This window comes from Ursus americanus, chromosome 7 (genome assembly GCF_024610735.1).
Source record: "Ursus americanus isolate L20-20 chromosome 7, mUrsAme1.1.p, whole genome shotgun sequence".
Classification (NCBI taxonomy): Eukaryota; Metazoa; Chordata; class Mammalia; order Carnivora; family Ursidae; genus Ursus; species Ursus americanus.
In genome coordinates, this window is record NC_142133.1 from 49,057,745 (window position 1) to 49,129,676 (window position 71,932).

Consider the following 71,932-nt stretch of genomic DNA (forward strand, 5'->3'; position numbering starts at 1 on the left):
CAACTATACTTCAATTCTTCTAAAAAAGAAAAAATATTTGGTTCAATGAATCTTGGATGGATCCACTGGCTACCCTTCTGAGAATACAGGGTAAATTCTAGGGTTAATTGAAGTGTTCTGATGTGGTGGTGGTGATGAGGGCAAAGGTGATAGTGGTAAAAGATGATGCTGTTGAGAAAGAGGAAGCTGGTGAGGATATTGGTGATGGTGATGATGGTGACGAGGAAGACGATGACGAGGAGAAATGTATGAGAATGCCAACAGTTGGGCGACCACTGGACAGTTGTCTTCAGACAATGCAAGAGCTGACAGAGGTACAAATAATAGATATAATCTTTCTAGCTCCAGACTAACCCAAGGGAGGGAAACCCACATTTCTTGAGCACCTGCCGTGTTCCAGGGCTGCCAGGAGCTTTCATGGTCTTGCCTTGCTCTCCTCCCAACCTCCCAAAGTCTCCACATCAGTCTTCGTAGGCAAAGTGATTTGCCTAATGTCACATGAGCTAAAAAAGAGACGCAGAACCCAAACTGAGGTATTATGTTTTTATTTTTTATTTATTTATTTATTTAAAGATTTTATTTATTTATTTGACGGAAAGAGAGACAGCCAGCGAGAGAGGGAACACAAGCAGGGGGAGTGGGAGAGGAAGAAGCAGGCTCATAGCGGAGGAGCCTGATGTGGGGCTCGATCCCGTAACACCGGGATCACGCCCTGAGTCGAAGGCAGACGCTTAATGACTGCGCCACCCAGGCGCCCCTGAGGTATTATGGTTTTATTAACCCAATGTTTGTATTCATCATTTCCCCATGTTAAGGAAGACTGTTTCCATGCCAACAGAATGAGCATCCTCAAGAAGAGTGAGGAAAACATTACTGGAATGTCCAGAAGCTATCCAAATGTCTGCTTATGAAGGTTATCATCTGGTGGGTCCAGCCAGGTGACCTCCTGACCCTGTCAGCTCTGTGATTTCAGAACACACACACATTTGTGCCCTACTGACACTCTGTACTCTCTGGAATGACCAGCTGGTTTCATCTCTTTTGGCAGGATAAACTGGTGGTTAAGATCAGAGGTTCTGGGGGCACCTAGGTGCCTTGGTCAGTTAAGTGCCTTCAGCTCAGGTCATAATCCCAGAGTCCTGGGATCGGGCTCCTTGCTCCGTGGGGAGCCTGCTTCTCCCTCTACCTGCTGCTCCCCCTGCTTGTGCTCTTTCTCTCAAATAAATAAAATCTTAAAAAAAATAAAAAAATAAAAAAAGATCAGAGGTTCTGGAGTCACATAGACCTGGCTGCAGGTCCCAGCTCACATTGTATAGAGAGGCATGGGAAGGCCCAGAGAGGGCAAGGGACTTGCCCAGCAACGCAGACTGAGTCAGGCAGCGGCAGCAGGTGCAGAAACCAGGCGTCCTGAGTCATCATATTCTTCCCTAAGAGACCAAGCCCTCCTTTGTGGATGCCGATATACGCGGTCTACACCACTGCTCAAGTGGCACATTTAACCAACCCTTCCATATTTACCCAACCGGTGGGCTGATGGCCACATGGCTGCCCAGAGGCTGTTATTAATTTCACCTGCTTCAAATAGCTCATTGTTGGCCTTAATCAGCCAGAGTCCTGGCACGCCGACAAGGGTGCTCCCGTGAAGACAGACAGACAGTGGTGGGGGGGGTGCGCACGTGCGCTGTCATGGCTGTGATGGCAACTGGTCTACCTAGGTGATCGTACTGACACCTCAACCACAGCTCAGGGAAGCAGGCAGGATCATTATCTCTTGTTGACAGATGAAGTAACAGGTTCGCTGGGGTTACCTGCCAGTTACTCCCCTCCATGGGCCTCTGTTCCCTCACCTGGCATCCAGTCTCTTTCTGTTCTAATAGTTGATTCCTCTGTAGTTTGTCCAAGTGGACACAACTATTTAGAAGCCAACTCAAAACTAGGACAGACGTCTCGGGGCTCCTATGCCAGTGATGTTTTTAATGCTAATTGCATCCTTTTCCTAGGGCTGCCACAACCTGGATGGCTTAAAACAAAAGAAACGTGTTACCTCACAGTTCAGGAGGCTGGAAGTTAAAAATCAAGGCGTTAGCAGGGCTATATTCCCTCTGCAACGTCTAGGGTGAGAGCCTTCCTTGTCTCTTCAGCTTCTGGTAGCCCCCGTTCCTCAGCTTGTGGCCGCTAACACCAATCCCTGTCACCGTCTTCATGTGGCCATCTTCCCTCCATGCCTGTGTCTTCACGTTGCGTTCTCTCTGCACACATCTGTGTCTCAATTTCCCTCTTCGTATAAGGACACCAGTCATAGTGGGTTAGGGCCTCCCCTGGTGACCTCATCTTAGCTTGCTGACACCTGCGAAGACCCTATTTCCAAATCAGGTCCCATTCATAGGTGCCAGGTGTGAGGACTTTAACGTGTTTGGGGGACTCAGTTCAACCCATAACATTAACAATAATAAAGACTGCTTTATGACAGGCTCTTCCACGTGGATTACCTCCTTCAACACACACATGATGTAAGTGTTCCCATTAGCTCCCTTTAACGCATTAGGAGTCCGAGCAGAGAAGCCGAGCGACTTGCTCAAGGTCAAGGAGGCACGAAGGGGCATAAGGTGGACCCAACCCTGCTTCAGCTGACTGCCTCAGCTGCACCTTAGCCACTGGGCAACACAGCCTCTCTGTTCCGTGTGGCCCTGTGGTGGCTGCGGTGTGGTTTCCCGTGGGGGTGGCTGTGAAGAAGGCTCTGTCTGGGTGGTAAAGGGGACCAAACACGGCCGGTAAGTTTGTTTGTTCAGCTGAAACGCCAACACACAGTGAGTCGATATTGAGTCTGGTGCCTTCCCCACGACTCCCTGAGTGGCTGTGGTTTCCCAGAGCAGCCTCGGCCCAGGGTGAAGTCACCCCCCGTGAGTGGGCATGACGGGAGTCCTCGGGAGGCAGGAACACTGGGAACTTCGGCTCAGTGTTGGGCTTGGGGCTGGCGGGAGTGCAAAATGCACGCACGGCGGAGCAGCCCAAGCGAGGCCCAGGGCGGGCGGTTTGGGGCAGAGTGGGTATGAGCCCGGCCTGTGGGCTCAGACAGCCCTGGGGTGAGATCCTTGATCCTTCACCTGTTAGCTAGGTGACCTTGGGCAACTTACCCCAATTCCCCAAGTCCACGTTTCTTCAGCTATTACACGCGGATCACGACCGTCCCTACTTCCTGGGGCTGTAAACACACACAGGAATAATAGGCCCAGAGCTTGGCCCAGAGCCTGTCACAAATGCCTACACACGGGAGGAGGCAAGGCAGTGTTCGGTGTGCCAGAAAGCGGGAAAGAAAATGGAGTGTTGATCCCTTCAGAAAATTTACCAGGCAAGAGGTTGCACAAGAAAGTGTTTGTAGTACATTTAAAGGAAATTCAGATCAAATTAAAGCTCAGACTTGGAGGTTCCGTGGAGAAAAGGAATCCTGAGAAAGATGTTGAAGGAAAGTAGGAAGGAAGACTCAATAGCCCTGAGGGCTCTAGAACCATCCACCAGCAGCAGCCGTTCCTGGGTGATGCTCGTTCTCCTCTGGTGACCTTGCTCCAGACATCTCCCGAGACGGCCAAGCTCCTCCTTCCCCTTCCTCCATCCTCCAAAGCACACAGCGCACCACCCCAACGCACACCCCTACCTTTCCACGCTGCTTTTTGTTTGAAGAACCACACAGCTCGGGTTTTCCCTGGGAAGGGCTGTCAGTCAAGAAGTGTGTTACCCAGAGCTAATGAGTAACTCAAGAGAGATCAAAAGATAGAAGTGATGCGTTTTATTAAGCTCGCAGATTTATCATAAGTGAGTCGGCAGGACCACACAGGTCTCCTGTCCCCGTGCGGGAGAACAGAGTGTGTGTGTGGTCTGCAGCCGTCGAAAGGCAGTGAGACGGCGGGTGTGAGCCTAATAAAGGCTATAATTGGCACCTCTTTTCCCACAAAACCCAGCGACCACCTTCTCCCATTGCCAGGCTCTCTCCTTGTGGGGCGGGGGGTAAATGGGGGGGGGAGCTCAGCCCAGGGGAGGAGCCTGGAGTGGGCAGGGGAGGCTTCAGCTGATGGGCCAGGGCTCCAAATGTAAGGGCAGCTGGTGTGTGTGTGTGTGTGTGTGCGCGTCTCTTCCTGGGGGACTATTCATCGGGGGTCAGGAGGTGTTTTCAGGGACCCCCTCCCCAGGCTGGTCACAGGATTCCATTTCATCTCCTCTCTCAGGACGGAGGACAGGGAAGATGAGTCATTTCCACAAACTGTTGTCTGGTACATTATTAGTACCAATATTTCATTTTAATAAGCACTATGATGAAATAATAATATGATGATAAGTATTATGTTATAATAAATATTGTATAGCATAATGTTATACTATATTTATTATAGTCCAATATTATAAAAAATATTATAAACATCTGTTGCAGTAGCAACACAATTTTTTAAAAAGCTGTAACAGCTGGCTTCCACTCCCATAACCCGCATATTCCAAAAGAAAGAAAACAGCAGCGTGAGGCTGTGTGTGTGTGGTACGCTTTCTGCCCAGGGGTGATGGACAAGTAGTTGGCGTTGCCTCAAGGCTTTGATGAGATGAGCTTAGCGCTTCCTGGACATCTATTTTTTATTTTGGCCAAAACAGGACACCAGACTTCCCTTCTCTGAATGACCCCTAGAAAGCCAGTCGTAGACAGCAAGGTTCTTCTCTCACAAAACACACGTGTCCTTGGGCAGGTCAGAACGTGGCTGGGCCTCCGTTTTGTCATCTGTACAATGAAAGAGTAAGGCCACTGGATGTTGAGGACTTTTCTAGCTCTAACATTCTGGATCTGGGCCTTAGAGCAAGGCCCGTCTGTCAGTCAACAGCGTGCTGGCTGCAGGACCCCTCCACTCCCCGTCACGACCCCAGCCCGAATTTGCCACTGTCCCTCCAGGCCTCCGCGGCCACCCCCCACCTCCTCCCCAGGCTCCTGCCTTGCTTTCCAGCAGTCTCTCCATCTGCGCGCCGCCCACCGCACGCATTAGAGCCTGGCTAATTCTGCTTTGGCAACCCCACAAGCCTGATAATTCCCCCTAACATTCCTTGGCAGGCTCTCCTTCTCCTCCTCAGCAGAGACTTAAGAGCCAAGAGCAGCCATGAGCTCATGTTCTGGTCCTGCTTTATTACTTCTAGAAAGTCAGCTTAATTTACTAATGTGCTATTCATTATTGCTGCAAGTAATTGAATCTAAGTTGAATATTATGAGACAGCCAGGAAAAAAAAAAAAAACCACCTTCAATCCAGGAAGTTTACTCTGAATGCCTTTTTCATGCTTACTCTGCCTTAAAATTTTACTTTTATGGCAAAACATAGAAAGTTGCTACTGAGACCAAACAATGGTGCTCCAAATAAGTTTTGCTAGATTGAGGGCAGTAGGGAGAGACTCCAGAGATGGAAAGGATGAAGAACACTCCCACTAACCAGGCACTTCGTATATGTTGGCTCCTTTGAACATCGGAACAATTGACCTTTCTTATTTCCGGCTTGCAAGTGAAGGGACGGAAGCCTCGAGAAGCTAAGTCCTACAACCCATGGCAGAATGGAATTTGGAGCCAGGCCTGTCTCACTGCAAACACTGGGTTCTTCTGTGATGCCCACGACCTTTATCCACTCAGGCTGAAGCTTCTCCAAGTATAACTGCGAGGACCTCAGCCCCGCATCAGTGCGTACGGTTAAGTCCTTTCCCTCTTGCAAGCCTCAGTTCCCGATCATTTGTTTCATCCAAAAGTAGGGACTACTGGACATTTTTAGACCTTAGAGAAAAATCACTTACCATTTTGAGTAGGTAAGAAAATTTTTAAATAAAATACAGGCATTATGGTTAGCAGGAAATGATTTTTCCTTTATAATGTGGCTGCAGAGAAAAAAGACTGGGTGGGCCTATCCTTTATAGAACTGAGTTTTAAAAGTCACGTTCTCCCCCACAGGCCTTACCACTCCCACCTACTCGATTTCTAAAGAACCTTACTCTATAGAAAGCTCTGGATGTTCCCTAATCCTTCGGCTACAGAAATGAGAGTGTGTGGTTAAGGACCGACTGCTTGAATGCTCATGCAGGTGTAAGTATTTGTTAGGGGACGGGCAAGGCGGGAGCTAAGGGGGAAAATATGAACGTTTGCTAGAGGATAGAGGTAGCACATTGTGGGGTGAGGGTGGGAGGAGAAGGGGAAGGCAAGACAGAAGCGAGGCCCAGAGACTTTGATTCTTGTAGCTCTTCTTACTTTAGACCAGGGGTCAGCACACTTCCAGCCATGTGACCTCCGCTGGCCCACCACCCGTTCTTGTAGCCCGTGAGCCAAGGCTGTTCAACGCCAAGAGTGAACCCCAATGTAAACTATGGGACTCAAGCGGTGATGGTGTGTCAATGGCGGTTCATCGATTGGGACAAATGTACCTTCTGGTGGGGGTGTTGATCACGGCGGGCTGTGCACGTGCGGGGGCAGGAGGTGCGTGGGAAATCCCCGTACCTTCCCTTCTTCAGTTTTGCTGTGAACCCAAAACTGCTCTAAACAAATAAGGCTTTTTTAAAAAACATCAAAAGAAGAATAGTTTGTGACACATGAAAACGATAGGAAATGCAAATTTCAGCGTCCATAAATACGGCTTTGTTGGAAGCCAGCCGTGCCGATTTGTTTGTGTGTTGTCTAGCCTGCTTTTACGCGGCAGCAGCAGAGCTGAGTGGTTGTGACGGAGCGTATGTGGCCCTAAAGCCTAAACTGTTTACCACCTGGCCTTTCACAGAAACGGTTTACCCCCCAGCCCCCCCCCCACCCCGTGTTCACTAATTCCCACTCCCAGCCATATTCCGGTTCTCCCTCTCTCTCCTGTTTGTTTCCCTCTCCATCTCCCTACCGTCCCCCATATGGTCACGGAGGGGCAGAAGGACGGTGGCTGTGTGGAGTGACAGGTTGCCTTCAAGGTTGATTGAGGGGTGTGTTGTGTGTGTGTGTGCGTGTGTGTGTTGAATTTGTTAAGGCTTTATTTCTTTTTTGCTTGTTGTTGCTCAAGGAGCAAATTTCAGGCATCTGGGAGTTCCAGCCTCTGACGCAGACACCGAGATAGACACTGTGTTAATCAGGTCCACATTCATGCCTCAGCGGGTAATGCCGATGGAAGAAGTTGTAATGGACACAGAGGATTTCAGGCTCACCTAGACCTAGGAGCGGGGGTCGGAACAAAAACGAGAGGTGAAATAATTGTCAGGATAATTGGAGCCCCTACCTCAGCTCTTTAAAGAAAAGAAGAGGAGGGGCAGCATTATCCAGAGAGGTGGCATGCCCTGGGTGATCGCACCATCGACTCGGGACCCTCGTGTGGCTGGCACGGCCTTCTCTGGGGAGCCATGATAGATGCTGCAATCCGAATCTGTTGGGAGGAAACCCCTTTCCGTGTGCCCAATACTGTGGTTGTCACCGCCTTCGAAGGGCTACACTTGCACTGTCTTACCCCGCGCTCGTGGGCAGGGCACTGGGAGACCAGGGCAAGGAGGGGACAGCCCATCCTGGTCCATTAGCTCCAGGAGGAAGAGTCACTCACGTGGCCTTCTCAGAGTTCCACACTCTGGGCTGCTTTCCGCATCCCAGCCCACGTGGCACCGTGTCCCCCTTGGCTTGGCTGGCTCTGAGAATTCTGCCTCTTGCCACCTCACAGTACATGGTGCTAGGAAGTGCATAACAAGGGGACTTGATAGAAGAAGAAATCAGAGGGCGGTCCGGAACATTACCACGGAATGGGATTTCAAGCTAAAATCTGAAAAACTCAAAAGCATTAACAAGATAAAGTAGACAGAGCTCTGGCTAGCAGGAGCAAAATGGGCGAAAACCCAGAGGCGGGAAGGAGCCTGGCATGTTCAGGGGATGGAAGAAGGCCATGGTGGAGTCGTTTTAGAACCAGGGGAGAGTCTTTTCAGATGCTGCTTCAGGCCGGCTACACACAGGTCACGTGTGGTCTAGTCATCAGTGTGCTTCCGGCTGCAAGTACAGCAACCTAACCTCACTTCCATTGATTCAGAAGTAAGAAAATGTATCATTTTCTGTAACTGGAAGCTTTCACCACAAGCAGCCTTGAGAATTGGCAACCTAATGACTCCATGTTAGTTAACAACTGCTGCGTAACAAACTACCCCAGAACTTAGAAGCTGGAAACGGTATCATCTCACTTCTCTGGGTCAAGAATCAAAGAACAGCTTAGCTGGGGGCCTCTGGCTCCACATCTTGCAGGGGCTTGCAGCCAAGCTACTGACCAGGGTTATGGTCATCACCAAGACTGGCCTGGGGCTGAGGGATCTGCTTCCAAGATCAGTCGTGCAGGTGTGGACGGGCTTCAGTTCCTCAACAGGGTGAGGCTGAGAACCTCCGTTCTTCACCACGTGGTTCTTTCCACAGGGGCGCTCACGGCACGGAAACTGCTTCCCCCAGTGCCAGGGAGCTGAGCGAGAGAGAAAGGGCTGACTCTGCTTGCCTGGGTAGTTCTTGGAGTGGAGCAAGAGGCAGGACAGTTCGGCCGTGGAGGCTGCGGGTTTGGAGTTAGCCAGTCCTGGTTTCCGATTCTGGCTCTCACAGTTACACGCTGCATGACTTTAAGTAAGTTACTTAATGTCACTGAGCCTCAGAGAGGGTTCCTCGCTATAACATTGGTGGTGGCTGCGTGTGTGTGTGTGTGTGTGTGTGTGTGTGTGCACGCGCTCATGGGCGTGGGCAGGGGTCCTGACAGGGACTTGGGGCAGGTGAGTGCACGGCAAGGTACCTGGAGCCCGGTGGCTGACTTGATACCAGGTGCTCAATAAACGGTAGCTGATTGCTAATAAAGTTTCTAATAAAATCACCATGGGAACATCCCCTTATTAAATCTCATCTGCTCCAGGCTAAATGCGTTAAACATTTCATGTGGATAATTCACAGAGCCCACTATGTTTATACTAGATTTTCTTTGACTTCAGAGAAGAAATGAGTTGGCACTTCTTCCCTTTCCTCATGGGAGACTCAGTGCCCTTTGGTGCCCGTGCAGCGGTCGGCAGCGCAGTGCCGGCAGGGCCCCCCTGGCTCAAGTGGGCAGTCCATGGGTGTATGTGGGGTTGACCACCGACCTGGCTCACCCACCAAGCATTGCCCTGGGGCGGGGTCCCTGCAGTCCTTGGCAGAGACTCTGTCTGGCCTCCAGCAAGGCTAGAGCTGGGCGGGGTGGGAGGCGGTGTGCTCGTGAGGAGCTGGGGACCCTGGGCTTCTGAGGGCAGAGACCTGCCCAGACCTCCTCCACAGACATCTTCCTTTGCTCCTTCAACCCCCACCCCGAGCCAGTTCCCAACTCCCTCCCCCCCCTTCCCTTTCTGCCACCTGCTGCTTCTGACAGGTTTTGTCTCCTCCTATTTTCCTGCAGAACAGATGGCAGGACACCTTAGAGGATCCACACACGTTGCCCCACAGCAAAAACCCAGTCCTTTGAGTTTCTGAGGCTTGTTGTGGCCAATTACAAAGATGATGCTTCTGGGGTGAAAAGCCTCAGTTCTTCCATTTTCTATCCCTCTCCCCCCTTCCTCACTCCCTCTTCCTGTCTTTCCTTCCCTGGGCTCTCCCTCTCCCTGCTTCCCTCCCTCCCTCTCTCTCCCCCACCCCCTCCTTCTCTCCCTTCCTCTCCGCACCCCTAACCCTAACCAGCCTCTTTCCTCAGTCCAGGAAGAGTCTTCAACGCTTTTGGGGTACAGAGAAGAGGAACAGAGATATTTGTCCCTGTCCTTTCTGTTTGCTTCTGCGATCCTGGGATGCTGGGTGGGGTTTCCAGGTTGAGTATGACAAGAATTGCTTTGCTTGCACAAAACAAGGAAACCTCTGCCAAGTGAGCCTGGCAGATCTCGAGCTTTCACTCTGAAGACACTGGAAGGTGTGACGGTACTCCAGCGCTGTGTTTGAGGGCTTGGCTCAAAGTCCCATTTCTTCCAGGAAACCTGGTCCAGGTGAGGGGTGGGGGCAGGAGGGGAGGGCCACAGATACGTGTTAGCCTCACTTGGGGCTTTGTTCTTGATTTCTGTGTTGTGTGAATTTGTACACACTTTTTACTTGATGACGTGGCTGGTCATGGAGTGTGATGCACGTCTGTTATTATGTAGTGATGTGTGGCCTCGAGAGAAGTATGTGTTTTCTGCAATTACGCTTCCTATGCCGTGGTCACTGAAAGGTGACCCGTGGTGTTGGGGCACTGGTGTTACTGACCACATGTGGCGAGAGAAATCCACGTGTATGGAACCATGGGAGGCAAGGCCTGCCTGTACCCGATTTGCTGCTAGACGGCTCCACTGAGAAACCCAACAAGCACCTAAAGCTTGTCATCTGTCCCTTGAAACCTGCTCTCCTCTCGGATTCCCTGCTGCAGCCACCGTCAAGGCACTGAGGTGAGGAAGCTGGGGATCGTTTCATCTCCTGATCCTACTCACTCTACCTCCCAGCACTGACCCAGCCCTATCATTCCAGCCCCTAAATATTTCACTCATGCCTTCTAACCTCTCCACCAGCCTCGCTCAGGCCCCCCTGAGCTTGTGGGTACACAGTGAAAGTCTCGTGTCACAGCACCTGCCGGGGCCCCCTCAGTCAGTCCCTTCTGTACAACTGCCATGAACTAAAGCATAGAGCTGATGCTATGACACCCTTGCTCAAAGCCTTTCAATGTGACGCCCTTGCCTAGAGAATAAACTCCAATGTATCGCCATGGCAGACAAGGTCTTCCAGAAGCTGGTCCCTGCGGACCTCTGTTCTCTCCTCATTCCCTGTCAGTACTGAGTGCCTTAGAACGATGAACTATAGTGTGGCTGGTTTCCATTCTTCTGTTCACTTCCTTTTTCCAGGATGTCCCCCTCCCCGGCTACTCTCTTCATCTGGCTACCTCAACACATTTAAGACTCAGCCCAAGTGTCTCCTCCTCCTTCTCCTCCCTGGACTGGGTCAGGTCCCCTCCTCAGTTGTCCCATTATTCTCTTGTAAGGCCCTGTCATCACTTCACCACAGCTTTCTAATCTACAGCTTCTGTATGCCTCTCTTCTACCGGAAGGCAGGGGCCGGAGCTTACTCACCTTTGTATCCCAAATGCATGGTATACAGCAGGTGCTCAATAAATTCTCCTTATGTAATGAAATTAAAAGTCTGGACATATTTGTACAAAGTTTGGATCTGTCCTGGACCAACTCAAATGGAATGTTACAGCATGCAAAATGATTTCACTTAGTGTACAGATGAGAAGAGTGAGGTTCAGGAAAACTTAGTGGTTTACCCAGTGTCGTGTGTCTTTTACGTGGCAGCGCTCTCTCTCTCAAACCTGGACCTCTGACAGATGTCAGTCCCGACCTCGCCTGTTGCCTAAGTGTTGGGGTGGGCTTCACGGAGACCAAGCATGTCACGCTCATTTTGTCTGCTGTTCTTCCAGTGCTTAGAACCTACGATAGACACTCGATACATATTGGCTGAATTAATTCATGAGTTAGTGAATGTCGGCACGAGGTACAATTTTGTTGGTTGGAATGGAGAAGCCAGGCATTTGGGAATTCCAAGTGATGGTATAAAAGAGATATCAAATAGCCTCAGTTCTAGGAGCAACAGGTAGAAAGAGGATCACTTTCTCTCCTAAACCCAGATGATCAGTTGTCTGTAGGGTCCCATAGGGCTGAAGCCCCCAATACTCCAGTCTCGCCGAACAGGTGAAAGGGAGCATTAGCAGGCAGCTGGCTCCTACCACCCCGAGAGTGGGGTTCTTGGAAAGGTATTATCACTCCTGGCTGTCAGGACGGGACTGGAGCACATCGCCTTCCAAGAATGTGACTGACAGCAAATTCGAGTTCAAAAGAAGATTGGATTTCAAGGCAACTGGAAGCTATTCAGTCAAAGCCAAGTTTTACAGGGAGAGTTTCCTCCTGTCTCCTCGCCTGTCCTCCTCCTCCCTCCAGGGCAGCCCGGGCTTGTTGAGACCTGAAAGGGAACTGACAGTGCCTGACTGTTTCCCTAATTGAGAAAAGGAGAGACAGAAAACCAGACTCTGGACTTGTTTATGAGCCCAGGCAGGATCCAAGAAACACATCTCCCTGGGCCTCCTGGTGAAATGGCTATGCAGAGTCCGCCCAACATGGCGGCGGGTAGATGCCCCGTGGATGCCCGGGCTGGGCCTCAGCACTCGTGTCCAGCCCTCAGCAGCCTCCCTCGGGAAAAGAGGCCTTTACCATGTGCTCTGTTGACTGTAAGGGAGGAAAAAGGGGCCACTATTAACAAATGGAGTTCTTATGTGTGTGCTGAATTTTCCAGTTTGCTACCACAGCGACAGGCTGAAGTGGCTACGCAGGTCCACCAACACTCTGCGGTAAAGAAATGTGGGCCAAGAGAGGTTGCAGGACTTGGTCACGGCCACACAGCCAGCAGCTGGTGGTACAGGCTTCAGACCAGGCCCTTGACGGAAGGCCGGGCACCGGTGACTGAACGCTTCCTCTGGGCCCCGCACACTGTGCACTTTCACACATTAAACCCTTAATCCTCACAGCAACCCTAGGAAGCAGATGCTATTTTTATTCCCATTTTATAGATGAGGAAACAGAAGCTCAGAAACATTCAGTCTATTGCTGAATACAACCATTAATAGTGGAGCCAGAATTTGGTTTTCAAGCACACACAGCCTGACTCCAGGGTCATTTATACAACCACGACTTGACTCAGAGGAACATCTCACCCAGTGTTTTGGGGGTGGTCCCCATATTTGAACTTGGAAGACGTCACTACTGCACCCTTCCTGATCCTCATCAGATCCTCACCAAGGAGCTGTCGCCCTTGTGAATGTCCTACGAGACCCCAACCGGAAGGCTCCAAGCACACAAATGGAACAGCCAGTGTGCCAACGGTCAGACGGCAGGTTGACAAATGGAAATCACAGAAATGCAGTGATGGGAGGGCAAAGCAAGGAAGGATGTGTAGAGCCCACATGGCCCGTCCCACATGGCCAGGAAGCCTGGGGGAGGAGGAACAAGCAAAAGAAAGAGAAAGGAAGCCTATATTCGGTTGGCTTGTTGATGTCAGACGCACTGTCGGGTGTTGATTGTGCGTCCTATTCTGCCAGATGCAACCTTACTTAGACCTCAGGTTAGATTTCTGAGTTCTGAGGGTCCGAGTTACCACCCACTAGTCCTGCTATAGTGTTAGCGGAGACTTCCTGGCTGTCGACATAAAATGATCTAAATTCTAAACTATTATTATAATTTCCCAAGGTTTCCACCGCTTACGGCTCCCATGGGTCCAGCCAGTGAAACATCCATAGTTATTTAGCATTCAAGGCTCTCTGCAGGAAGCCAAAAGAGCATAGCATATGCACCGCTCCTGTCCACCAGAAGCTGGCACATTCACTGGGGAAAGACTCCACGCAGGTTCATCTTTACATCTAGCTATCAACAGCGGGTGAGCTGGCGTTTTGTTTGAATAGCAAAGCAGAGTGTTTTCAGCATGGAAAACTCTAGATATAAAGCACCGAAAACAAAACAAAACATAGCAAACAAACAAACAAGTGGAAATAACTTTTCATTCCCTCATTAGTACAAACTTTAAAACATCTATTAATAGTCATAAAACAAGAGTACTTAACATATACCCCTCATTATGAAATACGGAAAAACAGAGGCCGTCCAAAAGTCTAGTGCAGAAGACTGGCGACATGCCTTTGCATAGAAGTGATACAATCCTCTACCCACTTCGTTAATTAAACCTAATTTTATTTATGGATTCCTCTTTGGCCTTTTCCTTGTTTGCGTTCTCTTCCCATCCAAACGCATCCAGTTCTCTCCAGTCCATCTGCTGGGCAGTTTTTCTCTTTTCCTGAAGCCCCTTTGGGTGTTCTGGAGAAAACTCCCTCATTCTTCTCAAGCCTGGCCCAAGGAGAAGGCAAATCAACAAATCAACAAAACCCAGCTTGCTTTGCAGGGACACACGTGAGGAGATAAAACAAGAATTCCGGCAGTAAACACTCTGCATCAAATGAAGGGTCTAGGCCTGAGGTTCACAAACTTTCTCTAAGACAGAAGCCTTAGGGCCTCAGTAACATTTTCGTGCTGCCCCCGGGGCCAAAAGAAATACTAACCATTCCATTTATTAAGTAATTAAGTAATTAGGTCCAAACAACTTAATAAGTATTTATGGCTGAACAACTTAGTAGCCGCTTGAAAAATTAATAGTCGAAGATCGAAAGAAAAAATATTTATGTTTCATTACTAAATAATTACGATCGTTTATGGACACAGCACAACTTTCCAGACCACGGAATCAAGTGCGGTACAACATTGCCACCCTCATTGCCTGTTGCACATCGATTTTCACATGAAACTTTATTTTTTTTAAGTCCATAACAAGTGCAAAAATCCGTTGTCAAAAGGAATGTGGCCAATAAAGTGGAAACCCTAAGCTAGTAGTTTGCGTGGCGCCTGACAGATGTTTCTTCGAGAAAATCTAAAATATTCCCCAGGACCCTATGAACTTGCTGCAGCGGCCTGGGTACCACAGCACACAGTTTGAGAACCACAGTTCCATATACTAAATGTTATGAGCATTCCCACAAAAATGATTCACAGAAGATTTCATGGAGGAGGAGAAATGGGAGCTGGCTTGCTGGCGTGGCTGGGTGAGAAGCAAGGGATGAGAGCACGCCAGCATAGAAAGTGGTGTCTGCAAGAGAGCGTCGTGTGCAAAGTGCAAGGGAAGCCAGCAGAGTTCCACTGGCCGTGGTTTCCGTGCAAAATCTCCTGGGCGAGCTGGAGGAAGACAGAGGCAGGCTGCCACATACAGCCGAGGGTCCCAGCTGTCAGTAGGAGGACTGAGCTGGCTCACCCTTCCTATGGGCCACCCTGCACTGCCTCCCCCCTACTGAATTCTTACTAGTTTATCACTCCGGCAAGACTGGCAGCTCTGAGCACAGCGACCGTCTATATTATCTTTGTATCTTCCCTATCAAGGAGCAGAGAGCTTCATGCAGAGTGTTCTTTCAACAGGTAGTGACCGTAAGGACACACCCACCCTCGCCAGAATGCCAACATCGGGGGCCTTTGCAGACTCAGGCACAACCGCAGTGATAAAGGCGTGGCCAGGATTCCAGCACCAGGCGGGGCTGCTGAGTTCGGTCTGTTTCCTGCTGCACATTCCCATAAGGTGAGTTTGCAGGGAGTAAGAGGTGAGACTCAGCCCATGTTGTTTTCAAGAATAAGATGGAAAGTGCCAGGAGTGATCATTTCCAGATCTCTTATCCGCTGCATCTCCCAAGTTTTACCAGGAGGGCAGATCTTAGGGAATGCACTTGCTGCCAGCCGGCCTCCCTAACATGCCCGTTCCCACGAGGCAGCCCAGATGTGACAGTAGCTCATCAGAGAGCTGTTTGTGTCTTTCTTATTTACAGTGTAAACAGCATTTAGGCTGCAGCTTTGGAAGGCCTCCGTCTATTTGTTCGGGTAAATCCATGGCCCTGGATGTGGTTTCCGTGCAAGATCTCAGGCCATGAAGGCACAGGAGCTTTTGCATAGTGGCTTCTGGATTGTTCCTCTTCACTGGCCGTTATGGAAAGAAGAAGAAATCCTTCGGCCCTCAGTACTTTTGCATCTACTCTGTTTATTCATGTTGCTCCTAAACAGAGTCTGCCGGGAGGAAAGATGGGGCTTGCTTTTCTGCAGCGTTCCTTCTGGAACGTAGCACTGCTTAGAATAACTAATCTCTTGGGAACAGACCTTTATAACAGAGTTCATGTATCAAAAGCAAAGTCAACAATAACAAATGAAATGTTCATAATCAAGGACTGTAGAGCAGTCTTTGTCTGCAGCAATGCAACCAAAATGTCTCTCTGTCTCTGATACAGCTGTGTCCTTGGAGTTCATTGGCCCCGGTATACATTTTGGCACATTTGTCATTGGTGGTATCTTGTACTTCGTGAAAGAGCTGAATTCTAGCAAAACTAACACATAATGGATTCTGTTTCAAGAGAAGCCTATTGTTTTCCTGTTAATTCCTCTCATAAAATTGAGAATGCTTTCTCCGCTTCTCACGGTCTCTTTAAGGTCTGGGTTTACAAAGTAGCAATCAAGAGACATTTCAATTCCTCCTAGGTATTTTGTCCTCAATTAGAGTAAATTACCACTAGTTGGATAGTAATGCTTCATGATTCAACCACCCAAGCTTCTCATGAGGTCCTGAGCCCAGAGAAAAATTCACATACTTCTCCTTGAAATGTACCTTTTAAAGTAAAAACTGTAACATTGGTTATGATCACTAAGCAACATTGACAGAGAAGAAGACAAAAAGAAAAGGCAGTCCAGGTAAAATTTGGAACGTTCCTCCAAATTCTTTTTGTTATTAACCAATGCTTAAGAGAATTCAGACTTCCGGGGCGCCTGGGTGGCTCAGTCGGTTGAGGGTCTGACTCTTGGTTTCAGCTCAGGTCCGGATCTCAGGGTGGTGAGATCGAGGCCCGTGTCAGGGAGATTCTCTCCCTCTCCCTTTGCCCCTGCCCACCGCGTGCACTCTCTCTCTCCCCAATAAATAAATAAATCTTAAAAAGGAGAGACGGGGCAGGTGCCTGGGTGGCGCAGTCGGTTAAGCTTCTGCCTTCGGCTTAGGTCACGATCCCAGGGTCCTGGGATCAAGTCCCACATCCGGATCCCTGCTCAGCGGGGAGTCTGCTTCTCCCTCTGCTCATCCCCACCTCATGCTCTCTCTCTCTCTCAAATAGATAAGTAAAATCTTTAAAGAGAAAGAAGAAAGAAAGAAAGAAAGAAAGAAAGAAAGAAAGAAAGAAAGAAAGAAAGAAAGAAAGAAAGACAAAGCTTAAAGAGAGAGAGAGAGAGTTGAGACTTTCGTTTTCCTCCCAGGTGGAATGGGGTCTTTTAACTCACCCTGGACGTTACCACTTCCTCAACTCTAAGCCATTCGTGGGGCTGCTGGTGGTGATTTAAATCTGCAGCCCGCTGGGCATTAAAAACAACTACAAGCAAACAAAATTCTGGCTTTTGCTCTGTTTTCCACGTCCCTGCTCTGGCGAACTCCTCCCCAGTGGGACGCAAGCTTCTTGAAGGCAGGGATCCGGCCTGCGTTGTTCACTGGTTTATCCTGAGGGTTTTGGGGGAGAGCCCTGCACACACTGTGTGCTCGTGAGAGTCTTGCTGAGGAAGGATGAAGCAGGCAGGCCCTGGAGAGAAGCGCTGTGAGGCAGAGAAGGGACAAAACAGGCTGGGCAGTACCCAAATCCAGCTTGTTTTCTTTCCCTCCCTTCCCAGGCAGCCCCTTAAATCGTGAAAGATCAGTCCTACTTCCCAGACCGTTCCCCACACTGCTGCTTAACTATGACAGTGGCAGAGCCCGTTGCCTGTGGCTGCCATAGCGAATGACCACAGATGGGCTGGCTGAACACGACAGAAATGGATTCTCTCCGTTCTGGAGACCAGAAGGGCAAAATCAAGGTGTTGGCAGAATGGGACCCATCCAATCATTTGCTGTCTCCTCCGGGCTCTGGGGGCTCCTGGCAATCCTTAGATCTCCTTGCTGCTGCAATGTCAGTCCCTGCCTCCCTCTCCACACTGCCTTCCCCTCTTTTTATAAGGACTTCTGTCCCTGGACTTAGGACCCACCCAAAATCCAGATGATCTCCCTTAACTTGATTCACCTTAACCTGAGAATACCTCCAAAGAACCTTTTCCAGGTTCAGAGTCTTTTGGGGGTGGGGGCACCATGTAGCCCACGACAGTGAGAACCAGTGACGTCTCACTGGGACCGACCACAATGAGATCATTGCTTAGATGACCTCATGACTTAATAAATGCTAAGATTTTTAGATGTTTCAGTTGCCAAGAACATCACTGTCTCAAATGTACTTTGTCGTCGTGTGAGCACTGATTTTACACGAACGCTGCTAAGCCAGATCTCCCCAACCGCATTCACCTCCTTGTTCATTAAGCAAAACAGAGGTCATCTTATTCCCCATTGATTTCATACAAAGAACATTGGGAGCCTTGACCTCATGGCCCATCATTGTTATCTAAGCTGTAAGTCAATATATCGAACACGACGGAGCCAAAAAGAGCTGTGAGGGGAAGTTAACTAGAATTCTATCCCTTTCAAGCACTCATTTAATGAATATTTGTGGTGTTTTCACACTGAATGTGATGTTACACTGGGCTTTCTGAATGACTCCAAATTAATGTATAGTTGAGAGTACACAATATTACAGAAAGCTCACAAAGCCATCAATTGAATATTTTTTAGATAAACTCGAAGAATTCAACAAAACCACGTTTTTGTATCATTCATAACAGTTAAAAAAAAAGCAATCTTGGGGCGCCTGGGTGGCACAGCGGTTGGGCGTCTGCCTTCGGCTCAGGGCGTGGTCCCGGCGTTATGGGATCGAGCCCCACATCAGGCTCCTCCGCTGGGAGCCTGCTTCTTCCTCTCCCACTCCCCCTGCTTGTGTTCCCTCTCTCGCCGGCTGTCTCTCTCTGTGTTAAATAAATTAATAAAATCTTTAAAAAAAACCAAACAAACAAAAAAACAAAACAAAACAAAACAAAACACAACCTTGCCAAATGCCTTGCTTGACATTTATGCCAAAATCCATTACATTTACCAGTTTGCCAGGTCGATAGCCAATCTTACCAGGAAGAGGCTTTGACATGGCAGGGCTTATTTTCAGTGAACCTACATCGATTCCTGATGATCACTGTTGAAAGACTGATTTCAAATGTCGCTGTTGGCAGACAGCAAGTTCATCAGTCTGTAGTTAGTAGCGTAAAACTTAAAAAAACAAAAACAACCCTGTAAGGTAGAAACTGCCTGTTACACCTACTTCACAGATAAGGAAAATGGTTAAAGCAAAACTGGGTGACAAGAATGATTTGTCATGAAAGCTGGGCATTTTAAAGGAACCACTCTTTTTGGAAAATGAAGTGTCTGGTGCCAGAGAATGTCCTTTCGTCTGAATAAGGCCAGCCACGCACACAGGTTCCAAAGATGGTGTGTGTGGGTGGTGTCGCCTGAATGGGGATGAGCCGCGGATGAATGAGAATCTTGCTCTTGCTGTTGAAGGTCATGATGTTTAGGGGCGCCTGGGTGGCTCAGTCGTTAAGCGTCTGCCTTCGGCTCAGGGTGTGATCCCGGCGTTCTGGGATCGAGCCCCGCATCAGGCTCCTCCGCTGGGAGCCTGCTTCTTCCTCTCCCACTCCCCCTGCTTGTGTTCCCTCTCTCGCTGGCTGTCTCTCTCTGTCAAATAAATAAATAAAATCTTCAAAAAAAATTAAAAAATAAAAATAAAATAAAACCGGAGATATACTCTTCTTAAAAAAAAAAAAAAATGAAGGTCATGGGCGTTTCGATCCGGACACCATGCCAGTTACACTTGCCTCAGCTCTTGGCTCACTCTTGAAACAATTCCTTCGGAGCTGGCCCTCTGAAATAGGACCCAAAAATGCTTTTAAACAATTAATGTAGGTCAACGGTTCGTATTAAAATTATCAGAGAGAACTTTATACAACAGCAACAGCAATAACGTTAAATCTAAGCCCTTCTCCAGACTAATTAAAAAGGGCCAGTAGGAGTGAGGCAGAGAACCAGCGTTTCTAAACGCTTCCTGGGGCATTCTAATGGGCAGCCAAGGTTTTGAGCCACAGACTGAAGACTATCTCATCTCAAGGCCTGAGATCAGAGTCTCTCAAACTTCACTGTGGGTAACAATTACCTAGGAGCTTGTTAAAAATGCAGGTGCACAAGTGTTGCCGCTAGAGACCCTGACTCCAGAGTGGGGTCCAGGAATCTGCATTCTTAACCAGCATCTCAGGTGCTTTTAATGCACACACGCCTTGACCACATTTTTAAAAACAACAAGTTGGCAAAGAAGCAAAACAAACAAACAAAGAAACAAATGAGGCATGATGCCCTCTTTTGACCTACCCTGGACTAAACTGATTTCTCTTGGTCTTCCCTTTCCAATGTGAAGATCGTCCTACTTCTAAAAATATTTAAGTGGACTAGATGTCCTATTCGCCAGGGTAGGCTCCGCGGCAGTAACGAACACATTCTCACACCTGAAGAGTGTTGTAGAAAGTTTACTTCTGGTTAGACCACGTGACTTTCACACTGGGAGGTCTGCTCCCTACGGTCACTTGGAGACCCAAGCCGGTGGAGATGCCACTCTCTGATAAGGCAGCCGTATCAACAGGTGAGGAACAGAGGACAGAGAACACGGCAGAAAACTCACAATGCCTTGGGGTCCCTCGGATGGAGAGTGACCCTGGCAATGCTACTCAGAATCCATTGGCCAGAACTAGTCACATGACCCGCAAGAGGGCGAGGAGAGAATGAAGGGGAGCTTGGACAACAATTGATAAGTGCAACTGTCTCTTCCATGGGTTTGGAACAGTTGTGCCTTATCTCTGGCTTTTCTCATCTATTGACAACATATTATCTTTCTCAATCAAGCAAAGCGTTTATTAAGCCCCAGCTCTGCGATCAGGACTGTGCCAGAAAATAATTGAAGACGGGCTCCAAAAGAAATAAAAAATAGGCCTCCTAGTCGTTGAGATTCTTTAGGGAGATAACGCAGATAAGGAGTTGGTGAACAATAGACAATATTGCACAATCGGGGACCAGATTATGTGGGCGGCTCTGCCTGTAGTCGCTGCTCAGAAAGGCCGTGATCATGAGGCCTGGCATGGTCAGGGGAGATTGCTCAGGATAGGAGTTGAAGGAGGTCTAGGTAACAGCTTAGAGAGAAGGACTAGGAATGATTGGGCATGAATCTTCTAGAAGGATCAAGGCGTTGAATGTCCAGGGAGTCCTGACTGGTACATTTGCTACTTCTAGTTTATTTTGGTTTCTATTAAAGCCCATACTTAACCGAACTCAGGGCGGCAGTGAAAGTCAACCGTTGGCAAAGCACAAACTCCAGTGGCTTGGATGTAGGACTAACTTCTACCTGGTCCCTACTGAAGAGCAGAAGTGCCCTGACGCGGTCCTCAGACCAGGAGAATCTAGGGAGCTTGCCTGTGACAGCCTCTCTCACACCACCCGCACAGTGGCTTCTCCTCTGCGGACCAGAGCTAGAGTGTCCCGAGGAGGAGCTGAGTACCTGGAGTTCACCCTGTCCCCCGTCATGTGCGGTTATCTCTTAAGACTCGGAGCTCTCCTGTTCTGCCACCTGCCCCCACGGCTACCGAGCTCCCAAGGCTTTCTCGCCACAGGCAGGACTCTGCTAGCCCAATAAATCAGCAGAAAAATAATAAATAGATGCTCTCACTGCCTGTCCAGGAGAGGTTTATGCAATTCCCCACCCCCACCCCCGCCCCATGCTACTGTCACCACTCCTGCCTGGGACCCAGGGAGACTCGGGAGGGAGGGCGTGGGTGCCTGCATCCCTGGAGACAAAGAGCCAAGTCTCTGAGAGGGGTGAGCTCGGGGCTGGAGGCAGCGCCTGAGGATGGGGTGGGCTGGGAAGATTGGGATCTGCCGGGCTGTGTTGAAACCGAGTCTCGTGCTGGGCCCGGAGGAACAGAGCGTCTGCAGATAAGCGAGCTGGGCTGGAAGTCTGGGTCAGGATGGGGCTCACCTCTGAGAACAGCCTGCTTGGCGGTGCTGTGAGAACCGAGGTTTGGACATGCCTACTCGCTTGTGGCTTTGGCCCCCACAGCAAGACGCAGGGGGAGGGGGCGGAGGGGGGAAAGTGTTGAAATATCAACAGGGAGGCTGAGGCAGTTCTCATGGGTGGCTGCGTCAGGGTGGCCACGAGGGCAGGAAGGGAGCACTGGGACCTGGGGTCTGGGAGGAGCTGCTTCCTAGGGACTGCAGAGAGGGAGACCTTAGCACCCAGGTGAGAACATCTCTGGCTCGTCTGCCTTCGACGTCAGCTCCGGGAGGCCCAGAGAGGGAAGCCGGCTGACCCAGGTCGCACCTCTAACGGGGGCAGAGTGAGCTCGGCTCCGTTCTCCGGGCTCACAGTCTGAACCCCTGCCTGCCATGCTGTCTGTCACAGCAAAGTCCTGCGCCCACACGCGTGCCCACAAACACAGATGGAAAATCAGACCGGAGAGCAGAGCCTAATGCGGGGTGGGCGACCCTCTACGGATGGGTAGAGGCCCCCAGGGAAGGCCTCTTATGCCTCCTCAGCCTCTCCTGCGTCCCTCTGAGGCTACACAGGGCCACGTTCCAGCAATAAACCCTTCAGCTCCTCTCACAGGTGAACATCTGATTTCTAGGGAAGGTTCCGTGTGGTCATTCAAGAGGTCACCCGCTGGCATAGCTTTGACGTGACCACGGAGAGATCTCTGACACATCCAAAGTGCCGGTAGGACCCCTTGGACTTGGAGCGAGGTCTTCCTGGAATTGTTTTGGGGTGTAGCGAGGAGGATTGCTGCTCACTGGGTAGGCATCACCAAAATGACACATGAAGTCATGTCGGGACTCTAGAGAGGTGATGTGTGCAGGAGTTGAGAGGGAGAGGCCCAAGGGCAGGCTGGCACAAAGAGGAGAGGCCCAGTGTCCGCACCGCAGTCAGCACGGAGACAGGCCCCACAGGCGGCGTCAGAGCGTGCGTCCTCTGGGCTTCTGCAGGAAAATGCCACATGTTCCCTGGACCCTACACTCTGCCTTCCTTAGCAGTCCCTTCCGGCCTCACTGCCCCGGTGCCTGAGGTGGCTCCCCAGGCTCTGGATGGAGAGGACGTGGGCCTTGTGGCGGGAAACATGGGAACTCTGCAGCCAGACCGCTCCGTGCGAGTCCCAGCCCCACCACTCAGCTGCCTGATCTCGAGCGAGGACCTTTATTCCTCAGACCCCTTATCTCTAAAATGAGAATAATAGTAGGACCTACGTTAGAGGGTAGTTATTGGGGATCATATTAATTATGTAAAGTACTTAAAATAATATTGCACCGTGTGTCACTCTATTATCATCAACCTTCCCTCTCTTAGACATAACACGAATTTTTTGTTTTGTGGATGGAGCCAGCATGAGAGAGAGAATACGTATTGAAGTAATAAAAGCTTCTCGAGATCATTCATTCATTCATTCATTCAGCGTGCATCGTGGCTGTGCTTTTTCTTTTCTTTTTAAGTAAAAAAGCCACAGATAAAATACAATTATTCAAATACAGCTTCAGGCACAGCTTAGCTTCCACTTGCTTCTCCTGGCTCTCCAGCTGTTCTCCGCAGACCTGTAATTGTCCCAGCTGCTTTCTGAAAACAGCAGCCCGGCCCCTCTCCCAGCTGAGTGATGGCAGCAGCCTGGCACGCCTGGGTCCCACCTGGGCACCAGCGGGAGCATTACAGCCTTCCTAGGCTCTCCTTTTGAAATTCCACACCAATAATTAAGGATTTCTAATTCTGTAGTAATTGAGCACTATTTGGGACTGATTAAGTAGATACTATCTAAATAATTATCTATTACCGCGTTGCTTTCTTTTGTGTGGGCTATGAATGGCTTGTCCAGAGCAAACATAAAATCTCTCTCCCACCTGGCTCTTATTATGTCTCTGCCTTCTCTCTCTCCCTGTTCCCTCACCATTTCTTTCTCTTTCTGCCTTTTCTCTGCTCTTGTTTCTCTTTCCCTCTTTCCTTCTTTTGCCGTGCTTTGCCACAGGGCCATACAACCCCATCATTCTGGTGATTTGGTGATAGCATCAAACCCAGCGTTTGCTCTCTCGATTTCCAAACCACAAAAATAGTAGGGCCAATTTTTATTTTAAATGGTAGAACTGACTGGTGGTGAGGGGGCCCTCCTTATATCATGTGCAGGGGTCTGGCACTTTATGAAGGCAGTTTAATTTCTTATATCTAATTTGAGGGGAGAGGGGTGGGGGAATGGGATAGGCTGGTGATGGGTAGTAAGGAGGGCACGTATTGCATGGTGCACTGGGCGTTACACGCAACTAATGAATCATCGAACTTTACGTCAAAAACCAGGGATGTACTGTATGGTGACTAACATAATATAATAAAAAAATATTATTATAAAAAAAAATAAAATAAAATTTACCAAATAAAAAAAATAATTAAACCATCACGACCATCCAGCAAAGTAGATAGAACTCTCTGTATTTCACCAATTAAGAAGTGGAAGCAGGGGCGCCTGGGTGGCTCAGTCGTTGAGCATCTGCCTTCGGCTCAGGGCGTGATCCCAGGGTTCTGGGATCGAGCCCAGCATCGGGCTCCCTGCTCCCCTGGGAGCCTGCTTCTTCCTCTCCCACTCCCCCTGCTTGTGTTTCCACTCTCGCTGGCGGTCTCTCTCTCTCTGACAAATAAATAAATAAAATCTTAAAAAAAAAAAAAAGAACTGGAAGCAGAGGAGATCAAGGAGCTTGCTCCTGTGTGATACGTGCATGACACACATCAACATGCGTGATAATGGAGGTCACGTGTTCACAGGTATGGTAAGGCACAGAAAAATGAGCCCCCTGTTCAAGTCACTCCTGGAGCGAGGCTGACCACAGATGCCCCTCCCTGTGCCACGCCTGCAGGTCTTCTTGTCACGTAACCTTCCCAGCCACAGTGAGGTCCCCTGGCAGCCAGCGGCCCCTAGTAGTTGTCATTCCCAGTAAGACAGGGAATGGCCTACAGGCAAGGGCGGAGCCTCCATCCATGTCTCCAGCACTCAGGCCTGTGCTCAACACATAGTAGGCCCTCAGTGCATTTTTGTGAATGCATTGAAGGGTTCTGAGGACCTTCTGTTTGCAGGTATCTTAGTGCTTAGAGTTGCTCCCCACTGATTGGGGCACCAGAGGGGAGCTTACACTAACCACTTCATCCCTTGCCGTCTCGTCTAACAAGATGGCACATGCTCCTTTTCTCATACACTATGGAGCCAACAAGTGCTGGGGACACAATGGATCCTCAAAAAGTTCTTGCCGAATTAGACTGAACTACGAATAGATGGCGGCTCTGGGGCAGTGTTTAAAAGAAAAATAAGGGTGCTTGTCTTGTCTCTGAGCTGAAAGCTTACAGAGGACACCCAGCTCGCCCACCCCCCTGCCCACCCGTCAGGCTCACCTGTCAGCGCAGATTGCAAAGTACACATCGTTAATGAAATGGTTGACAGGCCTACTTATCTCACATTTTAGGGACTCCAAGAATTCCTAGGCTGTGGCCAGTTCATTTGGGCTGATCGCTCATCAATAGACTGCCAATTGTTAAAACCATCCTTGCAGCAGTGAAAATGTAGCAAACCTCTTTTGTTTGAGATCAGCTCTAGCTTGGAAATAAGAGACGATTGTCCCTGTAAATATGAGACATCCTATACGTATATGCCCGGGTCTCCGGAGGCCAGATTCTCTAGCCAGATTCCCGACAAGCTCTCTCTGTGTCTTGGGAAGGTTACTTCATGTCTTGAAGCCTTTTTTTTTTTTTCCATCTGTAAAATGAGGATTTTTTTTTCTTTGTGGTCTTGTCCACACATCCAGCCTACTAAGATTCCATGACAGTAGAGGTGGTACAAGAATGAGTCATGAGACTCTGGATAGAGATAGGCCAGAAATTTGACGACATAGGATCCAAAACAACACTAGGAGAGAAAGCCTGGGAAGCTCCAGCTCTGGGGAGGAAGAATCAACAAGAGATGGATGGAGGAAATAGGCAGTGGTGGAAGAGGCTAGAAAGGACGCAGGGTAAACAAGGCAGGCGGGAGGCACCAGGAGCCGGGCTGTGTGGAATGGGATGGAGGTTAGGCCCTTAAGAGGAAGGGGAAGTTCCTGAAAGCGGGCAGGGGCCCCCAGGCAGAACCTGGGGACCCCACAGGACGACCTGGGGTGTTTATTAAAACTATAGGTGCCCATGGGGCGCCTGGGTGGCTCAGTCACTTAAGGGACTGACACTTGATTTCAGCTCAGGTCATGATCTTAGGGTTGAGAGATGGAGCCCCATGTTGGGCTCTGCGCTCAGTGGGGAGTCTGCTTGAGAGTCTCTCTGTCTCCCTCTGCCCCTCCCTCTGCCTGCATACTCTCTCAATAAATAAGTAAATAAAATCTTTAAAAAAAAGAAACAAACCTGGGGCGCCTGGGTGGCTCAGTCGTTAAGCGTCTGCCTTTGGCTCGGGGCGTGATCCCGGCGTTCTGGGATCAAGCCCCGCATCAGGCTCTTCTGCTGGGAGCCTGCTTCTTCCTCTCCCACTCTCCCTGCTTGTGCTCCCTCTCTTGCTGGCTGTCTCTCTCTCTCTCAAATGAATAAATAAAATCTTAAAACAAACAAACCAAAACCACTATAGATGCCCCTAGCCCCACCCCTGGGAATTCACTTCCAGCAGATCTGGGGTCAGCTATGAATCCATTTTTAAATATAAGCCCCAGGTATTCTCACGACGCAACCTGACTTTTGCGTCTGGAGTTAGAGCTGCAGCGTTGAGGGCACTTCCGTTGGCCGGTGGGGGAGGTGGGTTGGTCCCAGAACTGTGGGAATAATGGTGTCTACTTGTCTAGGTGCGAAGCAGGGCTTAGGCTTTAGGAGAGAAGAGCTGGACTGTCTTACTGGGCTTCTGTGTGTACTCCCAGGATTCCCCAGGCTCTGGCTGACGTTCACGCATTTGAGTATGAGGACTTGGGGTACACGGAGGAGGGAGCTACATAGTTCCAAAGAGGTGCTTCCCTGTGTTTTACAACAGAATATCCAAAAGTACCTTTCTCTTGTAAGGGGCAGCAAATAGAGGCACGAGGAGTACCAGACTCTGGAGCCAGAAAGCCTGAACTTGGATCTCAGGTAGGTTGCTGATTTCACCCACAAAAACATAGGACATCCAGTGAAAACTGAATTTCAGTGCCGTATTTTATCTGGCAATGCTGGTCCCAGCTCTAGCACTGACCACATGGCAGTGCGCACTGCTGAGCCTCCCTGGACCTCAGCTGCCCCCTCTGCCAAATGGGGCGATAGTAGTACTCACCTCCTAGCACTGCTATGAGGACTAAATAGGTTACAATTTGTGAAGTGCTTAGGACAATACCTGGCATACGCCAAGTGCCAGATAAATGTTAGCTCTCACTAGTATTTGATGGTATCCTTCCAATGTTTTCATCCCCAAACCAGGCCAGGGACAGCCGGTTAGAATTCATGAAGTCACAACCATAGTCTTCCTTTTACCCCAAATGATTAGATCCGATCCAAGATCACTTCCTTTGTGAGCCGCGAGGAATGTTCGTGGTCAAAGCTGCATCACTGATTTGAATGGATGTCTCTCTAGTAGCTTGGCCAGAAGGTGAATTCACTAGCTGAGAACCGACCAGCGCACGGTCCCCATCTCGCCGGCGGAGATCGGCCACCCCCAGGGCCTGTCTCACAGGTGCGAGCAGCAACACTCATGTAGCTGAAACAAACAAAACATAGAATGTAATTGTTCAGAGGGCTGTAGGGTGAGCTAATTCAATCACAAGCAGCAGCGCACAATAGACCTTTCTGCCGTCACAGAGAGGCTCTGCGTCTGCACCCTCCAACGTGACAGCCAGCAGCCGCGTGGGGCTCCTGAGCACAGAAAATGTAGCTGGTGCAGGTCAGAGCCGGCATTTTGAATGTAGCTTCGTGTGGTGAGCAGCTAATGGAACAGACAACACAGGAAAGGGAGCCCCTGGCACCCAGAACGTAAAACCGTTTCCGCAGGCCTCACGGTCAATTATGTATAACGCTAGGGCTAGGACCCAGGTCTCCTGACTGCGTTTTCAGTGCTCTTTCCACCTGGAGCCCTTCAGGACACAATGCTGTGTGGCAGGGAGACCGTTCTTCTGCCTAGAAAGCCTTGTAACATTAAACTAGATTACGGAGCATTCCCGCCTCTACAACCCTGAGCACACTCTGTCAGGAACAAGGAGGATAAGCTGCAGAAATGCAGCCTGCAGAGTTACAGACGTTTCTTAAGGCTCTAATCCCCAAATAAACAGCTCTGTTCTTTCATCTCTTCCGGATGACACCTCCTTTGTTAGAGCTGTCAAATTCCGTGACACCTGAAGCCCGACTGGCTACATTAGCGGGCACGCTGCTGAGGGGCCCACCTGCTTGGGTCACAGCTCCACGTGTGCTGGGCCTGCCCAGCTCCTGCGGCGCAGGCCCTTCATGTCCTTCTGAGCTGCCGCATTCCTCGGGGTCCCATCTGGGTGGGACAGGATGAGGCTTATCACCGAGAGCAGGGGAGGCAGTAAAGCGGGGTGGGCTCTGGAGCCAGCCGGGGTGCCTGGGTTCAAATCCCAACTCTGCCACTCGCTGCATACAAGCTGGGTGACCTCGGGCAAGTCACTTAACCTCTCTGGGCCTCTGTCTCCTCATCTATAAAATATGAGACAATAGCCGTACCCATTTCATAGAGTTGTTGTAGGATTAAATGAATTAATCCATGTAAGGTACTTAGAACCATCTCTGGCACGGAGGAAAAGCATTTGCTAAACCTTGAGTGTTTTTTAGAGTGGGTCTTAACAAAGGAGCTGCGGTCGAGGAGGTGGTATTTTGCAGGATGTCTCTGGCAGATGCCTCTGAGCAGGTTGCTTACTGCTTCTGTTTTTAGGTCTAAATTACGAGAACAGTGAGGTTCCCTGGTTAAGACAGTGAGAGATAACAGCAAGGAGGGAGTTCAAGGAACAGTCATAGTTTTATGTGACTGCGAGGTGTCCAAAAGCCTCTCTCTCCTGCTAATACTTTCTTAGAAGTTCAGAAGGTCCGACTTTTCTATTCAGGGCGGGAGCAGCCCACTTTACGTCAGTCTCACAGACCCTTTCAGAGTAAGGTGAGATCTTGGAGTCTAAAGAATATAAGCCGGGACCCACAGGGCAAATCCGGGCTGCAGATGTGTTTTGCTTGGCCTGCAGTGAAGACCCAAACAATGTTTTTAAAATGTTTAATTAGTTGCCAACGTTAAAAAAAAAAAAAAAAGAACCGAGAGATTTCACATTTAAAAAATCCAGGTTTCCAGCTACTCTTGCAAAACCCAATTATATGGCAACACCTGTCCCTCATTTGAGCCAGGCAACAACCGGCTGGCACAGGGCACAGGCCCTCTGGGGGGTGACATTCCCAACCTGGCCCACCTTACCCTGTGCGACCGACCTGCCTGACTCCATCCATCAGAGGCCCCCAATCTAGCCCAACCCTCCCTTCTACTGATGGGAAAACCGAGAGGCCCAGTTTCCCAGCCCCAGGCCGGTGCCCTGCCTTGGTCCTAGGGGTTAATAAACGTGAGCCGGCAACAGAATCACCCAGAAGACCTGTTGGAACACAGATTGCTGGAAGTTTCTGAGCAGGAGGTTTGCATTTCTAACAAGTTCCCGGGTGATGCTTGCCGGGGTCGGGAAGCACTTCGAGAACCACTGTTTCACGGCCAACCACTTTTTGTTATTGTTGTTGTTGTTTTTAAATTTTTAATAATATTTATTTTGTTATATTAGTCACCATACAGTACATCCCCAGTTTTTGATGCAATGTTCCATGATTCATTATTTGCATATAACACCCAGTGCTCCATGCAATATGTGCCCTCCTTAATACCCATCACCGGCCTACGGCCAACCACTTTTTTTTGGGAACTTATCCTGGCACGGACACAGCAACTGACTGTCCCCTTTGATTGCACCCTTTTTCCCACTGACCTTTTCCCCTTTGCATTTTTCTCATCCTTTTTCTTCTTAGCATTTATTTATTTATTTAATTATTTATTTATTTTACCGCTACCCTCACTTTTCTCAGTTACCTGTTTTCTGGAGGTCGGCTGCGGCAGGGAGATGGCCCTCTCCCCATCATCCGCCCGGCACCCCCAAACTGCCCCCTTTCCGACGCCCAGCCGAGGCAGAAGGGGAGTCCAGCCGCCGCTCCGCCTGCTGACCCTGCCAGGGGCAAATGTCGCGCCTCTGTCCAGTCCCAGAACTTGGGGTCCCGGGCGGGGAACCGCGGGGTCCTCGGAGCCCGGGCTTCCTTGGAGAAGCGTCTGCGCCTCGGCCGCGGCGGGGGCCGGGTGCCAGTGTCCGGGCGGAGAGCCGCATTCACGGCCGCCGCGCCGCCGGGTCCTCTTTCCCTTCAGACTCCTTCTGTATTCGGAGAGATTTGAGCCCGAGGGCCGGGCGCTGAGCAGCACCGCGGGGACCGCGCGGCCCGGTGGCCCCCAGATGCCCAGCGGCCTCCTCCGAGCCGCGGTTAGGCAGGACGGCGGCTGTCGGGGACGGCGAAAGCGGTCGCCGTCCTTAACCCACGAATTTTCTCTTCTGAGAAAAGCCCGAACGTGCGGGTCGGCCGGGCTTGGGCAGGTGGGCTCTGGCCCCGCAACCCCTGCGGCCCCCCCGCCCCCCCCCCCCGCCCAGGCAGCGCCCGCGAAGTTTGGGCTCAGGGGGACTCGTGGGGCTACCTGCCAATTCGCGGCCGCACCTGCCCCCAGGCCGGCCCCTGTACCCGCTTTGCACCTGGAAAGGGCCCCGAGTGTCTTTGGGGAGACTCTCTCCCAGGTGGCTCAGGGTGGTGGGGAATCCCGAATAAGGAAGGAGACAGGCAGAAATTTCTTTAGGGGAGGGAGAAGAGAAGGGGTGGAAGGGGACTTGGCGCCTTCTCTCACGGCTGCTGGGGCCACCACCAATAGAAGGGAGGAGCAAATGCATCTAGAGGCTCACCATGTACCAAGTGCTTGCCCAAGTCACTGGCAGAGCTGGGCTTTGAAAACCCTTCATTCATCGCTTGCCCCAGAAGGGAAGCTCCCATTGGACTTGGTGTTTTCACTTTGCCCCCTGCCCACCAACCAAGGGGGAAAAGGGAGGATTTCCGGATCAAAAGGCCCATAAGCTCTACCACTCAGCCTGCAGCTGAACACCCAAGTCCTGAGGCCAGCTTGCCTATAGAGTATCAAGGAATGGTGAATCCTATTAAAAGGGGCTGTGGGGAGAAGAGCAGGTGTGAAGGGGTGCCTTCTGCCATAAGATCTAGTTTACCAAGATGCAGTGTAATAGCAATCGCTGGTCTCTCTTGAGCACTCACTATTCCCCAGACACTGTGCCAGGTAACGGCTGTCTTTCTCTCGATTAAACCTGTTGACCTATAAAATAGGTACCCATTGTACAGATGAGGAAACTAAGGCTTAGAGAGATTTATGTATTTGCCCTTAGCCATTCAGGTAAGTGGTGGGAGAAGATCTAAACTCAAGCTGGCTGACTCTGGACTTTCACTTGAACTCCTTTATTATCTGGCTCTTTAAAGACAGGCTTAGCCTCTGTGGGCAGGGTTTCCAGGGAGGCTGGGGCTGGATGAATTTCATTGGCTTTGAATGAAGTAATAAGTTTATTTTTTTCCCCTTCTTTGTAAGGACTAGAATAAGAGATTATTTAATGGCTAAATGTTCCAAAAATTTCAGGCCCATCCTCATGTCCAAGAGTTTGTCCTGGTACACTTACTCATGAAAATATCTCCAACAAATTGTTACCTGGGATCCAAACTGCCAGGCAGAAACTTCTTACCTCTGGAAGCAACAGGAAGCCTTCCTGTGAGTCCCACCTTTTGACATACAAATGAGTTTCCTGTATCCTAGGAGCTTTCCCTCTGTCAAGAAAAGGTGCTGGAGAAAGGATTGGCCCCATTCTCATTTCACCATAACTCAGACAAAACTTTTATGAGACTATGTTGAGGTTTCCTAGAAGCCTGTAATGTTCCTTTATTTGTTTGTTTGTTTTTGGCGATCTCTCTATTTCCCTGTAGTGATTTGCAGAAACACCTTGATAGTTAAAAGTGACTTCACGGATTGTATCATCAAACTCCTAATTTTACAGGTGAACTCAATGAGGCAAAGGGACTCGTGACCCAAGATGGCCCCATTAGGCACTGGTCAAGGTGGAGCCAGAACCTGGCGTTGGGGCATCACGGGTCGGGGTAGTTCAGGAAATGTAAACAGCTCTTGTGCTCCTTTCCTGGGGCGGGAGGGGGGGATGTCAGGGGGTGGGAGTCAATCTCAGGAATCCTAGGGAGTAGAGTAGGCTGTGGCTAGAAATAGAGGAGGAGTCCTGGGAGAAGAGATTAGAGCAAAGGAGCTGGGCTGGGCCCCAGAAGCCACGGAAGCCACATGTGTCCCCAGCAGGTACAGATCACCAAGGGTCCTCGTAAGAATAGTCTCAGGTATAAAGTATGAGCAAAGCCTTCCAGACAATCCCTGTCATCCCTCCCCTTTAGTCTGCAGATCCTTCAGGTCTCAGAACCCTCACCCCTAGGTTCTGTCCTTCAGACTTCTCAGTCCTTCCCCCCTCCTGTTCCCGTGCAGCCTCCCCTGGGGACCCTGACTGAGAGGACTCCACATCTCCCGGAAGCCTGCACAGAACCCCCATGGCATCTCCCCTCGAGTTTTTCCATCTCTGGTGGTGCCGTGGGTCCTACTGAGCCACCAGCCTTAGAGGGGCTGGTGGTAGTTCTGAGAATCTGGGACGAGGGGGATTACAAAGCAGAGAATAAGCTCACTGTGTTCTATTCTCCTTCCAGCCTTGCTGGTCGCCCTGATACCCTGCCGAACAAAACAAAACAAACAAACAAACAAACAAACAAAGTGCCTCTTTCAAGATCCAAGTAAAACCTCCTTTAGAAATTACCACAGTTTTGACTTATTCTTACTAAAGAACAAATGATTTACATTTTAAACATTAAGAATATTCGAGTTTTGGGGCGCCGGAGTGGCTCAGTCATTAAGCGTCTGCCTTTGGCTCAGGGCGTGATCCTGGCGTTCTGGGATCGAGCCCCACATCAGGCTCCTCCGCTGAGAGCCTGCTTCTTCCTCTCCCACTCCCCCTGCTTGTGTTCCCTCTCTCGCTGGCTGTCTCTCTCTCTGTCAAATAAATAGATAAAATCTTAAAAAAAAAAAAAGAATATTCGAGTTTTAAGGAAGATATGAAAAAAGGATCACGATGGGTTTTAAAAGATTAAGAAAAGCCGCTTTGGCTACTGTGGTCGTCTAGGGTCAGTGGCGTTGCCGGGGCTTTCTCCTCCCTCCAGCCTGTCCCTAATACTCATTTGGATATTTGGAACGTGGGTCAGTTAGGCCCTCAGGCCCTAAGGTCTATGTAACCACCACTCAACTCCGCCGTTCTAGCACGAAAACAGCCATGCCATGAATCAGTGGCTGTGACTATGTTGCAATAAAACTTTATTTACAAACATAGTCCACCCTTAGGCAGAGTTGACCAACCCGCGGCGCGAAACAACGAAGGTTTACTTCATGCTTGTGTTCCGTGACCATCGTGGATAGGTGGGAGCTCTGCTTCATAGCACGATCCTTCTTAACCCACAGCCCAGCTCGATGGAGGAGCCTCTAAATGGAACATGACTACTCACCGAAGCAGAGAGAAAGAAACCGGCGAAGCGTGTACCGGTTCTGAAAGCTGCTGCGTCCACGTGACGCATCTATTCCGCTCACATTTTCCGGCCCAACGCAAGTCACGTGGTCCCACCTGAATTCAACAGGCAGAGAAGTATAATCTGAAGGAAAAGAGAAAAAAACATGTGTGAATAGCCGTTGTGTTTACCAGAGAACGCACAGCTGTAGGTGAAAGGAAATCTCGATCTTGCCTAAGAAAGTTGTCGTTCTGCACACATGCGTGGAATGCTTATATTCGAGGACTGAGGACACGGAGATACTTCAGAGCATCTGTAAATCTCCACCCGTAAGCGACAAACTGTTGTCAGATGGAAAGGGAAAAAGAAACCCAGGAAGAAGATGGCTAACGAGGAAGGAAAACCAAGAAGGCCAAGGTGCTACAAGGTAAGGGAGATGGGTGCGGTAGATAAGTAGATAAATGGATGGAGAGCCAGAAGACGGAAGGGATGCTCGTGGAAATGTTGCCAGTGGCTGGTTCTAGATAGTTGGGATTACTTCATTTTGCTGTATGTTTTTCAGTTTCCTCCAACTTTTCTTCGACGGTTAAAGTATTAATTTTATGCAAGCGTGCCTCATTGTACTGTTCTTCTCTTTACTGTGCTTTGCAGATACGGTGCGGGTTTTTTCGGGTTTTGTTTTTGTTTGTTTTTACAAACTGAAATTTGGGGCAACTCTGTGTTTGTGGAGCAAGTCTGTTGACACCATTTTTCCAACAGCATTTCCTCACTTCATGTCTCCGGGTCACATTTTGTTAATTCTAGCAATATTTCGAACTTCTTCATTATTATTACATTTGTTATCGTGGTCTGTGACCAGTGATCTTTTTTTAAAGATTTATTTTAGAGAGAGAGAGAGAGCACAGTGGGAGGGGTACAGGGAGAAGGAGGGAGGATCTCAAGCAGGCTCCACACTCAGCATGGAGCCCAACTCAGGGCTTGATCTCACGACCCTGAGATCACGACCTGAGCTGAAACCAAGAGTTGGACACTTAACCTACTGCGACACCCAGGAGCCCCTGTGATCAGTGATCTTTGATGCTATTATTGTAATTGTTTGGGGCACCGCAAACCACCCTGATATAAGATGGTGAACTTCATCGATACGTGTGAGTGCTGACTATTGCCTTGTCTGACTCTCTCCCTGCCCTCAGGCCTCCCTATTCCCTGAGACACAACATTTTATATTCAGACTCACTATGTGAGTGCACCATGCTTGGTATAATATATATGTTCCCCAAAATTGGTGTATTTTTTTTTTTGCAAGTCAAATTCTATTTTCAAGGGCGCCTGGGTGGCTCAGTGGGTAAAACGTCTGCCTTGGGCTCAGGTCATGATCCCAGGGTCCTGGGATCGAGCCCTGCATCGGGCTCCCTGCTCAGTGGAGTCTGCTTCTCCCTCTGCCTGCTGCTCCCCCTGCTTGTGCTCTCTCTCTCTCTGTCAGATGAATAAATAAAATCTTTTTTAAAAAAATTCTATTTTCATTGCCCCGCACAATACCACTACTGAAAGGTGCACACTAAGGCTCCTTAGTGGTGCAAATATCTTGTGATCTAGCCATAGTTTATCTGATTCAAATTTAAGAGATTCACAATCATTTTCTGAAATGGAGCCCTTCTACATTTTCTGTGTTCCTTCTGGTTCTATTGTGCTTTTCTAATGTTTGAGCCAGGTTTTTGGTGTCTGTGTCAGTGACTGGTCTTCTGGTCAAAGAAGGAATCGAAGAACCTGAATCCTGTGGGCCGAGCCTGACTCAAACCAGTAGAGGAAATCAGTGGGGCCGGTTCTTTAGCCATGGGACTTGTATTGCTTCCTTCTTATTACCATGGCTTTGAAGTCCTGCAGACAAGCCTTCTCCTAGACACCCTTACCCTGGAGTATTACAATTTCAGGAGGCTACTCGGGGCCGGGGGGCGGGGTGTGGAATCCAAAAAGGTCTCCCTAGGAGGGTAATAATGAAAAAGGAAGAAGAAGTTTGAGAGATACAGTTTTAAGAGTTCACGGAGAAATTTAGACAACTTTTGGCTAAAGAAACCGAGGAGGTCGTGATATAGGAGGCAAATTTTGAAGAAGGACTTGACACCCAAAAAGAATTTTGGTTGCCGGAGATTAGGGGAGGAGGCATTCTAGGTAGAGGGAATGGGTAAATGGGATTCTGGAGGTAGGAAAGGAGCAGTCCTCCAGCTAAAAGAGCAAATAGTTGACTCCCACTGGAGCAGGGGCCCAAAGCAGGGAATCCTGGAATCTTCCATGGAAATGCAGCCTATTTCGTATGCATATAAAAATATCTTCCTAATTAGATGGTGACCTGTTCTAGGTCTGTTCCTTCTTTAACAGCTTCAAGCCCTCTGTCCTATTGATAGCCAGAATGTGACCAAATGGGATAAGGAAGTTTTGTCTTTGACCCCACCTTTTAAATCAGCTGGGGCTCTCTCCCTCCCCTTCCCTCTCCCTCCTTGCTGGGTTCACTCTCCCTGAGCGCTCAAGGTCTGCGAGAGAACAGCCTACGGTCCTCACTATCATTTCTATAGGATGTGGGTCACCGTGACGTACGCATGGGACTTTTGCTAAATACACTTCTCCGCCGGAAGGAGAAGAGAGAGATGCCACCTGGGAGAGGAGACGGGAGCCGAGCCGGGGCTGAGAACCTGGGCTGAGACAGGCTTGTGCGCTCATTGGGATGGCTGATGTCAATAATCTCTGCTATGCAAATGAGCCAAAAAACCAAGTGTCTTGTCTAGACCAGAAACCAGACCTCAGTGGGAGGTCGCTAAAGGGTGTGGTGCGGCTGGAAACAGAAAAATTCGTTTCATCTGGCCTTGAACAGAACAGGGTATTCATCAGACTAGCTCCGGGGAGGCAGGTAACAACACCAGCCCAGAGGCCTCCTAGATGAGAGGCCAAAAAGTTGCTAAGAGAGAGTCCAAGACCCAGTGCCGAGAGCCTCTGTTTCGGGCAAATGTGGTCTGGGAATTAGATCGCTAGCATCAGAGGAAACCTGCGCTTGGCAAATCGACTTTCAGTTATGATTTCTATTTCCTTTCTTGCCCTTCGGAAATACTTGACGTTGAAATGGGTCTTGAATGCTGCCTGGCAATCATCCGGGGCTTCCCAAGTCCATTCATGTGCCCACTCTATCCTAGAGGGTCATTCTACATCTTTCTCTGCAAGTCTCCTAGTCTTCTGCGCCATCTGCCTCAGCGAGGAAAAGAGAAGAGAAGAGAAGGTCAAAGACTCCAGCTGCCTTAGCCACTCAGCTACCAGCAACGACAGCCGCGTGCCCTGCTTTCCCGCCAGTCGCCATTCCCTGTTCTGGAAGGCCGATTCTAACTGCACTAGCCGCTGTCCTGCTCCCCCAGCTGGTCTCTGCCCTCTGCACCTCGCCCTTTCTCCAGATTACTCCTATCAGTTTACAAACACACTGTCACTTCTCCCCTTTGAAACGACCACAACGACTGCAAACACCCCTTCAGGACCATCCCATTTTTTTGTTCCTCTTCGTAGAAAACCCGTCAGAGAATTACCCCCCACATTCCTAAGTCCAATGGTGGAATCTCCATCCTCATCCTATGTGACCTGTGAGCAACACAGGACCCCGGTCTCCTGCTGCCTCCTCTTTGGCTCCCAGGATAGCCTGTTGTTTGTTTTCCTCTTACTCCACTCACTGCTTCTCTGTCCCCTCAGCTCTTCCCCGTCTCCTCTCCCCCTTCATGTGGGAGGGGTTGTTCATTTTCCATTGCTACAACGAATTGTCACAAACATGCTGGCCTACACAATACAAATCTAGGATCTTCCAATTAATAAGAGGTCAGCTGCCCAGTTCCACAGTGTTGGAGCTATCTCTGACTCCTCTTTCCCTCCTACACGACTCCTCCTGCAGGTCAGGAAATCTTGCCTCTCCCTTAGAAATACTGTAGTCCCCCTTATCCACAAAGGATATGTTCCAAGACCCTGATGCCTGAAACTGCAGATAGCACTGAACCCTGTATATGCTATGTTCCCCCCCCCCACATACATACTATGAAAAAGTTTAATTTATAAATGAGGCCCAGTAAAAGATTAACCATATCTCTTTTTCACTAAACTCTTCTCTCCCTCTAAAAAGTATAAAGAATAATGTCCACTGTATTTTACCAGGTAGATTTATGAAAGTCAATCTGTGCCATGTTTATGTCAAATTTTCTTCAAGAAATAAAGTGTCATAAATACAATTGAACCTCTGTGTGTCCTTCTTCATTCTCCTTCCCTTCTTTTCCTCTCCAGAAGCATCTGCTATCTTGATTTTGGTGGCTTTCACTCACATATCTATTTCATAATTTTCATTGGTATTTTAAAAGATCCCTCTCCCCCTTGTCGTTCTAATGCTTTAATTGAGAGGAAGCCTTCAAAGTCCCGAGAGATCAAGGCCCCAAGATCACACAGTCCCAAGGTCACACAGCCAGGTGAGGCCAAGGAAGCACAAGAGCCTAGGACTTCTGACTCTTAGTTCAGTGTCTTCCCAATGCACCATGGTGTGTCTTTTCAAAATGTATATAAATGAAATATATACCATCTACTATGTTCCTGAGACAGTACTAGACTTCTTTTAAAAATACATTCATTCATCTGACTTCACAGATGAGAAAACTGAGGCTCAGAGAGAAGTCGCTTTTCCAATGTCACCCCGCTTGCAGGCAGCACAGGTAAAATTGGTGCCCAGGACTGCGGGACTTCTAATGCTGCCCTCTAGTGGTCAGTATGGGAAAGGCACATTTGAAAGTAGAAACCTCTATATGCATTCTGGTTCCGCAACTTGCTGACCAAGTGAACCTAGATAAGGTAAGTCAATTATAAAACTACTATTTAGCGAACACTTACTAAGCACCAGCAATTTTTAGTAATCATCTTATTTAAACACCCTCAGAGATAGATATTATTTAATCTTTAGAGGGGAAAACTGGGACTCCAAGAGCTCATACCACTAACAAAGAGCAGAACGAGAAGCTGAATTCAGGATTACCAGCTCCAGAGACCACGCCCTCCCCACTTTTTTTTACCTTCCTCTCTTGGCTTACGTGCTTTCTTAATTTTATTTCTTTAAATTATCTTTTGGTTAGGGGCACCTGGCTGGTTCACACGGGAAGGGTGTAACTCTCGACCTCAGGGTTGTGAGTTCAAACCCTGCACTGGGTATAGAGATTACTTAAAAATATAATATTTAAATTATCATTTGGTTGGGCATCACATATCTGATAAATACTTGTATACAGGGGCGCCTGGGTGGTTCAGTCATCAGGCATCTGCCTTGGGCTCAGGTCGTGATCCCAGGGTCTTGGGATTGAATCCCGTAACAGGCTCCTTGCTCTGCAGGGAGCCTGCTTCTCCCTCTCCCTCTGCCCCTGCTTGTGTTCCTTCTCTGTCTCTCTTGCTCTCTGTCAAATAAATAAATAAAATCTTAAAAAAAAAACTTGTATACAAAATATACAAAGAACACTTAAAACTCAACAATAAAAAAATGAACACCCCAATTAAAAATGAGCAAGAGATCTGAACAGACACTTCATTAAAGAAGATATGCAGGGGCACCTGGGTGGCTCAGTTCGTTGAGCATCCGATTCTCCATCTCAGCTCAGGTCTTGATCTCGGGGTCATGAGTTCAGGCCCCACATTGGGTTCCATGCTTGGTGTGGAGCCTACTTGAAAAAAAAAAAAAAGATGTGCAGATGGAAAATAAGCATAAGAGAAGATATCAACATCATTGTCATTAGGGAAATGCAAATTAAAGAAAAATGAGATGTTTTTATATATCTGTTAGAGTGTCTAAAATCCATAGATCTAAAAATATCAATTTCTATCAAAGATGCAGAGAAAGAGGAACTCTCATTCCTTCCTGGTGAAAATTCAAAATGGTAGAATCACTTTGGAAAACATTCTGGCAGCTCCTAAAATGTTAAACACAGACTTACCTTATGACCAGCAATTCCACTCCTAGATATATACCCAAGGGAATGAAAATCATGTCAGCACAAAATTTGCACACAAAATGTTCATGGTAGCATTGTTCATAACAGCCAAAAAGTGGAAGCAACCTAAATGCTCATCAACTGATGAATGGATAAACAAATAGGGTGTAGCCATATAGTGGAGTATTATTCAGCCATAAATGGGAATGAAAGGCTCATTCATGTGACAACATGGGTGAACTATGGAAACATTATGCTAAGTGAAAGGTGCCATTTACTGAAGGCCACAGAGTGTATGATTCCAATTATATGCAACGTCCAGAAGAGGCAAATCCATAAGGGCTGGTTGTTAAGGGTTAGAGGGTAGGGAAAAGGAAGTGACCTATTCTGGACTTCTAACTTCCAGAACTGTGAGCTAATAAACTTGTGTCGTTTAATAAAGGCACTAAGTCTGTGGGAATTGGTTACAGCAGCAATAGGAAACTGACACATTCACATACTCAGACAACACTGGCTTCCTTGAACTGCAAGCTTATGTATTGTTATGCAGTGCGTACTGCAGAAATAGTATGTTCGTGTAAATCAATAGCCTGAAGTTAAGTATTATAACTCCTAAACCACATCTTTCAATTAAAACACGTATATCGAATGCTCCCCAAATATTGATACTCATCAGCACTCTTTATCCTTGCCTAGAGCTCAGGGCAGGAAGTTGGAAGGACTGAAGGACCCTGGGGATGCTGATCTGTGGCTCCTCCCAGTCAGGACAGGCTGTGGTGCTGCCCCCCAATGTCCCACAGCAAGCTGGCAATCACAAGCTGTAGCACTTGGCTTGGATGGTCAGGCTAGCTGATTTCTGAAAGTTTCCATTCTAGCTTCTCCCTGATGCTGAGGACGAGGTCCAAGAGGGGCCACAGATGTGGGCTCCAGGGTGGAGTGCAACAGCTGCTCACTTTCTGGGTGGATCAGGGTCGGTGGAGACCCAGCTTCGTCCTACGGGTCTGCCCCAGAAGGCAAATGGGCGGCAGCATCCCCTAAGCGTCCTGCTCGGATTCTCCCTGGAGAAGAGCAAGGGAAAGCCATGTCCCTGCCGCCCCACACAAATCTGCCTGATGACTTGGCCCAGCGGGGAGGGGATTTGCCCAGCAGGCTGGGTGGAAGTTGCCCGGCCAGATAACCCCAGCTCCAATTAAAGCCATTAACGAGAAATGAAGCCAAGGACCATTATCCCTTGTTAGGCCCCTTTTGCCAAAAGTCTGGGCTTTAACACATGGTGGGTCAGCCTAGGAGCAAATGGTCCATGAGGCACTTTACTTCTAATCATCCCCCAGTCAAACTCGGGTTGGCCTCTACAGTGACCAAGCATCCAGGTTTGCCTGGGATCAAGGAGTTTCCCAGGACAGGAGAACACAGAATCAAGGCAAACTGGGATGAGATGCTTACCTTCCCTTCCAACCTGGAGGCTGCGGTTTTGGGTAGCCCTCCAGCTGAGATACAAAGCACGGATCCGCCAGGCAATTCTCCTGAGCTATTAGAACTCCTTATGAATCAGCAACTTATCCCTCATTCTCCTCCATGCAAGGCTCTTCCCCTCAACGTCCTTGTTCTAACAACAGCTGCCATTTATCGAGCGCTTACACCAGGAAATGTGGAAAGCATTCTCCTCTATTATTTCTGTTAATCCTCTTCCTAATCCTAAGAGACAAGCAATTTTATTTTTACTTTATAGATGATGAAACTCTGGCAATGAGAGCTTAAATAATTGCTCAAGGTCACCCTGAAAGTTGGTGGCAGGGCCCGCAGAGTGTCAGGTGTCTCCGACCCAATAGGCACTTAGAACCATGGTGCCGTTTGCCTTTCAAGGGACTTGGCCAGCGGACTGTCAGTAGCACCTGTCTGTGGGGGAGGGAGCTTTCGTCTTGCAGCCGTCCCAGTAATCTGCACCGAGGGCAGACGCTTTTCTAATGGCATTTGTGACCCTAGGCTGCTGTGGCCTCGTTTTCTGGAAGAGGGTTTTCCCCAGCCGGAAGCAAGTTTTTCTGAGGACTGGAAAAATCAGAGCGAGCGCACAGGGCCGAGGGGCCCCATTCCAGACACCGAGGGGCCTCGATGCTGGGCCGCACAACCGTCTCAGGACCTCACCTCTGATCCCTTGCCCTGTGGTTTGAGGTTGGCAAGAGCGAATTCACAGCCACAGCCGTGCTTCTCTTCAGGATCCCCCGCCAGCAGCCCCCGTGGCAGCTCCGGGCACCTCTGCTTGCAGTAAACATGACCTTTGCCTTCTGCCACCAACATGACATTGGCATGTCGCTGCGGATCTGTAAACACAATTGTGTTTTCAATCTTCCGACTGAATTTTGTTCCTGGGATCCTAACAGGCAGCAGGTCTCTGTTTATCTGTAAACAGCAGCCCCATCCCGGCAGAGAGGTTAGGATGCTGTTTGTTTTTATTACTTTACAGTAAGAAGGAAAGGTGGTTTGTGACAAGTATCCACACTACCCCTCCCTCTCCTGAGTGTCTGAGAAGATAATCTCTCTCTCTCTGTGTCCCTGAACACACAGATCCAGACCAAGAGAAAAGGTGGAAGAGGTCTCGCTCAGCCTTAGAGCACCTCACGAAAGGACACTGAAGAATCTGGTGGAAATCATTCAGGTAATTAACGTCCTGTGCTGTGCGGCACAGCCAGCGCGTTTCCTGTGGGGAGGAAGGAACAACGAACATGAATAGCTCCCCAGGAAACCCAGCCTGAGAGTCCACAATCCCCAGGTTCTGTTTTTGAGGGTGACTCATCGTGGGCAGCCCTAGGTGCCCTGTGTACCTTGAGAAACATGTATATTTCTACCTGTCTACATTGAAGTGTCTTTCTGCAAAACTCGAGTCTTCTATTAAAATGGGTAGCTTTCTTTTCCCCCAAAGTTTGTGTTCTAGCTAAAAGAATGTGATCTTTTTTTTTAAGATTTTATTTATTTATTTCACAGAGAGAGAGACAGCCAGCAAGAGAGGGAACACAAGCAGGGGGAGTGGGAGAGGAAGAAGCAGGCTCCCAGCGGAGGAGCCTGATGTGGGGCTCGATCCCAGGACTCTGGAATCACGCCCTGAGCTGAAGGCAGGCGCTTAATGACTGAGCCACCCAGGCCCCCCAAGAATGTGATCTTTTAACAGAATGCAGAAATAAGCTGGTGAATAGAAGTTTTTTTTTTTAAGATTTTATTTATTTATTTGAGAGAGAGAGCACGTGCTAGAGAGAGCACAAGAAGGGGAAGCAGCAGAGGGAGAGGGAGAAGCAGGCTCCATCCCAGGATCCCGAGATCATGACCTGAGCCAAAGGCAGATGCTTAACCCACTAAGCCACCCAGGCTCCCCGAACTGAAGTTTTTAAAGAAAATTTCCAAAGTATTGATAAACATATAAAATGCATAGTTATTAGATATAAATTTCAATTTTCACTAACCCTAACAATGGAATACAAAAGCCAGATTGGTATCTCCTCTACAAAGCTAAGTTATCAGGGACATTGTAATTTAGGAAAATTGTAAGGTTTCACAAGTGTCATAAGATAGAGAAAGTAATGGAAAAGGAGATTAAAGTATTTATTCTTATTAGATGAGGAAAGCAAAAAAAAAAAAGAATAGTTACAAATACTGGAAGATGAGGAAGGACATATGACTAATTGAATTACAACAGAATATTCAAAATCAAGTCTGTTTATAGGAAAAATTATTTAATATGGGAACTTGGATGCTTATTTTTTTTCTTCTGCTGTTTTAAAGGAAACTTCTTTTTAACTATGGTTATCAAAATAGTTCTTTAAATAAAGAGTCATATTTTGTTAAGGCAGAGAAGTGGAATGAACAATTTCCTGTAAGAGTAAATTCAGCTGGAATCTACAAATCTAAACTTAGAAAGTAATAAAATATCTAGTTCAACATGATGGGTTGAGCATGTGCGTTTAAGTGAAATAAGGGGCTGCATCATTTTCAAATAATAGATTTAGAACAGGTCTGGAAAAATAAGACATGGTGCCATCAACGGCCCCAACATTTTAAGAGATTGGTGGAAATCGGAAAACAGATGTGATTAGGTTCACGGAGAAAGCACATCTGAGGCAGATACAGTGAAGAATGCTCCTTTAGAAGGTCCCTAAGGAAACTCCAAATTTTCATCTCCAAGTGCAGAGACCAGGTGGGCTGTCCAGGGGTGATCACTGGGATAACTAGTTCAAGATCACCTCTGCAGCCCCCTCTCCTGCTCAGAGCAGCCAATGAGGGCATCACAGAGCAGCCAATGAGGGCATCATCGTCAGGTGAACGCCTGAGAACAGCTCTTGAATGAACTGGAGGATCCGCTGAGGGAAGCTCTGGGATATGGTATTAGAGCCCGAAGCAGCAGAGCAATGCCTGGTAACTCTGCACACCCACGATGGCTGGGCCGAAGCTGAGCGAGCTCCAGTTCTTCCCCCAAATGGAATACACGGTCGTGTTTCTCCTGCCAAGTAGAGCCTTCCGCCTTGACAGTCGTGAGGGCTCCTCGCTGCCTGGCCGCCTGCTGCTCCCCATGCACGTGCCCTATAGGCTATCTACCCAGCCTCCCATTCAAGGGTGAGGTCTGCTGGGGAAAGACACCTGAATGATGGCAGAGGAATCTGTCAGAGCTACAAACACTCAGCAAGAGTCTCGTTTAGAAATACGAACAGACAACCGAGGGTCACCAGAGACTTGTTAACAGCCAATAGTATGAAACAGAAAGATCAAGATGAACAGGACAAGCAATCCTGAAAGGAGCGGAGGTGGGGCGCCTGGGTGGCTCAGTCAGTTAAGCATCAGACTCTTGATCTTGGCTCAGGTCATGATCTCAGGGCTGTAAGATCGAGCCCCACACTGGGCTCCACACTCAGTGTGGAGTCTGCTTGTCCCTCTCCCTCTGCTCCTCCCCATGCTCGGGCTCTCTCTCTGCCTCTCTCACAAATAATAAATAAATAAAATCATTTTTTAGAAGAAAAGAAAGGAATGGGGTGCCTGGGTGGCTCAGTCAGCTAAACGTCTGCCTTCAGCTCAGGTCATGATCCCAGGGTCCTGGGATCAAGCCCCATATTGGGCTCCCTGTTCAGCAGGAAGCCTGCTTCTCCCTCTGCCTCTCCCCCTGTTAATGCTTGTGCCCACTCATGCTTGCAATAGCTCATGCTCTCTCTCCCTCTCTGAAATAAATAAATAAAATATATTTTTTTAAATGTGTCCTGTAGTCATGAAGCAAGTCTCAGCAAATATTAAAGAATAAGTAACATTTGGACCACTGCTTTTCGAACAAATAGGTACACAAATCATGCAAAGATCTTGTTCTTGTTGTTGGTTTTTTTTAAGATTTTATTTATTTATTTGTCAGAGAGAGAGAGAGCAAGCAGGGAGAGTAGAAGGCAGAGGGAGAAGCAGACTTCCTGGTGAGCAAGGAGACCAATATGGGACTCGATCTCATGACCCAGGGATCATGACCTGAGCCGAAGGCATATGCTTAACTGACTGAGCCACTTGGGTGCCCCCAAAGATCTTGTTATAACGGAGATTATAATTCTGGTGATGATGCCGGAGATTCTGCTTTTTTATTAAGTCCCCAAGTGATGTCTGATACTGTTGGTCTGCAGACTATAATTTGTGTAGCAAGAATTTAGACAATGTTCTTCAACTACAACTTCTGTATTAGTTTGAGTTCCCCAAGATAAAGATAAAGATTCAAGAGCCAACAGTTTGCTTTATTGGAGAAGGAAACACCAGTTGGGGAGTGAGGCAATGAAACAGGGTCAGGAAGAGTGTATAATAAAGGGGTGTTAACAGGATAACAGCCATTGAGGGCAGCTAGAACTTAGGACACTGTAAGAACTTTGAGAGCCGAAGTCAAACATATGCTTCACAGTCATGCCCTCAAGAGGCAAGGGAACTAGAGTATCATGCGTGACTTCCATCATACATTTGTTACTAGCTGTTCCCTTATGGGGCATGTTAAGAATTTTAAAACAGCTATTATTACTATCTTTAATGAAGTAAGGCAAAATATGTTCATAGCCAATTTTGAAAGAAGCAAAAAAAGACAAAATTATATATATATATATAGTGGAACAATGATTAAAGATGACCCATCATCAGAAACTATGAACACCAGAAGAGAGTGAAGAACATCTTAAAGTACTTAAAGGAAAAACTACCAAACCAGAATTTTTATCCAGCAAAAGTATCCTTCAAAAATGCAGGTAAAATACAGACTTCTTCACCAGTAGACCCTTATTGCAAAAATAGTAAGGAATTTCTTCGTGCTGAATGAAAATATTACCAGATGTCAACAACAGCTTTAGAAATGAATAGAGAGCATTGGAAAAGGTACATAACTGGGTAAATTAAAAGACTCATTTTTTTTTTTTTGCTTTCTCTTAATTTCTTTATACACATGACTGTCAAAAGCAAAAATGATAACTTCTTTTGTGGGATTTATAACCTGTGTAGATACAGGACATATAACAGCTATAACATAAAGGAAGGAGGTAAGAGACATATATGGTTACAAGGTTTCTATATTTTTTGGGAAGTAAAAAAAATGAATACCAATAAGTGTATGGTGAAAAAATAAAAATGTATGCTATAATCCCAGAACAACCACTAAAAGCAGCGCAGAGAAGTATAACTTAAAAAAACAAGAAAAAGGGGCGCCTGGGTGTCTCAGTCAGTTAAGCGTCTGCCTTCGGCTCAGGTCATGATCCCCAGGTCCTGGGATTGAGCCCTGCATCAGGCTCCCTGCTCAGTGGGGAGCCTGTTTCTCCCTCTCCCTCTGCCATTCACCCCGCTTGTGCTCTCTGGCTCTCTCTATCTCTCTGTCAAATAAATAAATAAAATCTTAAAAAAAAAAAAAGGAAAAAAATTATACTGCAATTCTAAAATATATTCAAGTAATGAAAAAAAAGAACAAGAAAGGAGGAAAAGAGAAACAAAAAACAGAGAGACATAGAAAACAAATTATAAAATGATAAGCCCAAGCTCAAATTTATCAACAATGACATTAAAGGTTAATAAACTGAAACTTCTTAAAGGGCAGAAATTATCAAAATGGATAAAAAAAAAGCAAGACCCAACTGCTATGGACTCTGGTGTGCACCCCCGCCCCCAGATTCATATGTTGAAGCCCTAACCCCACATAGAGTGTGGCTATATTTGGAATAAGAAATTAATCAAGGTTAAATAAGGTCAAAAAGGTGGAGCCCTGATCTGAAAAGATTAGTGTTCTTATTAGAGAAGACCCGAGAATTTGCTCTCTCTCTTCTCTATCATGTGAGAACACAGCAAGACGGTGGCCACCTGCAAGACAGGAAGAGAGTCCTCACCAGCAACTGACTGGCCAGCACCTTGATCTTGGCATTCTCAGCCTCCAGAACAACGAGAAAGGAAGTGTCTGTTGTTTAAGCCATCCAGTCTACGGTGTTTGGTTATGGCAGCCCAAGCTAACTAAGACAACAACTACATGCTTTCTTTAGAAGACACACAGAGGCTGGAAATAAACGGATGAGGAGGTGTATACCATTCAAACAGGAAGTAGAATAAAGCTGAAGTGGCTATAGTCATATCAGATAAAAGATATTTGAAGACGGAAAGTCCTACAGGAGATGAAGAGGAACGTTTCATAATAACAAAAAGATCAATTCATTAGGAAGACGTAATGGTCATAAACGTGTGTAGACCTAATTACAGGGCTTCAAAATACATGAAGTAAAATTTGCCAAAATTAAAGAGAGAATAAGACGATCCTATTATCATATTTAGAGGTGTTAAGACCTCTCTCTCACCAATGAATGATCAGATAAAATAAAATCAGCAGACGCACAGACAAAATGAGCAACACCATCAACCACCTTGAGCTAACTGATATCAATAAAACATTACAGCCACCAAGTCAGAACACACATTCTCGGAGCGCCTGGGTGGCACAGCGGTTAAAGCGTCTGCCTTCGGCTCAGGGCGTGATCCCGGCGTTACGGGATCGAGCCCCACATCAGGCTCCTCTGCTATGAGCCTGCTTCTTCCTCTCCCACTCCCCCTGCTTGTGTTCCCTCTCTCGCTGGCTGTCTCTATCTCTGTCAAATAAATAAATAAAATCTTAAAAAAAAAAAAAAAGAACATACATTCTCTTCAAGTGCATATGGTATGTTCACCAGAATAGACCACACGTTGGGCCATACAACACATCTCAATAAATTTAAAAAATTAAATCATATCAAGTATTTCCTCTGACCACAATGGAAGTAAATTAGAAATCAGTAATGATAAAATAACTAGGAAAAAATCCCTATTTGGGGAAATGAAACAACATATTTTTTTAAAAACCCATACTTTTATATCAGGATTTCTCTGTCTTTGGCTGGAAACTTTCTTGTTGTGCATGGCTATTCTGTGTTTAGCAGCATCTTGGCTCTACCTACCGGATGCCAGTTGTACCCCTCCAGTTGCAGCAACTAAAATGCCAAATATTCCCTGGGGTGGGAATTAAACTTAAAAATAAAAATTCCTAAGGCATCTACGTATAGGCTAAGAAAATGAACAAGTTAGCAAGACTGTACAGTACAATGTAAATATACAAAAATCTCTTGCATTTTTATATTGTAGCAAGGAACACTGAGAAAATGAACCTAACTCCATTAAATGACACCACACCAACTACATTCAAAAAAATAAAATACTCAAGAAATAAATTTAATGGAGATGTGCAAGGTCTGCATACTGAAGACTACAGAACCTTACAAAAGGAAATTAAAGCAGACCTAAGTCAATGGAGAGATGTATTCTGTTTGTAGACCGGAAGATCAATGTTGTCCTGATTGACGCTATCTGAGACACAGCTTAATACACAAAGCCTCATCTTATTTTGGAGATTTTTTTTTTCAAGCCCACATCTTTTTATGCATCACCTTCACCTAATCCCTTTATCCATTCACCCCCTTTCATAGATAAATATAAATAAATATATATATATATATATATATATACACACCCACATACATATGAACCTGTGTATGAACATATGTATGTGCCTATAAATGTGTATGTATATGTATGTGTTACATTACACGGTATATTAACAACATTTATTACCTTTAATTGCTTGGTTAGGGTAGAATTTTGCCCTTCCCCTTCACCACCTCCCTCTTGCCTCCCTCCCTGTCCCCACACCGCTTAGCTCTATGCCAAATGATTACAGTTAGTTTAATGGGGCACACGCATGCATGCACACCCACAGCGTCCAGGCACTCACACTCCCCTTGTAGTCTGCTTCATGATCTGGCCCACCAATTACTGTTCAATAGTCAACATATCGATCTGTTCTATGTACTTGTTGTTTGCCTATACCCACCCATCTCACACAACCTAGCCATGGTCTATTTTCCTTGTTTTACAGATGAGATCCTTGGGTTCCAAGAGGCAGTGGGCTTTGCCCGAATTTACCATTCGCTAGCAGGTGCCCTTCCCCTAGTTCCCATAGACTGCATTCTGGATCTTCTATTTCTTCACCTGGCCAAGGCTTGTCCTCCTCAAGTATAGTCCAAAGACCTACTTATTTTCTTCATTAAAATCTATCTTTCCAGGGCACCTGGGTGGCTCAGTCAGTTAAGCCGCTGACCTCAGCTCGAATGATCTTGGGGTTCTGGGATCTAGGCCTACCTCCAGCTTCCCACTCAGTGGGGAATCTGCTTAGCCCTCTGCCCCTTCCCCCCACTCGTAATCTCTCAAATAAATAAATAAAATGTTAAAAAAATTATCTATCTGGGGCCCCCGGGTGGCTCAGTCGTTAAGTGTCTGCCTTTGGCTCGGGGTGTGATCCCAGAGCCCTGGGATCAAGCCCCGCATTGGGCTCCCTGCTCTGCTGGGAAGCCTGCTCCTTCCTCTCCCACTCCCCCTGCTTGTGTTCCCTCTCTCTCTGGCTGTCTCTCTCTCTCTGTCAAATAAATAAATAAATAAATAAATAAATAAATAAATAAATAAATAAATAAATAAATAAATAAATAAATAAAATCTTTAAAAAAAATTATCTATCTTTCCTAGCTAATGTCTATCAAACACCTTCGTGCTAAGAAACCAAATTAAAGTTAATAGTTTAATGAGTACCGTGCGTATTTCCACTTGCGGCTATAATACAAACAACCCCAGGAGTAAGAGGGGAGACAGATTACCAGCCTCATTACAGGTTGTAGGTGTTTGGAGACTGTAGGGATGGACAGACGAAATCCAGTTACTTGGGGATGAGCAGGCCGGCAGTATCCAAAAATCACAAGTTTAGGCCCCTGGGAGTAAGTGATGTTGCAAAGTCCCAGGCACGGAAGGTTCCCCACCTTCTCTTCTCCTCCAGGAAGCTCGTCCCGTAGCCAGACAGCTCTGTTACCCAACACCCAGCCCGAGAGCAGCCAGCCGCCCAGTTATGCTGTCGGTGATCTCATTAGAATGAGATGAGTCAACATTCACACAAAGACCTTCTGGCCTGCAATCTGAGAACAGGTTTAGGAAGAACAAAGCAGAAGGGAGAAATGTAACCAAGGACTATCTCTTTATTGCTTTTGAGTTGTTTAAGGGGGTTTTAAGGGATTAAGGCTGAAGAAATGTTGACTGTAGGGAGAGGAGCAGGATATCGGTTGAACAGAACAGAGGCCTTTGTGCTGACTAAGAGGGGATGCACATTAAAAGAAAATCTCATCAGCCCGGCTGCTTGCAGGGGGATAGCGCTGGAAGTCAAAGGTGAATAAGAATGCCAGGTTTCTAGCTTGGGGGAGAAATCAAGGCATAGGGGCATCTTTGGGATCCCCACTGGTTATGAGTAGACAACCAAGGGACTGCCAGAGTCCCCTGGCCCCACCTTTCAATCCCTAACCAAATTCTCAACCCTGGGAGAAGCCTCATCATAAGCACTGGACACCAGAAGGAGCTCAGCTCCAGGAGGTATGGAGGCAATGTGCCAGATACGCGTCTAGAAAACTAGAGAGCCACAAAAAACATCAGAGAGGCATCTACATTGGACTTGGGAGTATAGTAGGTCCCATCCCATTCTTTTCTTCTTTCTCCTACTTCCTCCCTCGCTATAGAACTTTCCTGTTTCTATCATTGTATCAGCCAGTGTCCCTCTGTCTTTACCCTCTCCCTGTGTCTCATTCATGTGTGTTTCTCCATTATTCTGTGGAGACGTTCCTCCCCATACAGATACTATGGATACAACCCGCATCTCCCTCAAACGGATGTCTGACCAAGAGGGGATTTCCACTGAGGAAAAATCTCCTCGCTTTCTCTATCCCCACCTGCTACACACCCACAGTCAAAGGCATAAAGAACAGATAAGGGCTCTGGGCGAAGGAATGATTTATTCTCCTCTTTCAAGTGAGCAGCCTCAAAAAGCCCAATAATACTTTCTATTTTTATCCCTCACCAGATGTTACCTTCCCATTCTTCCAACACCCCTGCCAGATAGAGTTCACCTTCATTGGGAAAATCCATCATAGCTGCAGAGGCGGGGGAGGGGGTTCGGCGGGGGGGTAAGAGGTGGGAACGGGTGTTGCCCTTGCCCCTCACTGACCTTCCCCAGGCCTGCTCTTCCCTCAAAATATCCCTATTTGTCTCCTCCCTTTTCCCCTTCAGAACTCGCCTTATTGTTAGAATTCGATCTGTCTGATTAGGGAATCATTGTGCCACGATAAATTTTGCTTTCTTTCTGTCCCACTCATTCAGAGACCTGAGTTGAGGCCCTGGCTTTGACACTGGGAGGCTGTGTGAGCTGGGGATGATGACACTGACCTCTCTGGGCCTCTTTTTCTCAACCTTCAAATGCGATGTGACAGCAGGTGTAAGTCTATGATTCTAGTTGGAGTTCCACGTGGCATCTTTGAGGGCAGGAACCCTTAAACCACTCCTGGGAATTGTAAAGCACCCCATCTTATCCAGAACGTGCATTAGAGTCACTCATGAAGCTTTTACATCTTAATTTCACATAAAAATCTCTTCAGAGCAGGAAATTCTGATTCCATGGCTTTAAAGCAGAGCTTGGAGAGTATTCATTTTCATTTCCTTTTTTTTTTTTTTTAACTTCCCTAATGATTCCGGATTGACTGACAGTCCGCCCGACATAGATCTCCTTGCTTGTATCTCTAATACAAAGTGAAACGGATGTATCTAGTTATTATCTCATTATTAAGTTCACCTGAACAACCACAATTACCGAAGAGGATAATTCTTGACAGAGAAAAGAAACCCACAGGCTGTCTTCTGCACCCCGATCTTTGGCTGAAAACTTGGGTAAGGTTTCAAATTGCAACAGCCAGAACCCAAACGACCTACAGTCAAACTCAGAGAGGTTAGTGTACCCCCTCTGACAGAAGCTTTAGTGTCAGAAGTCAGGGGAGCTGGAGCTTGACAAAGGACAAAGACAGCAGCTTCTCTGTTTCCTCTGTGTTGCAATTCCCTGGGAATCGATAGAGACTTGTCAGGTATTGAGAGTCTGTAATAAGGTGCTATGGGATGAACAGAGGTGAGCTGGAGTGGGGGTTGACCTCCAGGAGCTATAGACATCTTAAAGAGGACTGCAGGTCAGGGAGGAAATGGGTAGTGGGTAGTCGGTTCACCGTGGCTGTGACCACCAGTTACCAGCCTGTGAGATGTCAAGCCTTAGAGTTTCATCTGTGTATCTCCCCCTGTTTAGGCGCTACTCCTTATGATGTAGCTCCCGGACTTTCACAAGTGTATCAGCCTCGAGAGGAAAGGCAGGGAGTGAGTGACATGAGAGGGGTTAGAGGGATGGTCAAGGATTTAATTTGGTAAGGCTTTGTAGATCAGGATAAAGCATGTTCATTTTATGATGTGTGTGTCAGGGAAGCTTTAGAGAAATTTAAAGCTGATTTATGTTTCTAAAAGATCATTCTGGCTACCATATAAAGGATGGGGTTAGGGGAGTCACAAGAATGGGATAAGGAATGGAATACCTCCTAGAAGACTACTGCAGATGTCCGGGTTAAAGAATATGGTGACTTGGGGCGCCTGGGTGGCTCAGTCGTTAAGCGTCTGCCTTCAGCTCAGGGCGTGATCCCGGCGTTCTGGGATCGAGCCCCACATCAGGCTCCTCTGCTGGGAGCCTGCTTCTTCCTCTCCCACTCCCCCTGCTGTGTTCCCTCTCTCGCTGGCTGTCTCTCTCTGTCAAATAAATAAATAAAATAAAATAAAATAAAATAAAATAAAATAAAATAAAATAAAATAAAATAAAATGAAAGAATATGGTGGCTTGGACCAGAGTGGCAGCAAAGGACATGGTGAGATGCGGCTATATTTTACAGACCAAAGTATGCATTGGAGACATCTTTATTAGGCCTTGCTGGTGGATTAGATGTAGAGAGTAAGGCGAAGAAAGAAATCAAGATGTCTATGCTTTTTTACATGAACAACTGGCTGGGTGGTTGTGTAATTTACTGCAAAGGAGAAAACCTAGGGAGAAGTAGGCTTGAGTAGGTGGTATGAAGGAGATACACAGAATCGCGAGTTCTGTCTTGGCCACGTTAAGCTTGAGATACTTCCTAAACTGTCAAGTGGAGATATCAACTAGATAGTAAAATATATGTCTGGAATTCTAGTGAGAAGCCAGGGCAAGAGATGTGAATGTGGGAGTCACTGGCATATAAGATTTAAAGCCATAGACAACATTATCGAAAGAGCCTGGGTTTAGAAAAGCTGCAAACTTGGGATTCAGCCCTGGTTTACTCCAAAATCTCGAACAGCCCAAAAGGCCTGCATCAGTCAAGAAGGAGAGAGAAGAGGTAAATCATGAATGCGTACGCACAGACACAGTGCGGAAGCACACGGGCCTAGCTCTGGTAGTCCTCATTCTGTAGCTGGGCGTGAAGATGGAGCTGACATTGATGAACTTGCTTCTCCACAGCCCCCTCTAGGTTTCCTCTTACCCGGCCAAGGGACACAAGCGTTCACTCTCGGAAGTTCTGAATCTTCAGTGTCCTTGCCATTTTGGGGGGTTGTTGATATTTTCATTGACTTTCGCCACTGCACGTGGAAGTCGAGAGACATGCCAGGGACTCTCTTAGGTTCCAGACACGTCCGGCATGCTCCGTGGTACAGCAGCAACTCCATTCCTTCTTGGCATTGAGCTCAATCACCCATCCATCTCTGCAAAGAGGAGTAACGCTTTTTCATGCCTGCGGAGTCTGTAGCAGGAGGGGACCAAAATGGCCAGGTGGCGGTTTCATCTGTTAGTTCAATGGAATTGCTAATGTGTCCTTTGGTGGAAGCATTTCTTTCCCCCTTGGGAATTAAGACTTTAAAATCAACAGAGCTCAAAATGGTGGAGACGGGAAGCCAAAATTCTGCAAGTGGGTTATTAGATATAATCATGAAAGGCCCCACTTTATTTCTACCTCCTGATATACAGACCCAATTTCTGTGTTAGTCAGGAACCATCCAGATGACAGAAATAGTACCAGTATTTAAATAGAGGAAATGTAATATTAAAAAATGTTACCTAGGTATACATTTGTTAACTAGGTGAATGAAAGGGTAAATCCTAATCCTTAAGGCATCGGGAGGATAAGAACTACGGGAAGCTTCTATCCTTCCCAGGGCTGAGGGAACACAGGAAAGAGGTTAAAAATATTAATGCGTAGAAAATTAGAGGAGGAAGCGTACTAAGGAGCTGAAATTCAAAATCCTAAGAAGAGCCACTGCTTCACCAGTACCGTTGTCTCTGAGCTCAGAGGTGGGTCCTTGTGAGCCTGGGAACTAGACCCCTCCGAGGGGGCACCTGCCAGCTGATGCTGGGTTTCTGAAGTGAGGCACTATAAAGCTAGTTGTGCAAGTATGAAGTACATTTCATTCTTATCACATACGCAAAGCACTTCTCACAACGCATGGCGTGTAGCAATGCAAGCTCTTATAAGTAATGAGTATAGCCGGTACAGGAAGACGGCTGGCACAGGAGGGGTTCCCAATAAGCGATGATTGTTTTTAGTGTTCACATCTGTATCCCCGAACAAGCATTAAACTTCAGATAAAAAGCTCACCAAGGTTTACTAAATAGAATATCGGATGTGCCCACTCGAGGAACCCCAGGCTTAACCACTTTTATCCTTCTTTTAGCCCGGAACTAACATCGTGGTAGGCAGAAGAGGGATCCAGGAAGATGTCTGCATTGAATCTTTGGAACCTGTGAGTTTGTTACTTTACATGACAAAAGGGACTTTACAGATATGAGGAAGTTAAGGATCTTGAGATGGAGAGATTACACTGGATTGTTGAGGTAAGCTGCTACGGTCCGAATGTTTGTGTCCCTCCAAAATTCTTATGTTGAAACCTAATCCCCAAGGTAAGGGTATTAGGAGTGGGGTCTTTGGGGTGATGAGGTCATAGGGGAGAGAGCTTGTGAGCGGGATTAGTCCCCTTACAAAAGAGACCTCTTCTGCCACCTGAGGATACAAGAAGTCTGACCGGGAAGAGGGCCCTCACCAGAACGCAGCCTTGCTGCTGTCCTGACCTTACACTTCCAGCCCCCAGAACCGGGAGAAATAAATTTCTGTTCTTTAGAAGGTCCTCAGTCTGTGGTGTTTTACTGCAGAAGCCCTAACTAAGACACAGGCCCAATTCCATCACATGGGTCCTTAGAAGTGGAGAACATTTCCTGGCTGTGGTCAGAGGGAGACGTTATGGCAGAAGAAACAGAGAGCTGGCAGTGTGAGAAGGGCTTACCCTAAAATTGCTGGGTGAAGATGGGGGAGGAAGGCATGGGCCAAGGAATGTAGGCAGCCTCTAGAAGTTGGAAAAGTCAGGGAAATTAATCCTCCTGTGGAGCCTCTAGAAGGGAGCTCAGCCCTGCCAAACCTTGATCTTACCCAACCAGACCCATGTCTGGCTTCTGACCTCCAGAACTGTAGGATACTAGATTTGTGTTGTTATAAGCCACGAAGCTTGTGTTACAGCACTGGGAGATGAGTACCAGCACCGTGGTTCCCTTTACTCTCTTGCTCAGCTGTCAGTCCTTACTCCCAGCAGTGACCACTGAGTGCTCTGATGTCCCTGTGCCCTGAGAATCCATTTTGGAAGGAAGCAAGTGGTCATTTCTTTCCCGTGTCCCCAGCAGTGGGAGACGGGGTCCTGGCTGAGCCAGCAAACAAAGGGCTCATCACTGGGTGCTGTCCAGACCCTCACAGGGAAGGTGAGCACGCTTCCATCAACAACGGCGTCTGCGCATTTATTACTCTTGTTCAGCCCCACGGTGACAAAATTCTACTTGTAGTTTATTAAAATCAAACTTCTTGCTATGGCCTCTAAGGCCTGTAAGGCTAGCCTCCCCCATCAACTTTCCTTCATACCATGCCTCAATTCATCACTATCATCTTAGCAACTCCCTCTCTCTCTGTTTCTCCAATGGGCCTCGCTATGTCCCACCTCGGGGCCTTTGCACCTGCACGTCCCTCTGTCTGGAACACTCACCTGCCACTCTTTACATGGAGGCTGCTTCTCATTCTTTACATTCCAGCTCAAATCTCACCGCTCAGATCACCCCACCCGCCAAGACATTCTCTTTATCAGGTCAGCTGTTCATTTCTTTCACAGCATTTATCACAATTACAAGCTAATTTGTTTGTTTTTGTGTTTACTCATTTACGTCTCTGTTTACTACATTTATTAGGATGCAAGTTCCACGCCATCAGGGACCTTGTCTGGCTTGTTTGCTCCTCTATTCCCAGTGCCTAGAATAGCACCTAGGGGGGACATTCAACAAATTCTTTGAAAAAGAACAAATTCTTTGAAAAAGAGAGAAGAAGGGAAAGGAAAAATCTTGGTTATAGCCCCATTTCCTGATCTAGTATAAGTCCCAAAAATCAGTTAGGGTCTACTCCAAGCCTGTCCCAGCTGAGGTCAGAATTGAGTGCCTCCTTTGGCTTCTGGAACCTGCCTGCTGGAGGTTCTGGCCCTTGACCCCAGGCCTGGTCCAACATTTGAGCTCTACCAGCAGATTTGGCAAATCCTGAATTAAAAGTCACCCTGCTCGGGTTCTGCCTGACTCTTAGAACATGACCCTGACTTGGGAGTCTAGACCAAGAAGCACTATTACTCACGAACAGTCTTGTTTCGACAGTTAGGCAGTTCAGCAAAGTGCTGCAGATACTGGAGTCAGAGAATTACAATATGAATCATGCCCATGCAGCTCTCTCGTGTTTTCGTCAGGCCGCCATAACAAAATACCACAGCCTGAGTGGCTTAAACAACAGAAACTTATTTTCCCACAGTTCTGGAGATCAGAAGTCCAAAAGTCCAAGATCAGGGTGCCACCACGGCTGGTTTCTGGTGAAACTTCTCTTCCTGGCTTTTAGATGACCACCTCCTCGCTGGGTCCTCACACGGCCTCTTCTCTGCACGCACACAGGGGCAGGGGACAAGAGTTCTTCTGGTGTCTCTTCCTCTTCTTAAAAGGACACCAGTCTTAACAGACTACAGCCCCATTCTTATGACCTCATTGAACCTTAATTATCTCCCTCAAACCCCAACTCCAAATACCATCACATTGGGGATTAGAGCTTCGACACAGGAATTTTGAGAGGACACAAGTCAGTCCATAGCATCTTGTGACTAATCTATTCTGAGCCTTGGTTTTCTTGCCTATAAATTACGGATAGTGATCCACAGCTCTTATGGTTACTGACAGCATTAAATGAGATGAAGAAACAAGTGTGTTTCAATTATCTGATACTGTACAACAAGCCATTCCAAAACTTGGTGACTTAAAATAACATTTTTTGCTCATGAGTCTGCAGTCCAGGCAGGGCTCGGCAGGGACAGCGCATCTCTGCTCCATTTGGCAGCAGCTGGAGTGGCCGGGGGGTGGGAGCCGGAGTGATGGGAGGTCGCTCACTCCCGTGGCTGGCACCTGGGCAGGGAAGACTCAAACGTCTGGGGACTGGAACATCTGGGGCTCCCTGAGCATCTCTCTCGATATGGATATAGATGACACAGGTATATGGACAGGTATAGAGAGATATAATCTTTCCAGCTGGTGGTTTCAGGATAACTGAACTTCTGAAATATCAGCTCAGGGCTCCCAAGTCCCAAGAGAGGAAGTCAAATGGAAGCCCTATCACCTCTAATGACTCAGCCTTGGAAATCAGGGATCGTCTCTTCTGCTTATCAGATGAGGCAGTCCCAAGGCCTGCCCTTGTTCAAGGGGAGGAGAAATAGCATCTCTTGATTGGAAAGAGACAAGCTTCTGGAAGGCGGGTGAGACTGAAAACACTGTTGTGGTCGTTTTTAGAAAAATGCAAACTGCCACAGTACTCAAACATATGATGTGCTCCGGACACAATTTCCAGATTGCAAGCCCTGGCCCTCTGTGAGCCCTCTGCTCTGCGTGAGAGCAGTAAAGCCTGAGATCTGTCCCCTGACCAAGTACCCAACTGGGCCCAGAAGACATAGGGAAAGGTCTGTGGTTCTGGAACCAAAGCGACATTTTACTCTTGTGGTTTGGCATATTGCTCCTCATTCAGAAGCCTTTCAGAGATGAGAAGAATCTAGGATCGTTTTCCGGCTGAAATCTCTCGTCCATCATATCCTATCCCAGCTGGAAGACACAGGCCAGGCTGAGCTGGCCTGAGGGCTGGAAGTGTAGCCCAGGCTCTTCTACACCCCCAGAGGGAGGTCTATGCCCCCCCATCCCCCCCTGCAGCGGGGGGACCTCTCTTGGTACCTGTCACAATCAACTCCATCGTTACCAACCTGCTCACCACACCTAGCACAGGGTTCTCTGGCTCAAAGAAATGCTCCTTTAATGAGAGGTCTGGTGAGAGCCATGGCCACCCCGTCTCCTCTTTCCCTCTTTCCGTCTCTCTTTGCTGATCCTCCTCATTTACTCTCTCCTTCTGCACCAGCCCTTGCTCAAGAACACAGCTGGGGCTCCTTCTGTTCTAGCTGCAGAAAGACCCCACAGAGGTGAGACACACCCTCCCCGCTTCCTGGACACGTGGCTCAGGGCCAAACGGGCCTGCAGACCTCCCTCGTTTTTACCCTTCTTGGGTTTTTCTTGAACTGTGCTGGGCTCTGCCCAAAACTCTTGGTCGCCGGGTGCCAGCTCTCTCCTCTGCTTGCCCTGCCCCAAGAGAAAAAAAACAGAAAACTCCCTTTGCCTTCACTTCACAGAGATAAGGGTAAACTTTTCAGAGGGATCCTCTATGCAGATAGCTCTAAAGGAACGCAACAGGTCGACGCACAGCCTGTACACTACACCTCGCTCCTATTTCGGCCACCTCCCGGCTGAAGGCTGGCTGGCCTGTCCACCGCGAGCCCTCACCCTCTCCGGAGCAGCAGCTGGTCCAGGCGTGAGGCTGGGAACCCTGGCAATTTCTCCTTGCAGCTGGGGCTGGGGCGGCCATCTTGAACACTAGGCCAGGGGCACTCAGAGACCGTCACCTACTTCCCTCTGATCACGTTAGAGGGCCTTTCACGCGAAGTTTCCAAAATACGGATTTGTGAGCGGTACTAATCTGATAAGGTCAAGCATGGCTCTGTTATAAAATAATTCTGACAGAGGGGCGCCTGGGTGGTTCAGTGGGTCTACCTTGGGTCTACCTTGGGTCTACCTTGGGCTGAGGTCATGATCCGGAGATGGCTCCCTGCTCGGCGGGGAGTCTGCTTCTCTCTCTTTCCCTCTGCCTGCCCCTCCCTCTGCTTGTGCGCTCTCCCGCTCTCTCTCAAATAAAATAATAATAATTATGACAGAACAAGTCATAAAAAGTAAACAAGTACTAGGGCCGCTCTGCCGCCAGTCAGCTGGAGAGCTAGGAAGGGCATTTAACTGCTCTGGGCTTTGGTTTCCTCATCTGTCCGATGGAGAACTTGGAAGCAAGGAAAACTAGGAGCAAGGCTCAGGCTGACAGGATAAAGGGGCCTCCTGTGTGCACTCTGTGGTCCATTCTTTGCCTGAAAGCCCCTGAGGAAGACTGTCGTCCAACTCTTTCTTTTTCTGGAAAGCTTTGTTTCCATTGGGTCTGGGGTAGGGGGAGGGGTGGGAACTGCAGGTGGGGAGGGAGTCGGGGGACTAGAGAAGGCAGGCGTTTTGGGGGACCTTTAGAAACCGGTGGTGTGCCATCATCTCTCCGCTGGTGGCCGCTCCACTCGGAGGTCTGGGTGGAGTGCTCCTCCCCGGGGCACAGGCTGCCAAGCTCCCACCCACCGCCAGCGGCCAGGCCCCCGGGAGCCCGCGGAGCAGCAGGAATTCAAAGGAACCTTCCCAGGTACAGGTGTGTGCATTCCTGGCCTGACAGCCGCCTCCCCCGCCCCGTTCTGGGGCCGTTTGTCCGAAGGCATTATGCAAAATAAAGCCGCCTTGTCTCCCCCGCCTGGCAATGCCGCCCTCAGCCGGGCCTGCTCGGTGGGAGGGAGGATCAGAGAGCCGAGAGCTGGCGGAGTCCCTGCAGGCTGAGCCTTTCTTCCTTCCACTACATTCTGGCACGAGTTAGGAATTCGTGCGGGAAGCAGAGAGAGGAACCCCCTCCCCGGCTCCTACCTCTGCAAATGGGACCCCGTAGCTCTCCGGGTAGGCAGCCCCTCACCGAAGATTCCACCCCAGCCAGGAGCACCGCCTGGGAGGGGTCTCCACTTCGGCGGAAGGAACTGGAATTGAAGCCCTGGGCCGGTTTGCAGGCAGAGGACTTCCGCCGTGGGGCCTCTAGGTGGCATGATTCCTCCCAGGGAGCCGTCAATGAACCCTGGCTGGGTCTGGGCTGCAGAACGGTGACTGAGATGTGGGAAGGGCACAGGACCCAGCCCAGACAGCCCACTTCCTTTCCCAGCTGGTCAAGTCCCCACATGAGCGGCCGGCAGAGAGCTTGGGGACTTCAGCACCTGGGCAGAAAAGCCACGGTCCTGGGTCTGAGGTCCGCTTCCAGCTCTTCCTGCCTCCTTTGTCTCTTCATCCGGGTCTTAGTAGCTCACTCCCTCACTTGTCTGCTTCAAGCACCAAACTGCAGAAGAGGGAATCCTGAGGTGAATAAGGGCTTCATTCCCCTATCCTCCAAATAGAACTTTTCCAACTTGACTCTTAGCCTAGAGAAGAAATGTAGGCTTTTTTTTTTTTTTTGAGTGTCCTGAGGGAAAGCAGGTTTATAAGCAGATAATTATAATGCCGTTTGCTATGGTTGTAATAAAGGCATGTACAACGTTTTATGGAAGTTCAGGGAGAGGGAATTTAACTTTTCCAGGGAAGTTGAAAGAAGTTTCACAGAGAAATTAAGTGTTGATGAAGAGAGGGCTTTTAGGCGATGTGAATGATGGCAATTCAGACAATTAAGAGCAAAATCAAAGACCTTGAGGCAGGAATGTATAGACTACATCTGGAGAACAGTATCCCTGTTTTCAGATGATATGAGCGTCTACACCGAAAGCACAAAGAATCATCCGAAAAATTACTAAGGCTTATGAGTCTTCCGCAAAGTGGCTTGTTGCAAAATATACGTGAGAAAAATCTTGTTGCAAAATATGCCTGAGAAAAATCGTTTTTTTCTTTTTCATTCTAAAAGTAAGCAATTAGTAAATATAACGGGGGAAAGTCTCCTTTCGGCAACAAGACCAAAAACAAACAAAAGACCAAAAAATAAACAAAATAATAAATATGCAGGATGAAGATGAACAGAATTTCAGCGCTTTCTGGAAGACACTTGAAGAACTAGAGACACACATTAGAATTCTGGATGAAAGACACAAATATACATAAAGCTTCAGTGTGTGACAAGAGGAGGCTTCCACATATTACATATATAGCTCAGGGAGGAGCAGAGGGTAACTGGATACTCACTGGAGTAACATTAAAATAAGATCCCTATCTTCCATCATAGTCCATCATAGTCCAAAATAAATTCCAAAAAGATTCCGATTTTTCTCCTCCCCACCTTGTCACTTCATAACTTCTTGCCAGAGTCCTCGGTCAGCCAGTCCACGTGTCTCTAAGCAAGGTGCTCAGCAAGGGCTGACCCTTGGACTCTGCCGCTGCAGGAGGCCGTTAGTGAGGAAAACCTGGGAGAATTTCTTTTGCCTTTTTGAAGAGTCGAGCTGTTACATCCTCAGACATGGAGGCCTCGAGGACGATGGAAGTTAAAAACAGCAGTTGACCTCTAGCCAGATTGCAGAGGAGTGGACAGGTATTACAGATCTTTTACTTATCCTTTCTCACCCTGTCATGAGTTGACTTGTGTCTCCTAAAAAGATATGTTGAAGTCCTCACCCCCAGGACTTCAGAATGTGACTGTATTTGGAACGACAATAACTGCAGATGGAATTAGTGAAGCTAAAATGAGGTCACACTAAATTAGGGTGGGCCCTTAATCCAGTGTGACCGATGTCCTTACAAGAAGATGGCCAGGTGAGGACAGAGACCCAAGGAGATGCCTGGTGAGGACAGAGGCAGAGATCAGAGGGATACATTAATGAGCCAGGGGGTGCCCAGGATGGCTGGCAACACCAGAAACTAGAGAAAGGCGTGGGACAGGTTCTCCATCAGGGCCCCTCGAAGGAACCAACCCTGCCCACCGTCTAGATGTTGGACTTCTCACCTCCGGAACTGTGTGAGAAGACATTTCGGTTGTTTTAAGTCACCCAGTTTGTGGTGCCTTGTTATGGCAGCCCTAGGAAACAAACTCTCTAAAAAGGGAGAAATATTATTCGGGCATCATCGAATGAGTTCTTTCGAAGTCTGCTAACCAATAAGTCTTTCGTTTTTAATGGAGTCGCTCAACTTGTATTTTTAACTCTAAAGAGATGGCTGGTGGCAGGGTGTACGAGACTATTGGCAGACACAGGAAGAGGGCTGAGCCCTCCCTCTCCTCAGCCCCTCGCCCCAACCTGTACCCTGGCTTCCCCTCAGAAGACCGAAAGGCAACTTGGCTGGCTTCCCAGGCAGCTGCCCCCCAAGGGGAAGCCACCCAAGCTCCTTTCGCTACTTTGGGGCTGGGTTTACCCAACAAGGAAAACGCCTCCCGAACAACACAAGGAAAGGAAGTGGGATATTTGAGCAAAGAAATCCGAGGGTGTGGTATCGATCACTCAGCCCAGCCCATTTGCTCTAAATAAATTGATAGGACAGCCATTGTCCTATAGCATCATCCGAGCTTATCCAGAAGCTTGTGGACTGCTTAGGTTTTCCAGCCTCAATTTCCCGGCTGGTGCAGTGAGACTAACTGTCCACTGTTGAAGAGGGAGGGGGAAAGTCCTTTGTACATCCTGGAACTTCTGCAAAGATAAGAGAGGCCGGGCGGTGAGATCGCAGTGAAGAGTTCCATTGAGGTGGAAATCTCAGTGCTCCAGCCCAGCCTCTCCGGTGAGGCTGGATGGAATAGGTCTCCCGCTCTGCCTCGTCCTGGGCCCTCTGCCATCGCTCCAGCTTTTTGTTCCTTCTTTCTGTGCCACAAAGGCTTCGTGCCAGTGCTTCCTCCAGTTGGAACACTCCTCCCCAATTCCAAACCACTGCCTCCTCCCCACTCCTCCGGGCCCCCTCTTACTCATCAGTCAGGTCTCAGGTTTAACATCATTTCCGGGAGCAGATCTCCAACAGACACCCCTTCTGCTCAAACATTCCTTCTGCTCAAAATTGTAGCTAGGGGATAGTTCAAAGGTAGTTCTAAAACTTGGTTTTTACGTACGAGTTCGGGGTTTCCAGAAATAAAAGTAAATATACTGAAATCCTCCAGGACCAATCAGTTCCACGCTTTAAAGTGCATGGGCGAGTTTGCAAAAAAGGAAAAACAAACACAAAAGGGGAAATCCTAGAGAGAAGACGCAGTGCAGCGTAATCACCAGTGGAAGCTATCAGCTGCCCCGAGGCATCTAGTCACCGCAGGCACCTCGCACGGAGACCACACACAGAGAACTGGACTAGACTCTCCAGAGCGAGGAGTGAGATCAGAGACCCCTTTATAGAGCTGGACCCCTACAAAGGGCCACACCTTATGGAAATGAGGAATTAGGAGAAAAAAATCTGGCACTGTGAGAAGGCAGTATGAAGAGTTTGTCTTGGCCTTGGCTCTTGGTGAGGACAAGGAGAGTCTCCTCCGAAAATTTGGTCAAAAGTCTGAGTGCCTATGGATATGGGCTTGTCTTCACATTATTTACAAGGTAAAAAAAACTTTTTTCAAGATAAGCATTTTAATTTAGAATGAGATAGCACTGGGGACACCTGGGTGGCTCAGTTAGTTAAGCGTCTGCCTTCAGCTCAGGTCATGATCCCAGGGTCCTGGGATCGAGTTCCACCATTGGGCTCCCTGCTCAGCGGGGAGCCTGCTTCTCGCTCTGCCTGCTTGGGTACTCTAACGCGTGCTCTCTCTCTCTGTCTCTCTCTGTCTGTCTGACAAATAAATAAATAAAGTCTTTAAAATGAGATAGCAAAAAGAAAAAAATAATCAAACCTGAATCGAATTAAGTTTTTAAAACTCATGTCGAATACACCAGAGTGTTGCCTTCAGCAAACACTAGACTGTGGGAAACTCTACTGGACAAATAGTCCAGTTTTTTCAATGAATGGATTACAAGAAGAATAAAAAAACGGAGGGAAAACTTATACGTGAAAGAAGTTAATATGCATATCAACCAACTGCAATGTGAAGACCTTATTTAGATCATGGGTCAAATAAATATACAGACAAAAATATGACTTTCATAATACAATTGGAAACTGAACACCGCCTGAATATTGAATATTAAGGAACTACTGTTCATTTTTTTACATGTGATAATGGTACTGTGGTTTTGGTCTTTTAAAGTTTAGTATTTTTGTCGTGAAATATTTGGTAGTGAAATACTTACGGACACAATTATATAATGTTGGAGTTTACTCATAATGGTATGTGAGGGGGATGTGGCTGGAGGTTTAGCAATGGAATTAGATTGGCCATGAGTCGACAATTGTCAAAGCTGGGGTTTAGATACATGGGGTGTTACACTATTCTTTTTCAAATTTTCTTATTTATTTATTTATTTATTTATTTATTTATTTATTTATTTGACAGAGAGAGAGAGCACAAGCAGGGGGAGCAGAGGGAGAGGGAGAAACAGACTCTCTGCTGAGCAAGGAGCCTGATGGGGGCTCGATCCCAGAACCCTAGGATTATGACCTGAGCCGAAGGCAGACGCTTAACCATCTGAACCACCCAGGCACCCCTGTTTGAAATTTTCTATCATGAGTTAAAAAATAAAATAAAATAGACCAAACCCGGCAATGTTTCCAGTTGTCTCCAGAAAATAATGCTTTCCAAAGGCATGTACTTCCTTCAGAAAACTTAGAAGGTTCCCATTGGTAGCCTTCCAACAAACTTGAATTTACAGTTGAAATACACATGACAAAACAAGGTTTTAAGGCCAAGAGTCAGCAGAAAAAGCTGTAAAGCCAACATAAATATATTTAAGATGTTTAAAGAAATTAAAGAGATCATTGAAAACATGGAAAAGGATTAAGAAATCATCATCAAAAAAAAAAAAAGCTGGATAATTCTATCAATAGCTCGTGTTCTTGCAGACCAGCCTTTCCACTGAAAAACTATTCCGAAATCTGTCTGAAGGCACTAGACATCTACTAAGTCAATGGTAGATCATCTCTAGATCCAAACAAACTAAAATGATAATAGAATTAATAAACCTAATTATAAACAGGGGCGCCTGGGTGGCTCAGTCAGTTAAGCATCTGACTCGTGGTTTCAGCTCAGGTCATGATCTCGGGGTCTTGGGATCAAGCCCCAATTCTGGCTCCACGATCAGCGGTGTGCCTGCTTGTCCCTCTCCCTCCCTCTCTGCTCCTTCCCCCACGGTCTGTCTCTCTAAAATAAATAAATACAATCATTTTTTTTTAAGATTTTATTTATTTATTTGACAGAGATAGAAACAGCCAGTGAGAGAGGGAACACAAGCAGGGGGAGTGGGAGAGGAAGAAGCAGGCTCATAGCGGAGGAGCCTGATGTGGGGCTCGATCCCATAACGCCGGGATCACGCCCTGAGCCGAAGGCAGATACTTAACCGCTGTGCCACCCAGGCGCCCCAAATACAATCATTTTTTAACAAACAACATAGCTATAAATATAACCAGTTTGTTTCTCTTCTTCCTAACTTTTTATTTGGGAAAATTGCAAACATACTTAGAATTAGAAAAACTCATATAGTGAACCCTCATGTATGCATCATTTGGCTTCAACAAATTCCAACTCATGGAAGGTCTCTCTCTATATACCTTTACCTACTTCCTTATCCCCGTTGTTTTGAAGCAAAACCGACATTGTATCAGTCTATTTGCAAATATTTCAGTATTAGATGTAATCATATTCAACCAAGAAATGAATTCCTAAACTACAATCTACTCTCAACTGTCCATTTCTCTGTCTGTATATCACTCTTACGTAAGAAAATTCCAAACTTGTCTGTAAAAATAAAATTTCGTACGTATATTTGGAATTTTCTCCCAGGTACCAGGAAAAATGATAAAATGCACCATTACCAATTTATCAGAATAAGTTTTAATCTGGTCTCATTAACAAGTTGCCTTCCATTGCTATACAGATAGATATAGGTAGATAGATAGTTGGACGGATAGATAACAGAGAGATGCATAGACAGAAACAGAGATTTATTTTTTCAAGAATTGACTCACACAGTTGGGGTGACTGACAAATCCAAGATCTGTCGGACAGGCTGCCAAGTCCAAATACTGCAAGCCTCAGGGAGGAAGCTCAGGCCAGGTTTCCATATTTGAGTCTTCATCTTTGAGAAACTGTCTTTGCTGTAAACGCCAATTGATTGGCTGCAGCCTGCCCACCTTGTGGAGGGTAATCTGCTTTAGTCCAAGTCTCCTGGTTCACATGCTAATCACATCTAAAAAGATCTCCATAGCAACATTCAGATTGGTGTTTGACTATGCAAGTGGGCACCCCACGCCAGCCAAGTTGACACATAAAATTAACCTTCCCATCCATAGAAAAATGAACTAATTGGCAGAGAAAAAATACTGTGTTTTTAATAACTTTATTATATTTAATAAATATCAGATTTTGGCCTCTTTTATGATGTTTTGATCAATTGGGTTTGAATAATCACTGGAAATGACCACATATTTTAATGGCAAGCTGTATGGTTATAGAACATTAAGAAAGTAATCTAAATATGTTTACTGAAGAGGTGTCTGAGAGTGAACAGTCAGTAAAAGTTTTAAGTAAAGATTACATTAAGAGAAGGTTCAGGGAAGAAAAGCAGGATGTAAAATCTCCAACTCTACAAAAGAGTTTATGCATTTTTGTAAACAGCTGATCAAAATGAAAGTCACTGTGAAATGTAGGTTACGTTAGATAAATTTAAGATAAATTTAAATGACACAATTATATTTTTAAGTCGCATGTATGTGTGTGTGTGTGTATAAATGTGTATACACACACACACACACTCAGAAATCACATTTTTCCAGCTGAACAAATAAGAAATGTTTAATGTCAACTTAAAAAGTATATAAAGAGGGGCTCCTGGGTGGCTCAGCGGTTAAGCGTCTGCCTTCGGCTCAGGGCGTGATCCCGGCGTTATGGGATCAAGCCCCACATCAGGCTCTTCCACTATGAGCCTGCTTCTTCCTCTCCCACTCCCCCTACTTGTGTTCCCTCTCTCGCTGGCTGTCTCTATCTCTGTCGAATAAATAAATAAAATATTTTTTAAAAAGTATATAAAGAGTACAGTTTTTCAAAATTCTTTTATAGGGTACGTGAGCAAAGAAGTTGGAAAGTCATTCCCTCTAGAATGGTTTCAGGACAGCATAGAATCTTGGGAACTCCCTTCTCAAGACATCTGCCCTGAAACAGTTACTCATTTAAAAAAAAATTTTTTTTCCAGGATTTCTTACCACAATGAACCACATGATCTGCTCAATCAACTTCAGGTTCTCTTCCCTTTCTCGATTCACTGGAATTTCCCTCCTCCTCCCCTTCAAGAGTCCCTTCAAACCATCTTAAAGCCTAAGGCCCTCTCAGCCTAGTTAGAGCATGAAACCTGAAAGGATTCACTGCCCCATGATTTCAACTCAGAATGAACTTTTACTGCCATCATCGGAGTCATTTAGTTGAAAAGTATTGGGAACTTTGATCAATCTGGATAGATCCAGAATACTCCGGGTAGTCCTTTGTATCTTTGAGAGTGTGTGTGTGTGTCTTTGTATCTATGAATGACCTAAATCTGAAGATTGGCTTTGACTTCAAGGTGAATGCCTGAAGGCACTGTGTAGTCAGAGATCCCGATCCATAGAGCCACTCTAGTTCAATACTCCTCAATGGCTCAAAATAGCATTTACAATAAATGTAATCCCCCCAATGGCCCTCGTTGACTGTGTCAAGCTTATCTCACTAACCTCTTCTTCTTCTCTAAACCCAGTCACCCCATCTTCTTTCAGTTCCTGAAACAGGTCTATCTCTCTTTTGCCCCAGGGCCTTTGCCTTCAGGGTCTCTTAGCCTGGTATGTTCTCCATACTCCTTCACGTGAATAGCTGCCTCTTTTCAGGTTTGTTACAATTTGTCGATACCTCAAAATGTAAGAGATCTGTCCACGGACCCATGAAAAATAATTCTAGACATCCATTCTGAAGAAATATTTCTATAGTACCCACCAATATATATAAAAGGATATTTACGGTAGCATTGTTAGGAATAAAAAGTCGTTAAGAATTTAAATGTCCGGGGTGCCTGGGTGGCACAGCGGTTAAGCGTCTGCCTTCGGCTCAGGGCGTGATCCCGGCATTATGGGATCGAGCCCCACATCAGGCTCCTCTGCTATGAGCCTGCTTCTTCCTCTCCCACTCCTCCTGCTGTGTTCTCTCTCTCGCTGGCTGTCTCTATCTCTGTTAAATATTAAATAAATAAAATCTTAAAAAAAAAAAAAGAATTTAAATGTCCTACAAGAGAAGAATGGTCAAATTGTGGTACTATGCAGCCATTGAAAAGAACAAGGTAGGGGTGCCTGGGTGGCTCAGTCAGTTAAGCATCTGCCTTCAGCTCAGGTCATGATCCCAGGGTCCTGGGATCAAGCCCTGCACCAGGGTCCCTGCTCAGTGTGTTGCCTGCTTCTCCCTCTGCCACTCCCCCTGCTTGTGTTCTCTCCCACAAATAAATAAAATATTTTTATGTATTTATTTATTTAAAGATTTTATTTATTTATTTGACAGAGAGAGAGACAGCCAGCCAGAGAGGGAACACAGGCAGGGGGAGTGGGAGAGGAAGAAGCAAGCTCCCAGTTGAGGAGCCTAATGTAGGGCTCGATCCCAGGATTCTGGGATCACGCCCTGAGCCAAAGGCAGACACTTAACGACTAAGCCACCCAGGCGCCCCAAAACATATTTTTTTAAAAAAAGAATAAGGTAGATACGTAGGTCCTGTTGTGGACAGAGGTCCACTGTATATTGTATGTGAAAAAAGAAAGTCACAGCACACTATGGAGCATGTAGGCCCATTTATGGAAGTCGAACAAAGGCACAACACCCGTGTGAACGTAGAAAAGGCCTCATACCAACCAGGAATGGGAGGATAAGGGAAGGAGGACATTACTCTTTTCAACTACTCGTGCTTATTTTGTGTGAAAATCTTACAGCAACTGTTGCTTATGTAATAACAATCTATTAAATCTCTTAAATGTTGAAATAAATTTGAGGAGGAGAACTCTCTACAAATTGGTGTCATGCTAGGGAAACAGTCTTTCAAGGAGATGCCAAAAATTTGAGGCGACTTCCTGCACCTTCTCTGAGAAGAGCCGAGTTACTGCCGTGGTGCTGGAACTGGCAGTCAGATCCTTATCATCCCGGGCCCAGACTCCATCTTTTGATGGAAGGCTGTTTGATTGTACAGCTGGTTCACCACGCCCATGGATGTCATTATGGTTAGAAATGCTTCATTTCTTCTTGTTGGGGTGTCCCAACCACGGGGAAGCTTGCTCTGCCAATGTCTTGGCAGAAGGCTGGAAAAGGAGATGGAAGGAGAGAGAGAAAGCAAGAGAGAGGAGAAAACAGAAGTTGAAGGGTAAATGGGTGAGGGGGGTGAAGAAGAGAGGAGAATTAAGGAAGCAGAGGGGCGAACAGAGAAGGGCAGAGGATGGGAGAGGAAAGGGAAGAGGAGGGGAGTTGGGGGGAGCAGAGTTGAGGGAAAGAGAGGAGAGGACAATAGTGAACACTTACTGGTCATTTAGTATGTACCAGCCCTTCTAAGCGCTGCACGGGCTTTTATGTTGTCCTCTCCAGGGAGGATGGTGGTATATACTATCTCTGTTTTGCCGCTCTGGAAAACGGAGCCCAAGGCACAGAGATATAAAGAAACTTTCCCAAGGTCACTCAGCTTGTAAGTTCTGAAGAATTCAAACCCAGGTTGTCTGATGCCAGAGCACCTGTTCTTATCTCCGGAAACCTAAGAAGAGGAGTGCTTATGACAGAGGAAGGGAGGAAAGAAGGAAAAGGAAAGAGGAAGTAAGAGGGAGCAAGATAAATACACCGTCTGATGGTGACTGCTATTTTAATTTCTACACCATGTAGGAGGGGAGATTAAGTAACACAATAGATCATTTCTGAACAGTTGACATATAGGAATGCTTTGTTTTCCTGCCTCAGCCAGTCTAGATAAACCAAGGTGTCTTTTACAGCACAAAAAATTATCCCCAAATTTAATTGCTTCAGATAACAAACTTTTGTCATCCCACAGTTTCTGAGAGTCAGGAATCCAGGGGCAGCTAAGGTGGGTGGTTGCAGCTCAGGGTCTTTTGTGAGGTTTCAGTCAAGATGACAGCCAGGGCTGCGTCATCTGAAGACTGAAGTGGGGCTGGGGGGATCTGTTTCTAAGACACCTCATTCCCACAGACTGGAGATCTCAGCTCTCTGCTCCCTGGATTTCTCCATAGGGCTGCTTGAGTGTCTTTACAACATGGCAGCTGGCTTCCCACAGAAGGAGTGACCCAAGAAAGCTGGATAGAAACCACAATGTCTTTTATGACCTAGCCTTGGAAATCACTACCCATCACATCTGCCATATTCTATTGGCTACGTGGACCATCCCTGACTCAGTGTGAGAGAGGATGATGGAAAAGCATGAATATCAGAAAGTAGGGATAACTCAGGGCCATGTTGGAGGCTGGTTACCACATAAAGCGACAGATTGGTTTCCAATAAGCAATCTCTTCTCTGGCCATCTACAATGACTTAACAACTAGTCTTGTCAAATCTCTCTGGGAGGTTTATCTCCCAGCAGTTTCTCTGCTAGCCACATAATACGGAGATATGTGTATTTATGAGCAAGACTATTCCATGGGGCGCCTGGGTGGCACGGCGGTTAAGCATCTGCCTTCGGCTCAGGGCGTGATCCCGGCATTCAGGGATCGAGCCCCACATCAGGCTCCTCCGCTATGAGCCTGCTTCTTCCTCTCCCACTCCCCCTGCTTGTGTTCCCTCTCTCGCTGGCTATCTCTATCTCTGTCAAATAAATAAATAAAATCTTAAAAAAAAAAAAAAGACTATTCCTAAAACATTGTTTGCAGTAGTCAAAAAATGTCCAATAGCCTAAGCACAATTCAACAACGGAACACATATATTATGACACATTTATAGGGCAGAATACTCCATAGAGACAGTGGAGTGACATGAAAAACATAAATGAATCTTACAACGTGGAGCAAAAGAAGCCAGGCTGTACATACTGTATGAATTCCCGTTTACATACAGCTCAAAAACAGGAAAAACTAAACTGATGTTTAGGAATGCCTATTTCAGTAGTGAAACTATTAAAAAAAAAAGCAAGGAAATTATTAGCATAAAAGTCAGGGGCGTGGTTACCTCTAGGGGTTGAAGGAAAGGGTTGTGATCAGGACAGGGCAGGATGGGGCTTCTGGCAAAGTTCTGTTTCTTCACCCGAGAGCTGATTACAGGTGTTCTCTCTTTAATAATACCTCCTGCTGAACATTTGTGTTTGATGCACTTTTCTATATATTTGCCGTATTTCACAATTTAAAAAAAAACTTGAAAAATATCTTTGGAATGGTTTTAGTGATAGATTCTGGGTTTAATGCTCTAAGATCTGGTCTCAGAAGTCAAATAATCAACAGTGATTGGGGTAATTATTAGTCTAAACATGCACAGTGGGCCCTGTTCCTTTATCGGTGTGGGTGATGGGGATTTACGGTGAGCTCGGTAGGTATGGGAGGGGCTCATTCCATCAGATCAGTGACATGTAGTGAACCCTATGGTACCCACTGCGACAGACCCTCCCATTCGGACACCGGGAACTCAAACACGATCGTGGTAACTTCTGAACTTCTTCCAGAAACCGTGGTCCTCCTGGCAGAATTTCAGTCTGGTGCTACCATCATGGGCTCTCCCCACCCCCATCCATCTTTGCTCGCTCCCTCCCACCCCTTCTTAGTCTAGCTTTCCTGAATTTCTTTTGTTAAGCTGACAGAAGCCATAATTGAACCCACTGACAAGAGCTGGACTGTGCTTTTCTCTTTCTTTTCTCTCTCTTTTTTTCCCCCAATCTACAATGAACCTTCCAAGTTCATTACCGCAAATGGTCTTGGTCAGGACCCAGGGGCTGGTGGCAGAAGCTTATTATCCAGCCTC

At 47.3% G+C, this 71,932-nt stretch overlaps 1 long non-coding RNA gene across 1 annotated transcript; it reads right to left on the reverse strand.

The window, feature by feature from the left end:
• Positions 1–26,806: 26,806 nt before the first annotated feature.
• On the reverse strand, positions 26,807–41,057 carry LOC148109685 (uncharacterized). The gene is made up of 4 exons (XR_015725083.1): positions 40,731–41,057; positions 38,911–39,020; positions 33,307–33,450; positions 26,807–27,343 (listed from the first exon to the last, which is right to left on the reverse strand). It is a non-coding gene; the product is annotated as an uncharacterized LOC148109685 (long non-coding RNA).
• Positions 41,058–71,932: the final 30,875 nt, after the last annotated feature.